The following is a 60948-nucleotide window of genomic DNA, read 5'->3' as shown; positions in this document are numbered from 1 at the left end:
TTTTCTAAAGTAATTTTTTAAGAGAAACAAGTAAAAGCTATATTTTATATACAAAAAACTCCGGATCTACTTTTCTTTTCTATATATATTACGGAGAATTCATTAAAAAGAAGTCTGGATGGTGGACTTTATCTTTCATCATCATTCATTACTTATATTGTTGTTTGTGGAATGCGGCCTTAGCTTTACGCAAGATATACCAAAACCCAGGTCTTCTACTTTCACTTCACTATCTAGAAAGGCTTGCGGGTTATAAAAGTATTTTTTGCCAAATGTGGGATCAACTTTTATGTTCCTCTCACTTAGAAGTTGTTTACCTTGCAACTCTCCCATGCATACTACTTTTGCCCAGTCCCTTTGTAATGGAGGAATCATTAAAGAGGACCTTATCTGACGAGAGGAGAGCTTGCAGTTCTTTGAATGTTTGTCTGGGTTCTTTAGTGTGACTTCTTGGATGAGTTGGCCTCTCTCTTTTAGAGAACCTTTCATAGACCAAGTACTTCTAAGAAGATTTTACACTATTCGAAGGTTTCTCCATTTGGAGGTAATAGTGCTCATCATGGGTCTCTGGAACCCTCAAGCCTTAGGCTGGACCTAGACTTTTTTTTGTTGTGATTAAATTACGGTCTATAGGAATGAATTAGACTAGGGTTACACACAGAGGGGGGATTTATTAATGCCTCATGCCCGCTTCAGTTATTTTCTTCAAGGTGCTATCCGTTGTTTTAACTGATAGCACCCTGACACATTCATTTCAATGGGGCCTTAAAACACTTTCACGGATCCGTCATTACCGGCCGTACGACAGCCAACGGAAGTGTGCATGAGGCCTAAGACTGTCGTTTCATACACCAGTCTTAATAGAAAAAAAAAGTTGGTGTTAGACGTGAACGCCACTTAATAAATGTGTTGCATCTTTCGCCCAGCCACAATGACCACAGCCATCCATCCCCCTCCTATCGGCCATAAAATAAATTAAAAAATAGATACTCGCCTCACCGCTACTCTTCTGCCCTCCGGGTACCCTCAGGATGCCAGCGCAGCTCACACCAGGTCCTGACACCAAGCTGAATCAGGGCCTTATCTGCAACGCAGTACTTTAACATCATCAGTGCTGCGTTGCATACAACATTCTGAAGTACGTTGTATGAGCCGCGTCATGCTGAGGGGGCCCGGAGGGAAGAAGAGGAGAGCTGAGGTGAGCAGAATTTAATATTTTTTTTTATTTTATTTTTAGCTATATGTCCAATGGGTGCAACTTGAGTCCTTTAGCGACTTTTCTATGCCAGAAAAAGGGCATAGAAAGGTTTATCATCACCCCCAGGGAATTTTTCACAATACAAAAAAAAAAACAGTGATTAATCACGGTCCATAGGAATGCACGGAGTTGCTTAAAAATCTCTTCAAAATCGCTCTAGCTAAGTGTGTAGCTCTGAAAACCCAGCGCGTAGCGATTGAAGAAATGTTCAAGCTACTGAATACATTGCTGTGGACAGCGATTTATCACAGCGATTTATCACAGCGATATCCCATTGATTTTTTGTAGTGAGATAAATAGCTTTAGCCTAATGCATTCCTATGGACAGCAAATGAACACAGTGACTTTTGTAGTGAGATAGTTAGCTGTAGCCTAATACATTCCTATGGACAGCGATTTATCACAGCAATTTTTTTTTGGTCAGATAAATAGCCCTAACCTAATACATGCCTATGAACAGAAATTAAATCGCTCACTACAAAAAAATGTCTAGCCCCTACCTTACAAATGATTTGTAACATATTCCAACGCAATGCCGTACTCTTGGAGTGTATTTACATGAGCTGTTTGTTTTTTAAATTTTTACACAAATGGCAGTTTTGCCGCAATTCCTTGAATCTTAACTTCACTGATTACGAGGCTTATAAATACACCCAAAGGCTAGGGCTACACACAGCGAGGAAATTATCAACCTTTCTACTCCAGTATTCTGGCATAGAAGTGTCAAAACAAAGCCCAAAAGTAGCAAATTGCATTGAAAATTCAGACTTTTTGGGGTCCTTTGTTCCACATTTGGCACTTTTTTTATTTTTATAAAAGAGCTGTGGCTTACAAAAAGGGGGTATGCCCACTGTGGCCCTACAAGTTTATTATAATTTATGCAAAAAAACTTGCTTAAATTATAGTGAAAATCTACGCCAGCTCGGTGCTGGTGTCTCACTGGGTCCACTTAGCCGCTGCCTACCGGCCATGGGTCATACAATGTACTGATGCCTGGCCGCGTCAGGATATTGTATGTGACGCAGCACTGATGACGTTGAATTCTGTGTGGCATATAAGGTCCTGATGCTGCTCAGCATCAGGACCTTTTACGAGCCGAAGCATGCATGGTACCCGGAGGAAAGAAGCGAAGAGGAGCAGTGAGTGGAGTATAATTTTATGCCTGTTTGGGGGTGGAGTGAGAATGGTGCACGGCTGCGGTCGTTGTACGATAACTGTGGTGCACAAACCAGCTAAAAGATACAACAGGTTTATTAAGATGCGTCCATCTGCATATTACTCCAAAAGTGCAGATAGCCAAGACTGGCATGTAAAACAGACTTTTTGTAGTGAAGATCTTTTTCTAAAGAGTAATCCAAACCTTAATGAGTGATTTCCAAGCGATTTTCATATTACTTTATAGAGGAAAAAAGTAGGTACTCATTTTTAAAAAATCGCTCAAATATGCCAGCATGTAGCAATTATAAAAAATATATAATCAGTTGGTTGGAGAACTTCTTTCCTTCAATAAATGAAATGATTGTTTGTATTTTGTGTTTATTGGGGTAGTCTTATATAAAAAATGTTGACTAAAGATTTGGAAAAATTAAGTGTGACAAATAAATATGACTATTCGGGAATCCTTTTGGATAAAATGGGGTGGAACTCAACATTCGTGGACAATGAAATAAAAATATCTGTACATTCTGTTTTTATTCCTCAATATTTACAGCTCATCAAAAGATCTCGGTTTACGGGCGCTAAATGAAAACAGTTCGCTACAAATGTATCCAATCTAACAAATCCTCTGTGAGAAAAACAGCCTAGACCAGACTAACACATTGTAACGAACTGCCAGTGCTACTAATGTATTAGCCCCAATTCACATCACATTCATTGCCTGCATTTACCATGTACGTGAGGAAAGCTTCCGGCATACACGCTAAATGTGTACATAGGGCTCCATTAGCCAGACACAGGCCAAAAGGGAATGGTTTTTTTGGCGTGCGTTGGGCTGGTATACGTCAGCATACCCTTTTTTTTTTAGGTATGGAATAGCGTAGAAAGCAACACTATTCCATACAACAAAATCCCGTAAAAAAAAAAAGAAAAAATACCTCCTGCACAGTATATTATTTTGTGGGAGCCTATAGGTAATGTATGCTACTGTATGTTATGAGTCACAGGCATATGTTTAATATATACATCATGGGCTCTTTAATAGCTTTGAAGTAAAAAAATCTGAAAATGTTGCAAATGACAACAGAATTCACAATGAGACATTAGATCGGTTAAAGTGTTTCATAGTTTAATAAATGTTAGATGTTGAAGGAGCAGATAGGAACGGCTCTGCACATACAGATCAGAGGACTCTTATAAACCTAAGACTGTACTGACATCTGCATTAGGAAAGGTCCCTTTAAGAACTAACGGTGTAATATTACAGATGTAAACGTAAATACATAGAAGACGACACCTTTCCAATACTTACACTCATAGGTATATCCAGACAGTTTTTCTTGAAGCATCTGAATTGATAAACTTGTAAAACAAGGTGCGAGGCCTAGTTTCATTTTCCATGCTCTTAAGTCATTATAAAAAGAAAATTTGTCTTTAAAAAACAAAAATGAAGACTGTCTGGATGTACCCTTAAAGCATACCGCCACTTTCACAGAAAAACGCTTAAAGTGCAGGAGTGTGTGCTTTAGGATACTGGAGCTATGGAGACGAACAGGACGTCCCGTCTCCTACTGAAGTGCTATGAGCCGCCGGCAGCATGAACTATAGACAGTCTGTGCTGTTGTTAGATAGCAAATACAAGTGATTTAGAAAAAACGATTATTGTGCACACTCCTGCATTAGAATCGTTTTTCAGTGAAAGGGGAGGTATGCTTTAAAGGCTGTAATGTAAAATAGTGGTTTAGGAAAACAAAAAAATCCAGCATTTTCATTAAAAATAACATTTCACTATATATAGCCATCTTCAACTGGACTTTTAACGCATTAAACAGTGTCAAGATACTTTAACTTGACTTTTTGAATGGCATATCAATGGCTTTTGTTGTGAGAGGTCACACTGCAACAAGTTATCAGATTCAAGATAAAGATGGCTACATCCCTAAGTGTAAGGCCCCATACACACGAACGTGCTTTTGCGGCCGCAATTCTCCCGAAAATCCACGGGAGAATTGCGGCCCCATTCCTATGGGGCCATGCACATGACCGTGGTTTCCACGGTCCGTGCATGGACCAGGAGCCTGGACCGCAGAAAGAATGGACATGTCTTATTACGGCCGTGTTCTGCGGTGCAGGCTCATAGCAAATAATGGCCGCGGCCATGTGCACGGCCCGCGATTTGCAGGTGGCTTGCGGGTGACACTCCGCCCCCGGCCGAACCGAAAATCATGGTCGTGCACATGAGGTCTAACACCGTAAAGTAACGTAGACTATAGTTACCAGGACCTTGCTGTTTGATCTAAGGTTCAAGTGAAAAGACAGGATATCCAATATGACATATTGAATCTCAACCCTGTGTCAAAAGTTCTACACCTGAATAGGGCCGAGGAGAATCTGCTAATTCAGTGCAGACTCTATTGCAGCCAGTTTGCCCACATAGACCAAGATATCCAAGGTGGTATCACAACATTTAATCTTATTGTTCAGAGGAATTACTGAAGTAAAAAGAAATAAAAAAATCCTACTCTCCCGAAATAAAACATAAAAAAATGTAAATGTACTAAATATGCCCATTGACAGCGAAGGCACATGTAATAGTGACATATACGGTAGTTAAAAAAAAACAATGGTTTGTTTGCACATAAAACTAAACAGTATTGAAAACAAAAATGGCATATAGCAAACAGCAATTGTGATCGTAAATAGAGTTTTACTACTAGGACGACATTATTTTGTTATATAGATGATAAATCAAATTCTAAGATTCTATCAGTCTGCTTAGGGCCTGTTTACATCAGCGTTGAACATCCATTCATGGGTTTGACTACGCTATTGTTTCCGCTAAAAAAGCGGAAACCTTATGGAACAGAAACAAACGGAAATCAATGGTAATGCAAACGGAAGGTATGGTTTCCGTTTGGCTTTAAGTTCATGGGTTCCTCAGACGGAAAGGTCTAACGGAACCCATGAACGGAAGGGTAACACTGATGTGAACACAGCCCTAGTTTTATTGATAAACAGACATATTACCAGGGGCCTAAAGCGCTCACTAGTGGTCACCAAACTCAAAACAAGTCTTTACGTACTGAACTTTATACATTTTTTGGAATTGGCACGGATTTGTAATGTTTCAGTATTATTGTGCTTAAAAAAAAAAAAGCACAAAAATTGTGTGTGTGGGGGGTGGTGGTGGTAAGGACACCAATCCTGCTGAAACATCAGGTAGAAGCTTGGACATTCAACAAAAAAATTACATAAAATAATTTGCTTCATAATGGAACCAGCACAAAATGAATTGTGCAGTCGTAAGATGCAAGTTCTTCCAGAGTTGTGGACCTTCGGAATTTTTTTTTTTCATGTGATGTCCTTTTTATGACAATAAGGACTAGGATAAATGCCTGCTGCCATGGTGGTTGGCATCAATGTGGCGCTGCTAAAAGAAAGCAGTTCTTTAACAATGAGAAGAAAGGAGGGAATCCGGTGATTTATAACCTTGTTTGAAACCACGGAGGCCTTTATCTCCTAAAAATACGACATTTCAGGAATGTATAATTATGATGCTACATGCCATAAATATTTAGTATCATAACTAAAGCAGTAAATCATATTATAACCACATAAAACATATTATAATTGCCTGACACCAACCACAAGCATCTGTAGTTGTTCATTGTGCGAGCGCAATAATGTATTCCTTAATAAACCCCATTACCCCATACTGACTCGAAGGCTTTGGAAGGCTATGGGTAGAAATATACTGTATTAAACATACATTTATAATACTGCTGCATTCACATGAGTGCTTATAAAATTTAAAGCAACAAAACAAAAATGAATATAAAACAAAAAAATATCAAAATATGCATAATGTAGCATAAAAAAATACTTGGTTTTAGGTTACAAAACAGTGTAAAAAAGCATTGTGATAGAAAAGCATTGGAATGATAGGGAAGCTACCAATACATGAGTAAGATGTACAAGTGCTTCAAATGAACTATAAGGCCTTGTTCACACTGTGTGGATTTGCGGCAGATTTTGCATTATCTTTTTACGCCAAACCCAAAATTGGATCCAGGAGAGAAGACCTATAAGACCTTCCTTTATGTATTTCTTCTATTTAGGTTCCGTTCCTGGCTTTGGTTAAAAAAAAATAATACATGCAAATTCTGCATGTGAACAAGGCCTAAAGATTTTCCTCAAAAGTGCAAAATGTTGTTGGCACCTGAATGCCTGATCTCTGGTGCCATTGTAACAACTTACTTTTCAGCATATTTTTTTTCCCTCCGCTTAAAATGTGAATAGTCACCTCTCCTGACATGTATATTTTATTAATTACTTGTATTCTAAAATATAAATTTTGGAACATCTTTTCTTAAAACTCGTCTGTTATTCCTCCTAGAAATTTTTGAATAAATTGACAACTGGGTGTTACCATTTCTCCTGTTAGAGGGGGGTGTTCCCTACAGACTCACGGTCACCACCGATTGGACATTGTCAATCTATGTAGAGACACACCCCCAACTGGTACCACCCAGCTATCAATTCATTCTTACATTTCTGGGCGGAACAACAAAGGAACGTAGAGTTTTAAGAAAAGATGCTCCAGAATTGTTTTATGGGGAATGCAATTGAGAAAAAACAGACATGTCTAGAGAACAGGTCCTCTTTAAAGGGCTGCTAAACCTGAAGTCATCAGTTATAAGAGCGCAGTGCAGTGTTATTTCACTGGGGTGAGGTGAATAAGCTGCTGGCGGACACATCTGACAGCGACTTTTCTACCGCTGGAGCAAAGGATCGGTCATGCTAAAATCAAACACTCCTGATCCGAGTCGGCATATACATAAGATTATTTGGTCGATCCCACTGAAATCTGCAGTTTTTTTATTTACTTTTCTTCTCATGTGTAAAAACGACTTTAGGTTTAGTATCTCTTTGACATTCAGGTCTCGTATCACTTCTGGGATATTGTGAACTCTAGCCAGGATCAAACGGCACTTTTCTCATGTTGATATCATAAATCCATTGGTCTATGTAATGTGATAATGAACTGTTATCCAGAGAAATTCTGCTGTAAGTTTAGAAATACGCCCAGCGTTATTTCTCAAGTTTTCTCAGTGATCTCCATGATGACAGTCTCCATGAAGTCTTTGTAACCCTAATTGTCCTCATCATCATCACTTATGAGATCTCGTCTATCTGGGTTAGTCTCTCTTTCTCGTATAAAGTCTGCGCGGATAGCATCTAATTCAGACAGCTCTAGTCTGACTTTCTCCAAGTGATATGTTCGGCGGTTGCGGATCTGGCGTAGGGGGAATGGATTCATATCCACAAAAGCCATATTACTCAGTTTCCTACAAAAAAAACAAAACAAAAAGTACTAAAAATGGTCTAAAAATAAGGGGAGACCACTGCCATTATAATTTTATACATTTATGTACACACTATGAATATCAGATGTTGCTTTTTATGTATATACAGTGTACTTTCTTTACACAGTTATTTTTATAGGTTACCAGAATTCAACTCACCTTGAATCAAGAATAGTCCGGCTGAAGTATCGCAGATACTTAAAGATAGACGTAGAGTCTCGAAGCTTCAGAATCTCCTCTTCTTTATATTTGAACAATCCCAGAGCAAAACGAAAAATGACCTAATTGGTCAAAAGAAAAAATATGAAACATGTACTACATAAATACAAATGTACACAGTATGCAGCCTTAGGGTTAGTTCACACATAATTCCTAGGCGCTGATTTTGACGAGGAAACCGCGTCGGAATCAGCGCCAAAAAATGGCAAAATTTGCCGCCATTGATTTCAATGGGAGGCCGTGACTGTTTTTTCCCTAGGCGGTTTTTAGCCGCTAGCGGGGGAAAAAAGCAGCATGCCGCGGTTTCCGCCTCTGACCTCCCATTGAAATCAATGAGAGGCAGAAAAAACCTGCGGTGCTCGTTTGTGTGTTTTTTGCCCGTGATTCTCGCATTAGATGCAATGGCCACGAGCAAAAAACACCACAAGAACGCGTAAAAAAAAAATAAAAAATGGGCAGGCAGTTCAAAATCTGCCCAAAAATTCCTGAAGGAATTCTGAGGCAGATTTTTTTTCTGTCTGCAAAAAACTGTGTGAACAGGGTCTAAATGTGCACAGATAATCCGAAAATCGTCGTGCATTAAATGTCTATGGGGCAAACACAGGCAGCCGAGTGTAGTGCTCAACTTTTTCCGTTAGCCCCATAGACATTGAATGAAGCGGCAGGACGCATGACGACCGCCGCTCTACTGATAGGTGGGGGTCCCAGCGATCAGACATTTATCACCTACCCAGTGGAAAGGTAATAAATATCTATCTTGGTACAACCCCTTTAACGGGAATCTGTCACCAAGACAAAACGTCTACTATACTAGTCAGATCACATCCCCAAACTCCTGTTCAGGACACCATTACAAAGCACGCCCTGTATGTAAAAGAAGTGGCCCTCTCAGAAGACTGGCCAAGACTGACCACCAGGCAACATTCACAGAACAAGATTTTAACATGGCAACGGTATCTGACAGCTGCATGTCCTCCTCTTCCTTTGGCAAGAAATACTGCAGGCTCGGTTGACCAGTCAGGGCAGAAAACTGTGGACTAGAAGCTATTGAGTGCATGGTCAGCTTAAAGGGGTTGTCATGTGATTAAATACTAACTTTATCTACTAGATCACAGAAAATCTAAAAAAACAAAACAAACCATTAATTGGAATTTAAAAAAATAAATCCCAAAAAATTATTCTGTGTCTAGATATTGCTAGCTATGCCATTCCCTGGTGATCTTTTGATTGCCTCGGAATGTCCACCTCATGTGTCCAGTGCTGGTGGTCACACATGCTCAGTAGCGCATTCCCACTGACCAGATCCTCATACATGCGCAGCGGAGTGATTCCTGATATAGCGCAAGCCAATCAATAAGAATCAGCGCACTAGAAGGGACTTGGACAAATTGGGTGGACGTTCGGAGAGGGAACCAAAAGAACACTGGGGGCGCCATAACAAGCATGTGACAGCAATATCTAGCTAGACACATCAATTTTTGTAAATTAATGCCCATTGAAAAATGTTAATGTTTTGAGTGATCTAACAGAGAATTTTAATATTTGATCATGAAACACCCCCTTTACTCGAAACGGTTATCTGAGCATTCACAATGCACTCGTTTCTAGTGATCAGGAACAGCTTTAGAGGTGAATGGAGGAAAAAAGAAATAAAAAAGGTAAAAACTAAGTAAAGTATTTGAAAGGTAATTTACATTATGAACAGGTCATAGAAACGTTGTCCATCACAGGGGGTGTCATGCGGAAAAACAATTAATATATCAATGAAGGATGTGCTTGTGCAGGAGCAGCGAGGCTACAGAGTAACATCTCTGCAAGGCCATGGAAAATCTACGTTAGCCTGGAAAAGGTCAGCCCGCCATTCATCTGGACCCAGGCTAGTATTGGAGGAAGTAACTTCCAAATAACAAGGTCAACTCATGAATTATTAAGTTAACTTGTTCCAGCCACAGATCCTCTTTAAGACGGAATGAATCATTACATTAACGGACTGACGCTGTAACGATTATACAGAAAATCACGTTGGTAAGGTTCGTGTGACCCTTTTTTATGTTAGTCATGTTAGCCAGGAAAGGGTTGAGAAGTTGAAGATCTGCGCTCTTACCTTAGATCCTTCATATAGGAAAGTATCCCATATTCGAAAGAATAGGTCACTAACCACGCTGTCCACAAATACCACCAGAAACCAGTTAAATGTGATCAATGTGTAATCCACCTTGTGCTGATCAAAGTGAGCATTGAGACGCGGCAACTTCTCACTCATCAGGTCCTTGAAAACTCTCTGATCCACCTGCACAGGAGAACAGCACAAATGCCAGTTTTAGTTTGCTCTTTACACGAGGTTCATGTTTTTTGGTGTAATTACTTTCCTAAGAATAGTGTTCAGGCCGAACGCCATATTTATCAACACACTTTCTGACACCAACAACATTTTCATTTTTCGTTCTCCCTCCTGCCTTACCCTTTATATGGAACACAGGTCTCATCTTACAACAGGAACGTTCTCTATTCACCAGAATAGAAAATAAGAAATGACTACGGTCACGCAATTTATAGTTTCCTGCTAGAGCTGCGGCTTTACTGCGTCCATTCTTCCCCTACTATGCCTAGACTCCGGGGCCTTGACCCCTACACTCCATTCACCTTGGGAATGGCTGCTTCTTTTTTTACTGTATTGTTACTATTATTGTTGTAGTTTTGTACATTTCTACCATGGGCCCTTCTTAACCTTTAATTTGGGTGAATTTTTATATTTAATGGAATGGTTTGTATTTTATCCAATTTTTTATTATCAATGACAAGGCTGTAGCATTACATGAAATTGTAAAAGTACAAGGCCCAGTTCACACTAAGCTCTTTGGCGCTGATTTTTGATGCGGAGACCACATTGGAATCAGCACTAAAAAAACACACCAAATCTACCCCCATCCATTTCAAATGGTAGGCAGACATTTTTTCCCCCCCAAGGGTCTTTTGACCGCTGGCAAAAAAAAAGGCAGTTTTTTTTTTAACTCTGAACCTGCATTGAAATTAATAGGAGACCGGAAAAAACCACACTGATCGTTTGATGCGTGTTTTTGCATTTGATTTGTTTTACAAAAAACAAATCTAAAAAATGGACAAAAACGCCTTAAAAAAAATGCGTCAAAACAACTGCCATTTACAAATCTGCCTCAAAAATCCCCAAAGAATTTTGAGGCAGATTTTTTTCTGCCTGACAAAAAAAACTGTGTGAACACTGCCTAAAAGTCCACGTCCAGTAGGTGGCATACAAGCCCTGCGCCTGTACTATGGTAATCTTGGGAGTTGAGTGCTAGTATTACAACAGCAAAAATAACAAATGCAGTAAATATAAAAACATATTCATGTAGAAGTACAATTCAGTCAAATGTGATTATTCAAACTGTTTTATTAAAAAAGCTGTATACAAACTACCAGATCAAGATTTACATTATCCATGGAAGGGGAGTGAAGACATAAATCGACAGTGTGTTTTACTCTTGTTGGGAGTTTCACGCATACATGTGCCTGAAGCTAAGGGCTCAGTCAGACTAGCGTGTTCCTCGTCCGTCTGCTGTCCGTTTAAATAAATGACAGCACACGGACCCTTTTATTTTAATGGCGCTATTCAGACATGTGTGAATTTTATTGCAGCGAGTCTCCGTTGTGTGAAACTCACTGCATGTCCTATATTGGAGCGTTTTTTGCAGACGTTGTCGCCCATTGAAGTCTATGGGTGCGTGAAACAGACTTCACGCATCAGTTGGTAAAGAAATGCAGAGAATTTAACTGGTTCCTGACCGCTGGCTGTGTTTTTACGGCTTAAAACCTTTTTATCCTTAAAACCTGCGCCATACACTTTTTACAAGTGATCGGGCAGCTGAATGTCGGGTCTCCGGCTGTCAGGGACTGCCGGGGACCCTGAGGAGAGGATAGAAGCAGCATTCACTTCTTCTGTCTTCTCTGATCACTTGTACACAGCGCTCAATGAGCACTGTGTATAGGAATAGAGGCAGCGGCTGCGCCGCTGTCTCTATTGCTCCCAGTGTTCATGTGACTGGTCACATGATCGCCGGGTGCCGTTAGTGGCAGACTGCTGCTGAGTCTAACTAAACCCAGCACAGCCCTATTAGTGACAATAGTCACTATGAGAGGGCTGATCTCCCCTGTAACTGGGGCCGCTGTGCAGCCCCAGTTACATGGTGTAAAAGAAAGAAAAAAAATATATATATAAAGTTCTTAAAAGGGGTTGTCTCATGGAAAAGCCAACCTGGAAATCCGCTGGTCCAGCTTCCAGTTATTGCGAGGAAAAGCCAAATCTGCCCATACATTTTAATAGGACATATGTAAAGCCAATGAAGGAATTCTGCTTGTTAGAAGCTCTGTGTTCTTGCTCTTAGAGGCAGATCCTGTATGGGGGGCCACCCTCTATGATCTTTATCAGCCCTAATAGGGCGTATAGAATGGGACTTTTGAGATAAGACAACCCATTTAAAGCAATGCCACCCAACCTATATATTTCATATAATTCTCAATTATGTTTAAACTGCTAATAATCATTAACTTTTGAATTCTAATAAGAAATTACATTTGACCCCAGATTTCCGGTAGTCAGTGCAGTGTATCAAGAACACTCCAGTTTTGTAGAGAAGCCTTTGTAAGAAAATATATTCATATACGATTTTTTACTTCCTTTTGATATTGATAAGTAAATGGAGATAGTTAACAGTATACTGTACATACACACACACACACACACACACACACACACACACACACATACACACTTATTCAGCCATAGCATTAAAACCACCTGCCTAATATTGTGAAGGTCCTCTCGTGCCGCCAAAACAGCACTTAACCTTCAAGGCATGGACTCCACAAGACCTGTGAAGGTGTCCTGTGGTATCTAGCAGCAAGATGTTAACAGCAGATACTTTGTCCTGCAAGTTGTGTGTTGGGGCCTCCATTGATCGGACTTGTTTTCCAGCAAATCCCACAGATGCTCGATTGCCATAAGACCTGTGGAATTTAGTGGCAAAGTCAATGCCTTGAACTCTTTGTCATGTTCCTCAGACCATTCCTGAACAATGCAGTGTAGGAGGGTGCATTATCCTGCTGAAAGAGGCCACTGCCATTAGGGAATACCGTTGCTATGAAGGGGTGTACTTGGTCTGCAACAAGGTGGGTGGTACGTGTCAAAGTGGTACGTTTCCCCAGAAGAACATTGCCCAGAGCATCACATTGTCTGCACCAGCTTTCCTTCTTCCAATATTGCACACACTCAGGGCATCTACATGATGTTTTCATCAGCCCAGGCCACCTTCTTCCATTGCTTCATGGTCCAGTTCTGATGACCCTTTAGCTGGTTCACTGTTTGTCCTTCCTTGGACCACTTTTGGCCGGTACGAACCACTGCGTAGCGGGAACGCCTCAGAAGACCTGGTTTTGGAGATGCTCTAACCTAGTCATCTAGACATCACAGTTTGGCTCTTGTCAAAGTCGCTCAGAGCCTTATGCTTGTCCATTTTCTTGCTTCCAACACATCAACGTCATGAACTGACTAATCACTTTCTGTCTAATATATCCCACCCCTTGACAGGCACCATTGTAATAAGATCATATGTTATTCACTTTGCCTGTCAGTGGTTTAAATGTTCTGGCTGATATAAATGAATTGTAAATGAGGAAAAATGACTGTTGAATGTGAAGATATATGCAAGACAGATACCTGGGATCCCAGCAAAGTTTTGGTGTAGTAATCCCGTGGCATAAACACCTCTACAATGGTCACCAGGCACCAAAAGGCATCTTCCTGATCCAGGTAAAGAAGTGCAATAGCAGCCAGTCTGGAATTAAAGAATATACATTTTATGCACATTACATATCAACATAATGAATTATCAGCATTCCCCGTGGGTTAAAATCCACATAACCCAACCCCTTTCTCTTCTGGCTTTTAAGGCAATTTTCACACATTTGACAGACATGAACAGAACCTGAACTATAAAATAAAAACCATATTATACCCCCATAGTCTATATTTCTTGAAAATACGCACCCAGCACTTTGCACTTACGGACACCTTCATGTAATTGTGCATCAAAATGTAAAGTTTTGTAAAAAAAAATGTATACAAATTAATGCTTGTGGCTGAGTCTTGCTCAAGCAGAGCCTAAAGATGCTTAACACCTCCTAGAAATAAAAGGTCAAGGTATGAAGAGTTCATACATGATACTTATACCGGACCAAAAGTCTCTGTAAATATTTGAGTCACGGAGTCGACATATGGCCTGATTAGGTGCAGAGGGTGTTTAGATGTGCAACTGCTCATCTTCCCTCTCCTTTAGTAGAAATCCTCACTCATTGGTAAGGAGGGGTGATGACATGGAGAAAAGTTCCTGTATCACCCCCTCGAGGCGAAATGACAGTAACAAGCTGCGATCTTTATTCTTGCTGTCACTTGTAGCTTCCCCTTCTATCACACAGACACAGATCCAGGAAGTAAAACTTTTCATCTCGCTTCCCAATTCCAAACAGGGACTGCGTCCCAAATGTTGCGCCTGGAGCTTCAATCCTGGTATTATTCAAAATCTAAGATTCAGGACTTTAATAACATCTAAATATATAATCTAAGCTCTAGCCCTTACACACTAGACACAGCATGGGCTCAAAAGTCAGTTTAAAGTTTTGATGTATTACATACGTTCTTGGCAGCGATGGGTTAAATGTAGCTAATATAGGCTATATCATTCCCAGCTTACAGTATCCTCCAAGCTATAGGTTAGTTCTCTGCTGAAACGCAGGTATATTCAAACTTAAAAAAAAAAACTAAATGGCGCCACCGCAGGAGCTTTTTGTGGAGAACAGGGCCTCAGTGCTGGAGCGGGGGAACAAATCAATTGGTGAGTATCTGCTAGTTTATTACTTTAGGTCATACCCTGCCCTGTTGCAGATTTTTAAAAAGTACTGGATAACCCTTTAACAAAAACAGGTTAATCCGAACATAACTATTCCTCACCGATTCAATCCTTGGCAGTAGCCAATATCAGGATTCCTCCAAGAATAAGCCAACAAGACATTGCGAAGCTTTTGAATGCCATCAGAGGTGGGTGAGGTGTAGTGCTTGTTGTTGGGAAGTGTCCTCATGAGATCCAACTCAATCTGCTTTGATGCTGGGTTCTGCTTCTCAAGAGCATTTTGGAGGAGACTTTGGAAATATCCTTGAGCGGTCTCTTCCTTTAGTTTTTTGATATGTAGGTTTACAAATATCATCCACATTTTAGAACGATGTTGGTGGGGTATCCCACTGCGGACAAGATTCTTGAGCTCTGGTGAACGGACCATCTCACGATTTACTGTGCTAGCAAAATAGTTTTCCCATTTCACTACTGTTGAAATCTCTTGGCTCTCTGACAGAGACAAAGACTTGAGTTCAAGGGCTCTTACTCTTGCCACCAATTTTTCCTCATCATCATCTTCAGGGATGATCTGAAATCCATATATGTCATATTTGCTGCATGAAAAGAGATTATGAATTAATCCAATCATTTTATTCAGTAAACACATTTCAAGATATCCCATTTCAATCTTCAATTACAAATATCTACACTTCGAATAATACATCTCACGCACTTTCTAACCAGCAGGATAGGTGATAATTGTAGGATTGCTGCAGGTGCGACTGCTGGGACCCCCAGCGATCGAGAGAACGAGGGTCCCATGTCCCCCATTTGACTGGAGTGGTGGTCGAACGTGCGCACTACCGCACCATTCAATGTCTATAAGACTGACTGAGATAGCCTGTATTCGTCTATTTCCGTCAGTTTCATACAGAATGAATGCGCCTGCGTGTCCACCGCTCCATTCCAACGGGGGACACTGGATCCTTCTTGATTACTGGATGTCCCAGAGGTCAGACGCGCAGCTATGATAATACATTTAGCACTTATTCAGTGGAAAGATGATAAATGATTTACATGGGACAACCCCTTCAAACTCTAGTAATTAAAACAAAACTCTCTCTAATTGGCAACACTTATATTTCTGTAACAATAAAACCGTAATACCACCAGTGTGTCACTACAGAAAAGGTTTACATGCTTAGGGCCTGTTTACATCAGCGTTTGGTTTCCGTTCAACCTTTCTGTCGGAGGAACTGATTAAGGGAACGTCAAACGGAAACGATAGCTTCCGTTTGCATTACCATTGGTTTCATAGGCAATGCTTCCGTTGCAGTTGGTTTCCATTCCATAAAGTTTTCGTTTTTTTCCCGGAAACAAAAGTGCTGTAGTCTACGCTATTGTTTCCGTGAAAAAACCCGGAAACTTTACGGAATGGACACAAACGCAAACCAGCTGCAATGGAAGCATTAACATTGAAAAACAAGGGTAATGCACACGGAAGCTATAGTTTTCGTTCGGTTTTCCGTCCATCGGTTCCTTCAACAGAAAGGTTGAACGGAAACTAAACGCTGATGCGAAAAGGCCTTTAGAATAATATGCTTTCCAGACAAAAACAAAAGCCATATTTCAGCTCTGGGTTTTTACCATATATTTTATTTAGTCAATTTAAAAATAAATAAATAAATAAATAAAATAAGATAAGTTTCCAAATGCATCTTCTGAGACCAGTTCTTGTTTTTGGCAAAATACGTATGGGGGAACACAAACTGCAAATACAGCAATATTTTTAAAAAAAAGCCAATATGTAGAATTACAAATATAAAACATGCACATAGGCATGCAAAAATAAAATACACACATCACAACTTTTGTTGATGGTAAAGATACCACATAGCTCTCATAATAGAGGAGTAATGGTGTTTAACTCTTCTGTTATTTATGGCTGAGCAGAGCGCTCATGCCTGATCACCCTATTGGGTTGCTCTCCTCTAGGGCACAAGAGCTGCACACGAGGGACACATATGGCCCTAGGCTGCCACTGCACTAGAAGCTTTTATATACATCAGCTATAACTAGATATCGCAGCACCTTTTTAGTTCTTCCTTCTTAAAGGGGTTGTCCACGACTGGACAACTGATGACCTATCTGCGGGATAAAATCATCAGTATATGATCGGTGGGGGTCTGACACCCCAAACTGTGAAGTCCATTTCTCTTCTGCATTGTGTGTAGCCATGAATGACAGTAGATCTCTTGCTACATTACACCACTTAAGTTTTTTTTATTATCAGAGGTAGACTTTTTGCATTAAAATATATTTTTGTAACTTTTTTAATTTTTTACCACATTAGCTGCTGTTGCGTATAAACATATACCTTAAAGAGGCTCGGTCACCAGATTATAAATGCCTTATCTCCTACATAATCTGATCGGCACTATAATGTAGATAACAGTAGTGGCTTTTATTTCGAAAAACAATCATTTTTTAGCTAGTTATGAGCTTGTTTAGATTTATGCTAATGAGTTTCTTAATGACCAACTGGGCGTGTTTTTACTTTTTACCAACTGGGCGTTGTACAGAGGAGTGTATGACGCTGACCAATCAGTGATCACTTCTCATTGATCAGTGATCACTTCTCATTGTTACAGCCCATTGTTCCAGCGTGATTGTGCAGTCAAAGAAGCTGGGCTGGAAGAATAAGAAGTGGATGACGCTAATTGGTCACTGATTGGTCAGCATCATACACTCCTCCGTACAACGCCCACTTGGTCAATAGTAAAACACGCCCAGTTGTCTATTAAGAAAGTAATTAGCATAAATCTAAAATTGCTCATAACTTGCTAAAAAACGATCGTTTTTCAAAATAAAAACCACTGCTGTTATCTACATTACAGCGCAGATCAGATTATGTAGGAGATAGGGCACTTATAATGTGGTGACAGAGCCTCTTTAAAATGAACAGGCAGACTTCTAAGGATTCTGGGAGCAATCAATACAGAAGGTAAGAACCTACAATGGTGTACTCTACCAGCAGATGTCCATACCTCATAGTGTGGGGTCTGATGTATGTATGTTCAGGGTGTTCAACTGTTTCCACCTTTAGAGCATCCTCTAGCAACTGTTTCACAACCTCCTGGGCTGGCCCTTGACTATCAAAACACACAGGCGTTTTCATCTCCTGGAGGAGGACAAGGTACTTGCTCTCTATCTGGCATAGTTTGGCTTCCAGATTGGAATACTGTAGGAAAAATACCAAGCAGTGATTCATTACCGTCCACACAAGATTTATTATTTACAAAATATTGTACATATTTTTTGTGTAGTCAGAACCCCTCCACTATATGTGTGGTCTGTTCCACAATGATGGAGCCAGTTCGGCAAACACATGCCCTGTGTGTTGTAGAACATACCATTGAACATAAAGGAGGGCTTCTAACTTAACCAAGAAACAGCAATAACACAACAATAAATAAATAAAGGATGTTATAAAAGCCTCCCATTCACATGGTGTACAATTAATTACACAATGTGTAAAGGGGAACCTACACTTATTGACCCCTGCATCCACTTATTGAAGACGTACCTTCGCTTCCAATTCTTGTTCCCTTTTCTCAGAACTTCTTCGTAGGGCAGAAAGCTCCAATATTTCTTTATTGAGAAACTTGTTTTGTGCTTTATATCCGTATAAACTGTCCTGTGAAGAAAAAAATGTGTACATTTTACAATCACATTTTTAACGCATTTTAATAGAAATATAGAATTGAATAGAAATAGGGTAATAGAATATTCCATAGAAATAGAGTAATAACAAGTAATTTAAACAATCACAAATTAATAGTATCAACTTCCAGTACTAAATAAAAGTAAATTGTATAACAATAGTATATAAGGAGCTCTGCATCATCATCATCATGATATCGAGGATTTGTTTAGAAATACAGCTAAACATGGACAAGTTGAGAAACATGTGGAATTTACTTTTCATTCACCTCGTACAATTCAGAAGAACCAAAATTTAGTAGGTAGCAAACATTTTGCCATTATGAAGCACTTGTTTCTGGGATAGCCTAGACTGCTTCTATCATGTTTATTCGGCTGATGGATTCCGGTCTAAGACCAAACCTTTATTTTTGCGCTGTCAAAATGTTACCTGGATATTTTCTGCTTATATACAACTCAACGTGTATTCATGACCTGTGTCATTGTGTGTATCCACTAGTAAAGACCGTACAGCGCAATGTGCTCATTATAACCAGTGTGTACATGTCTCCTCAAACACTTCTGTCTCAATATCTATTTCAATACTAAGGATGGTAATATTGTCAAGAACACCACTCATGTTAAGTTATAAGTCATATAAATACCATCCATTAACACAGTATTCACTAATGTAACTGACCACCGGGACCCCAACCAATTGCCAGAACAGGAAACCCCAGTCACCCCCCCCCCCCCACATGCAAGACGCCGGCTAGGAGGAGTTTGAATGGAGTGGGGCTGGGCATGCACCCTGTCGCTCCATTTAAAGTCTATGGGAATGACGGAAACACCGGAGCACGCACTGTGCTCTGCGGTTTCCGTCAATGCCAAAAGACACTTCTGGTGAGTGCGGAGGTACTTGTGGTTGGACCACCACTTATCTAGCTTTTGTTTTAAACTGGAATACCCCCTTAAAGGTTACCAAACAAAATACACTGTATTTTAAAGTGTTTAGTGGCTAAGTCTATGTGGGCCTATATTTACCATACTGCCTCAAAACTGAAATATTAGAAAATATATGAAAAGATGACTATATGCAGACACACTGACGGGTGCCTTTGCAAACCGATTGGTTGAATGTGGACTTGTTTATTTCGTTGGACGTATGCCCCTCTATAGTCTCAGTAAAGAGAAGCATTGCTGGATGCAGCCTTCATGTGCCTGGTGTGCAGCCCCCAAGAGACGGCAGATTCATATGATCAGCCACGAGTTGTGCTCAACCATAAATAACAGAAGAGCTACTGTGTTTTCTCCTTTGCTATGGAGGCACGTGGTATCTTTCCCATCTTCAAAACATGTGTTATGTGTATATATATATATATATATATATACGGGTGTATGGACTTTTTTTTATATGCCTATGTCTATGTTCCCTTCCAATTAATTTTGTCAAAAGTAAGAACAGATAGAAACCTGTTTTTAGCAAAATAAAATAAATGCAGAAAATTCCAGCCATTACAGCTTTGTAAAGTAAAATAACACGTTTGTGTGTGCATGTACCTACCCCTTGACCTTGCCCTGGCTGACTAACATGCAGCCCTTTAATGGAGTCCAGAGCCATTTGATGCCTTCCCCCACAATATGTTGAGCTGACCACAACTGGTGTAGAGAGTGGGACATGCTATCATGTTTGATTAGGAGCATGAGCACGTATCTAGCAATTTTAGTCAATTTTCAGCATTGGCTATAATCATACTCAACAATTGCTTATAGCGGTCAGAAATGTTATGTTTTTCCTCTATTCTGAAAGATATTACTTAGTGCACATCCATGGTATGTATTCCACACAAATACAAAGAAACTTACTCGTAACTGGTTCAACTCTTCTAGATCTTTCTGAACAGGGGAGTCCACAGTACTGACAGATAATGGGGACGATTGCTCATAATCACTGATCTGCCTGGATAGTCTAATAATAACTTCATCTTTTGCTTGAATTGTTTCAATCAACATGCTGAGCTGTCCTTTCATTTGCTCAACATTGCATCTAAGTTCCTCAATTTCCTGATGAAGACTGTCTTTCTCCAAAGTCTTCTTCTCCAGGAGTTGGTGCAGTTCTCGAATGTGATCATCTTTTTGCTGGAGCAAGTGAAAATGGTCTTTTGAAAGTTCATCAGTGAAAGGCATTGCAAGGAACTTATCATACTGCGACGACTTCAAGGATTGTTGCAAAAGTTTTACAAGTTCCTGATGAGGACAAAGTTACACAATTAATTATCTTAATGTAACTCAAACCAAAATAATGTATATTTTAAAGAAACACTAAACCTAGACATAAATGATAAACAGGAGATAAAGTTGCCCACATTGTTTGTCAGTCTGCAGAATTCTCTGAATGCTCCTGAAACAAACGGTCTTGTTGAAATCCTGCAGAAAACACAGGGGTTCATTGCCTGCTAATCGGTTTCATTTTTGGATGTGAACTGCTGAGGTGGGGGCAGGGTTCAACAATACGTGTCCCCCTACTGCAGACAGGTTAGCATGGGTAGGCTCCTGCTGCAGCCAGTTGTCTGACAGCCAGACACAGGATTGTGAAGAGAACGAGGGGGGGGGGGCGTATGATCATGATCTTATAGGACACTCAGCGAAGATTTCTTTATATATTTTTTCGTTCTAATTGCAATATGAGAAAAAATATAATCAAAAGGAAAGCAGTGGATTAAGGGATTACTCTCCATGTGTCCCCAGCGCACAGGAGCGTTTTTCCACCCCTGATGTCAAGTTAGGCAGAGATCACAAGTAGAGGTACGCTGCTGAGCAAGCTCCAAAACCTTAAAGCATACCTAACTTTTCAGAATAAGCGGTCATACGTGTGTACATGAGGAATTAACACTATTTCTGTCCATTATATGACTTGTATATGGCACTTTTTAGCAGTTTTCTACGCAGGCTCTAATTTTGAGTTGTCTCTGAGCTAGTGGGTGGAGCCTAATGGCTATCATGTCTTCTATACACTACACACACAGGAGAGCAGGATTCTCCTCTTCTATCTCACATTATATATATATATATATATATATATATATATATATATATATATATAGTAGCTGCAGCAGAATGGAGGACATTATAAAGCAGTATTGAGAAGTGTAGCTGGCAATCCAGCACTTGGGTGAGAAACACAGACAGACACACGGTGTGTCCTTCACTCGGCTCCGGCTCAACCTCCCCTCTTCATAGACTTTTATAGGCAGCGTGCCTGTGTCTCTTTTTCTTCCTGCTCCCTCCTCCTGCACTTCCCTCCCGTCTACATAGACTTGTATTGGCAAGCTGTAAAGAGACACCTCCCCAATTTCCACAGTCTGTCAATTCTGCCTTGAAACTAGGGACGGATTTTGCTTGACAATAGGGGTTGGACAGCATATAACAGGAAGAGAGACACCTAGTGGCAAGAAACTTCACACAGAATTTGCATGGATAAAAGAACTACATTTTAACATTAAGCAAATTAAACAGTTTATATATATCTGGTATGCTATTAAATTAGCATTAGTTGTTTGAAAATTTAGTGCCCATTTAAAGGGGTTATCCGTGTTATTATAATGGATGGCCTATTCTTAGTAATAACCCTGACAACCTCTTTAAAGAGATCATAGTCTTCCATGTTCATTATATGAATTAAAGGGGTTTTCCACGTTCTGACAACTGATTACCTATCCACCGGATTGTTCATCAGTATATGATCGGTGCATGTCCGACACCCAGACCCCGCACTGGTCTGCCACTCCGGCTGCCTCTGAGCACTGGACGATATTGCCAGAAGCAGATGGCTCCAGTCAAAAAATAGCGGCTGAGCTGCAGTACTGCAACTCTCCTCCTATTCAAGTGAACAGGAGAAGACCTGCAGTTCTGCCCAATGGCCGCTATGCAGTGGTCGGAGCCATCTGCTTCAGACTCCAACTACTGGATACTGCTCCAAACTACTGGTGCAGGGAGGCAGCCGGAGTTGCGGATCGGTGCGGGGTCTGGGTGTTGGACACGCACCGATCATATACGGATGACCTATCCGGTGGATAGGTCATTAGTTGTTAGAAAGGGGAAAACCCCTTTAATATTTGAAGTGCCTCCCTGCTCTTCCAGCTGGAAAGGATGACTGTGTTGCTATAAAAGTAGTATCTCCAATTTGGGAATACAAATTCCCATTCCTTTATAGAAAGTTGTAATATTTCTTTCCTGAGCCTATGTCATCTTCCTCCATAAAGAAAGTTTCCTATTATATTATCCAATGAGAATATCGTCGGATCTTATTGCCTGAAGACTGAACCAGTAAAAGCGGCTTATATATATATATATATATATATATATATATATATATATATATATATATATATATATATATATATATGTATATCTGTATATATGGAAGAGAAACTAGGGCCTTGTTTTTTTAATGTCTTATTTTTGAATTTGCGAACATAGAAAAGCAATAAGGAAGTAATCACAGTACACATCCTTTTGTACAAGGGAAATACAATACATACTTTAATATTTAAAAGGGTTGTCCAGGCATGGACAACGGACAACCTATTCACAGGATAAGTCATCAGTATGTGATCGGTGGGGGTCAGAGAATAGGAGCAGAGCTGCAGTTCTGCAGCACAGCCGCTATGCAGTGTACAGAGCCATCTGCTTCCGGATCCGAACCCTGCATTCCATCCGGCACCCGGAGGCAGTTGACCGGTGCGTAGTCCGGGTGTCGGACCCCCACCGATCATATACTGATTACCTATCCTGTTGATATGTCATCAGCTGTCTGTGCCCGGACAACACTTTTAAGCAATAACTGTACTTCGTAAATCTGGGGCAATGTGTTTAAGTGGGTACTAAGACTGGCATTTCATATACCAATCTTAGACTGAAGGCGGCTAGTGTAATATGCGGAAAATTTCTAAAGATGCACACGCCTTTAATAAATTTGTCGCATCATGGGCTTTTTCTGCGTCACAAAGTGAAATCAGGTTTTGGCGTAAATTATAGTAAATCAGTCGGGCCACAGGTGACTCCACCCCTTAGCCCCACCCACTTTTCAAAAAGTGCCGTGAGCAGGCCGGCGTAAAGTCGTTCTTAAATCCCCCTCCCATTGTTTCCAACATAGTGGCCATTTCTTAAAGTTTACCTCCAGTTTTACATATGATCTGCTTTCAAGAGAGTGAGTTCTGTTTGATTGTAGACTTTATATGAACCAGGAGGTACACTTTAAGTAAATCTTCTTGGCAACTAAAAATGTGAATGTATGAAAATTCTGAAACAAGTTGATCAATAAACCAGCATTAGCAGGAAAGGAAACCACTTGACTGGCTGAATCAGAAGAGATTAGGAAAACAGTCAACGTACGGATAGAACAAGAGGATCTTCACTCTCGGTAACCAAAATAACACTTTTTGTCCTGGTTCTAGAAACGGCCTAAAAACGACTTGCGTTCTAATAATAATATACATATTTCCTTCAATGCGAACAATCAAAAACACTGCAGCGAAAAAAAATATTTCATGCAGCGGTGTCTGGTTACCTACGTTGCCAAGAATGATATATAAGTCACGAGATCACATAAATGCTGTACAGTACAAAGAGCTGAAATCCTGAACAAATCCAAAAGGAAAAGAAAAAGACTTGCAAAATGCTCATATGATCATGCGGCTATTTATAGTATCCAGAAGTTAACAGTATCCAGCTGGGAAAGGAGCAGCATCTCTGGCATAGCCCAGTAAAAGAACATGATTAACGGCTGCATATTTCCACTGCTTTGACCCAACATCACAAGACTAGCTTGACTCACATTTCCTATATCACGACTTTCTAGCCAAAAGATATTGCAGCTCTACTAGACACGGAGAAGAATTCTGATAGATCGCTGGTGGGGGACAGAAGGTAATAAAGTGGACTCCATACAGCAATATGCTATACCGGGCCAGGAGAAAACGTAGCCAGGTCTAGCTCCACAAGTTAGAGGCCAGCAACAACGCACTGTAGAGCTAGGACCGCACATCCCACATTGAAGAGCGAATGCTGCACATAAAAACGATTTCCTGCAAACGCGCTGCAAGCCTGGGATGTTCTTACTCGGCCTTACACGTCAGTGTGGTATTTATTACTCATTATTTACAGTGCTGTGAAAAAGTATTTGCCCTTCACCCGATTTTATTTCTGCTAATTTCTCCCAACTAAATGTTTCAGATCATTCAACTAATTTTAATATAAGATAAAGACAACACGAGTAAACACAAAATGCATTCTTCAAATGATCACTTCATTTATTTAGGAAAAAGATTTTTTCAAAACCTATATCACCCATGTGAGAAAATAATTGCCCTTACCCAAAACCGAATAACTGGCGGTGTCACCCTTGGCAGGAACGACTGCAATGAAACACTTGGAATAACTTGCGATGATCAAGAATAATTTTAATTCGGCTACATTGGAGGGTTTTCCAGAATGAATGGGATTTAAATCAGGACTTCGACTCGGCCACTCCAAAACCTTAATTTTGAGCCATTCAGAGGTGGACTTGCTTGTGTGCTTCAGATCATTGTCCTGCTGAATAACCCAACTGCGCTTGAGCTTTAGGTCTTGGACTGATTGGTGGACATTCTTCTTCAGGATTTTCTGATGGAACCATGAATTCTGCTCTCTATCAATTATGACAAGTCATCCGAGTCCTACAGAAGCAAAGCAGCCCCAGACCAACACCATGTTTTTCTAGTGGAATGCAGTGTTCATTTTATGCCAGATGTAACAAGACCCGTGTTTTCCAAAAAGTTCCACATTTGACTCATCAGTCCACAGAATATTATCCCAAAAGTCTTGGGGGTCATCTAGATTTTTTTGGGAAAATTCGAGACGTGCCTGTGAGTTCTTTTTGGTCAGCAGTGGTTTGCGCTTTGCAACTCTCCCATGTATGCCATTTTGTCCAGTGTCTTTCTTATCGTATAAACGTGTACATCGCCCTTAACTGAGGCAAGTGAGGCCTCAGTTCTAGATGTTCGTTTCGGTCCTTTTGTGAGCTCCTATGTTAGTCGACGATGACATTTTAATAGGCCGACCACTCCTGATCAAGGTTCACCACTGTACCAAGTTTTCTCTATTTGTGGATAATCCCTGTGTTTTAGCAATGGCCTTGTAACTCTTTCCAGACTGGCAGATTTCAGAAGCTTTGTTTGACATCCGTATTTGAATCTCTTTAGAACGTGGCACCATGTGATGCTTTTTGAGACCTTCTAGCCTGCTTCACATTGCCAGAAAGGTTCTATTTAAAGTGTAGCTAAATGTTCGACAAACTTCTGACATGTCAGAAGTTTGTATTGGTGGGTGTCCGAGCACGGAGACCCCCACCAATCGCTAGAACGAAGAAGCTGAAGCGTTCGTGTGAGCGCTCAGCCGCTTCGGGTCTGTTGGGCTTTTTCCGGAAAGCCAATGTATCGGAGTATGGGCTCATAGACTTTCTATTGAGTCCGTACACCGATACGTTTATTTCCGGAAAAAGCCCAACAGACACGAAGCAGCCGAGTGCTCACACGAGGGCTTCAGCTGCTTCGTTCTAGCGATTGGTGGGGGTCTCCTTGCTCCGACCCCCACCAATACAAACTTCTGACATGTCAGAAGTTTGCCGAACATTTAGCTACACTTTAAGTGAGATTTAGATTCAACACGTCTGGCAGTAATCATGTCTGGTCGTGACTAGTGAAATTTAACGCAATTGTATTTGGTTAACTGCTTGATTTAGTAGCTAAGCTAAGGAGGCAATTACTTTTTCACATAGAGTCAGGTAGGGTTGAGCAGCATTTTTCCTTCAATAAATGAAACCATCATTTGAAAAGTTTTTTTTTATTTACTGGTGTTATCTTTGTCTAATATTAAAAGTAGTTTGATGATCTAAAACAAATCTAAGGACAATAAAAAAATAAAAGAAATTTGAAAAAACATATATCCACATTACTGTATATAGTAATAAATTCAGCACGACTGTACAGGAAATGCACTCACAATCTAATTTCCAGGTCTAAAATATAAACACACGTGTCATAGAAAATAAAATGATATAAGCCTGTATTGGAATATGGGAGGAAGTCCTCACAAATAAGAGAACATTCAAGTTCCATGCAGCTTGCGCTGGTCAGATTCTAACCCAAAACTCCAGTGCTACAAGTCGGCACCAAGCCAGTATACGACCGAATTTGAGCCTAAAAAATCCTTTAGTTATTTTATTATTGCTATTGTTTTATGGTTTAAATATCTACTTTATGGATTTCTCGCCGGGCTACGTTAGAATTGTTGTCATACTATAATGGCAATAATAAACTTACTTTCTGGCTGGTTAAGTCCTGTTTAAGTCTTTCCAATTCACCTTCCTGGTTCTGAAGCTTTATTTGAAGGTCATAGTCAATCTTCTGGTCACTTGACGGTAAAGACTCCACAGAAGTGTTATCTGCGCTGTATCGGTTCCTCAGTACACCTAATAATGGACGTTTGCCTTTGGGAAGGAGGGATCCAAAAATAAATGGAAGAAGCAAAAAGAAATATAAAAAAATGCAGCCGGCATATAAAAACAACCTGATGTTAAGTTACATGAATGTTATTAGAAGGATATATAACATAACTGACATGGCTTTAAAATGTTGGCCTCACCATCCAGATGCCATGGAAATGCCTTCCATTTGTCTTAGAATTAATATGCATCTTCTCATGGCAAGCATACATAGCTAAGAGATGAACTTATAACCTGTGCTGAACCCATGCAAGAGTAGGGGGAAAAAAAATAAATAAAATGATGCAAAGACGATCAAAGATCTCAGTAGGATTATGCTGTACCGGAGCAGAGCTAGTCATTTGGCATTGTTTGGTGTTTTTTTTCCGTCAAAGTGAAACTTGTCTTTTTTGTTTTCAGAAAACGGTCAATTAACAAAAGTCAATAGCGATTAGGCGTATATCGTGTTGAGGAGTTCAGCATACGGTACACTAGTACTCCACACTGGCTACCCTCCCAACTCTATGGCAGTAATAGTATGTGCCCCAATGTGTTATCATGGTGAAGAAAAAGCTTATTGACAAACTCCGTTTTACAACATTTGTATATTATTCAGAAAGTTTTAGTGATTATTTTTGCCAAAATTTGTACTTATAGACTATAATCTTTTACATTTCTGTATATGTTGGTTGCATGTACGTGTATGAAAAAGGTGGTCAAGAAGGTGCAGTTGCAAATACTACTTTTCCAGGTCTCTAAAATATGATGCAAATAACATTGTGCCCTCCATCTAGAGGTAATGGTGAAATAAAAATATCAGGGAAATAAAATTCTGTGTTTTATATACCATTGATGTGGACAATAAAACACTAATATTATACATCCCCCGACTCACGGTTGGTTTTAAAGTGGGACTTATTCAATCACATAATTAAATATCTTTTTTTTTTTTTATTATCTAGTATGAGAGATTATCAGGACACATGCAGTCAGAGGTTAGAAAAGTTGAGTGCTATATACCAAAAGCTTCACCTGTGTTCGATTTGCCTCCATCCATAGGTGGTCTCCTTTCCACATGCAGAAGTGATTCCTCCAGCTCCTTAGGGGTTGGGTTAAGCAGTTCCCATTCCTCATTGGTGTAAAAGACACTCTTCCTCAATTCATTGCTATTTCTGCCAGGTCGTAGGTTCTGCACAGAGTTTCTACCACAAAACAATGAAAGACCAAATGACAGGCTTTTATTACTGGCAGCATATATATGAATGTATATGTGAATATATTCTAGAAGGTAAAAACCCTCTAGGTGAAAGCTAAGGGCAGAAAATATTGCAGTATAACCGACAACTATTCATTTATTAAAAAGGACCTACCCTGTAAAAACACCTCATTTTATGTGGTTTACACAAGCTTGCCACCAGGCGTCTTCCATACTTGCTATACACAGTACAGAGAAGTAGAAACTCCAAAGACTAGCTGAAACCAGTTTTGTTTTTGCAGTGTAAACCATTATCAATATGAAAGTAGGGACTCAGGTTGAAAATGTTTGAATGTCACATAACTGAATATTACATATTGCTCAGTTCACATCTCGTTTTTCAGGTATACATCAGGAGTATACTGATGACTTATGCCGCCAACGTATGCTACTATATTTCATACAGTGACATACATCTGGCATTGATTTCCATTGTAAAAAAAACTTATACTGTGCGGTATACGTTTTTTACGGTGTCTCACTGCATAGAAAAGCATGGCAGATCATGCTTTTCTATACAGCGGGGGGGGGGGGGGAAGTATTCCGACGAGTACCAGCCCTTTTATTTTCCCTTTTCCTTTTCTCTAAGCTGACTGCTCTGTATACTGATTAATATACAAATTGGAATATATACACGTGTTTTTTCTGTCAAACATTAATAAAGGTATTTCAATAACCAAAAAGAAAAAAAAAACAGGTTTATCCTTTGGATAAATCTAAATAATGGTCTGTAACCCTGGATTATACAAAGTTGCCCCCACTTCTCCCATACCTCTGGTCAGCACAGCGCCTAATAGAACTTTGAGCTCAACAACTAAGTTAAGTCCGACATTCTGGTTCCTAGTCAAACACTGACGAACAACCACAATCTTTCCAATGAGATTGTCAGGCAGCATGTCACTGGCAACTAGATACAGATACTGAGGTTTCATACAAAAGGCAGAACTGTCAAGTAACGGACAACAGAAAAGGCTTAAAAGGAGTTGTCCAGGATTAGAAAAATGACTGCCTTATTCCAAAAACTTCACCACACCGGTCCATGGGTTGTGTGTAGGCAGATGTGGTGCCGTTTTTGGAAGAAAGCAGCCATGTTATTCCAACCCAGACAACCCCGTTTAAAGGTTTCAAACAAGCCTTTCTCTATTGCTTACTGCCATATTTTTGGAAAAATACATTTTAGGTAGACAATATTTCTAAAGCTGGCCCACAGACAGAGAAGACCCTCTCCCATGCCAATCGGATTCCAATAATTTTCAATATTGAGAATAAGGAACTGAATTGATTGGGACAATATTACATGGGAAAAATTATTCCAAACGTTGCATACGATCTTTCTTCTACATTGCAAATAGTTATTGAAACGCTATGGTACTTTGATAGTAGCACTGCCCATTAATAACCAAGAATGAGACCAAATACATTCAAAATCCTTGTGATAGGACAAGCCCTGTTGGACCTTTACCATTGCCATAGTAAGTATAGTTGTAAAATTGATAAAGTTCCACCAGGTAAGAGGATTCGATCCAGAGAAAGTAAAAAAAAAAAAGGTCATGAGCCAATATTTCCTAAAATAGAAATGGACTCTGAACTTTGACATAAGCAATGATATTATTTTTTTCAAAAAATCATCTAAGGTTGTGTTCACATCTGTGCTTGTATTTCCGTTATTCTGCTCTGTCATAGGACTTTAATGGATTTATCGATTTTAATGGGTTCCGTTGGCTTTTTATCATGGTTTCAGTCATTTTGCCGGACTACATAGCTCTGCATGCTGTGTTATTTTGTCCAGCAAATATGATTAAATCTGCAACGGAGACTCTTAACGGAGACTCTGACACAGATCGGAACACAGTTTAATTCTTTTTTTGAAGCCATCAACTATTTCTGCTAAAACCAGTTGCTGATGTAGTCTATTCCACAGATACACAACTCTTACTGCAAACAAGGCTTGTGGTTTCTGGAGATTGAACATTGTTCTATCTCCAGGTGGAGTTAGTGCCTTCTTGTCTTTTGAGGGGATTTTACATGGAATAACTTTTCACCATATTTTTTGTATGGGATATATATATATATATATATATATATATATATATATATAAAAATGTAGAGTAGAATTATTATGTACCCCCTTAGAGAACACTGTAAAAGACTAAATGTAATTATTTCAATCAATCCTTATAACTGAGGTTCTCTTATCAGTTTTAGGACATCCTTTTTATGAACCGGTGCCTAAAACTGAACTGCATATTCCAGATGAGAACGCTATAATGTTTCGTAATATTATGTCCCGTGAGTCTATGCCTCTTTTCATCCACAATCCTGCTGGCCTTGGAAGCAGTGGATTGATATTGCACGCTGTGCTCTCCGTATTTTCCCATAGTTTATATATCTTCAACATACTGTATTCCTCAGTGCTGTACAGAGATTATATTCACTCGCATCAGTCCCTGGCTTCAATGGGGCTCACAATATAATTTCCCTATGGCAGACAAACACACTAGGGTTTATTGAAAATGATCCTAATTAACATATTAAAATGTTTTTGGCGTGGTTAATTACTATAAGGGTACTTGCACATGCTGTGTAATGGTGTGGCAGAGAGACGCACCATGTGTGAAAACTTCAGCAAAAATGACATATAAATATTCACAATTTTCACCATGGTTTTGCTGTAGGTTTTTTTCTAAAGGGACCGTTCTAGGAAATACTTCCTAGAACTGTCTCTATGGAAAACCACATTGTGGTACTGCATATGAAAAGAAGTTTTCAACTATACAATGTGAATGGAATTTCATAACGTCTAACATCTGGCCGCTGCAGAAGCTTACTGTAAGTTACCGAAGCACCAGAAATTCTACAACCCTGCAGCATGTAAAACAACCCAAATTTAAAGGGAATCTGTCGCCAAAATTGAAGGCCCCCCCCCAGGTCTGCCATCTTTGTACTCCTTTGAAGCTCTGCCTCTGGCAGGGCTTCAAAGGAGAACGTCCGTTTTAAAAAAAAAAGTATTAAAAGTTAAAAAAACAAAACATTTTCCCCTAAGGTAATGTTAAAAAAAGAAATAAAAGTTAACATAACTGGTATCACTGCGTCCGTAAAAGTCCGAACTATCATAACATAGTGTTGTTTAACCCGCTCGGTGATCGCCGTAAAAAGAAAAAATTATACAACAGACAAATTGCTGTTTTTTGTTCACCTTAGCTCTCCAAAAATATGAAACAAAAAGTGATCAAAAAGTGGCATATACCCCAAAATGGTATCAGTGAAAACTACAGCTCGCCTCGCAAAAATTAATCCCTCACATCGCTAAATTGACAGAAAAATAAAAAAGTTATGGCTCACAGAACATGGCGACGCAAAACAATTTTTTTTTTAAAAGTGGTAAAACTAAAACAAAACATATAAATTTGGTATTGCCATAATCGTATAAACCTGTAGAATAAGGTGCACATGTAGTTTTTACCGCCTGATGGACGCCGAAAAAACAAAACCCCCCAAAATATTGCGTAATCGCTGTTTTTTTCCCATTTCACCCCCCAAATATTTTTTGGGGGCTTATCAGTACATTATGCGGTACAGTAAATGGTGCCATGACAAACTACAACTTGTCCCGAAAAAAAACAAGCCCTCATACAAATATGTTGACAAAAAAAAACAAAGAAGTTATGGCTTTTGGAAGGCAGGGAGGAAAAAACGAAAGTGAAAAAACTGAAATTGGCCGTGTCTCCAAGGGGTTAACACCACTTCTAGTTCCATTCTGCTTATGGTACTGTAATGTTTTTATTTTTTTTAAATAATAAATACCTAAAAGTCGCTCGTCGCGTGTCTCCAAAAAAATTTAGATTAATCAAATAGGGCAACAATAAGTTCATTGAGTTCTGTCAGTTGGTCAAATTCAAATTTTAATGTTTTGGCAAATAAAATTTATGGGCGAGAGGGACACTGACAAAATTAAAGTCTTGCATGACTCAAACCGTAAAGCTGTTGTGCGGGACTAAAGATTGACAGCGCATGCATAGGTGATCGGTACAAGTCCAACTTCACTTGAATAGGGTTTAGCCACAGTAACAGTCAAAGCTCACGGTCCAGAACAGCATTGTGCAAAATAAGGCCACAAAACGTTGTTTTTATGATTGTCCTCGTGGTCACTGATCACACATTGATGGCGCTCTGGGAACATGCCATCAAACTTTAGCCCTGTACGACCCCATGAAAGTTAACGTTTGAGGGGCGTTAAGCACAATCTCCAGGCCCTTGCACTTTAGGACCAAATTAGTGGTCCCCGAGAATGACTGACATGTTCGTTCTGCAGACACAGGAACGGCTAAACAGTCTTTTGGTGCAAAGGCCCTGCAAGCGGAAGTTCAATTCTAAGCACCTGGCCCCTTATAGCATAACTTAGACTGAAACCCGATTTCTGAATACGTTGTGACCTGAAACGGTTACATCAGTCATTTCACAGTACTCACTCACTAAACAATAAAATGACAGCAGTAACACATTCGGCTTTTTACAGAAAGTTATTTCACAGGAAGTTTATGCTGTGATACTTATCTAACCATATAGCTGAACCTGAAAAAAAAGCCTCTTGAGCTTGGCTTTGGTATAGTCAGTATAAAACAGTATTGATTTTTTTGCCTCTAGGAGGATAACGTATGTTCCATGATTACAACATCTCGAGCTTTATGTTGTAATCCAAAATCATACATGTCTTAGGAAGGAGGTATTTGTTTCCACTACAATATGCTGCAATCGTTTTTTAACCCGTAGCCCAGCCACTTGCACAAACTTGTAATACGCATTCTAACGGCAGTATCTGTTGGCACAAACAAGCAATATTGCCCATTTATTTCATCTTTTCATTGTGGAGAAGTAGATTTGGAGTACCTGATATCATTGCTCCACTGTTTGAGCAAGCCCTGCACTGCACCCGATTGGCTGGATCCCTGGTCCGCTCCAAGGGCTCCAGGATACATGTCGACTGTAAAGTGGATCCGAGCTCGTTCTGCTGAATCGGTCATACAGGGAACATTTGTCATTTCTGCAGCAAAATACAGTTAAAAATATAAAGCGACATGAGTTACAAAATGTAGAAACAAAAGATATTTAAATAAGTCAAATGTATTATTGGTTTAAAAGGCTAGATAAATAGGTTATGTTTTTAATGTGATTTCGTAACTGTTTGACATGTCGTTACAGGAACCCTGGAAAACCTCTAGTCTTGCCAGAACCAGTAAGCGACCTATAAGAATACTTGTTTTGTTACCGCCAAGTACACATCTCTACAGGGTCAGTTTACAGAAATAATTGGCACATTTTTTTCCTTCCTCTTTTTTTAATTTCTAGATTTTTATGCGGAGTTCTTCCCCATATACACCACCCCCACCACTTGAAGCAATTACTAGGAACCTATAAGTAGCACACAATGGAAACGAGTACTTTACATAAAGCCTAACTGTATTAAAGTGACATAGCACAACACAAGAGCTCTGAAATGCTAAGTTTCTGCTCCTATGTCATGTGCTGTTCTTAGGTCAGCTAACAAAGGCTTGAAATGAATATATCTATATGTTGTTTCCATCCTATAAAGCCCCATGCACACAACCGTATTTTCATTTTTCCCGAAATACTGTCCGTAAATACAAATCCGTAGGCATCCGTATATACGGAAGGGTGTCCATAAATATGGTCCGTATTGCATCCATATTCCATCAGTATATACGGATCCGTTAAAAAAACGGATAAAAGAGTGAAGATGGAAATTATGTCATCAGCATGTTGCATAGCAACGCGTCCGTAAATACGGATGGTATATGGATGCACATTCGTAGCCGTCCGTATTTATGGAAGCTCCTATAGGCTTCTATGGCAGAGTCCTTGCCGTAATTACGGACAAGAATAGGATAGGTTCTATAATTTTTTCAGCACGGAAACCAATCAGCAAAAATAGTGAAAGGTGTCAGGGGCCAATAGAAATGAATGGGTCCGTAATTACTGTCGGTAATTACTGATGAAAAATATGGTCGTGTGCATGGAGCCTAACTGGCACTTTATGTCACTGCCCAACCACACTGAATTAACTTCTACACATATTCTAAACTTTCCCCATGGCTGTATAATACTGCTGTCTTTTTATAAACTGGATATAGGTACTGTAAATTATAGTGGAGGCTTATAATCCACTTTAGAGCTAGTACTTTTCACAAGTGTATATGGCAAAGTATATACAGCGACTCCACAATACACATGTATTGCCACGACAGTCAATGGGGACAATTTACGAACCACTATTGGGCTCACAGTAAAGCAGAAAAATAATCTGGCAAAAAAGTTGCAAATTTTGCCAGTTATTCCCTGTCCGACACTTTTTTTTTAAGGAGGCGTGGTCTGATAAAACGGGGTATCCGCAGCCCGATACTTTTTTGTATCGTTTATGCAATAAACTGGTGTAAATTATGGTGCAAATATTCTTTACTATGTCAGCCACAGGGCTGTACAAAGCTTAGCCCGTGCCATGCGCCGTACTGTTCCACCAATCATAGTAATCCCCTTTTCAAAAGGACAATGGAAGAAAAGAAAAAAATATTATATATGCTGAGTAGCGCCAGGACAATATGTGCAACGCAACACACAAAGACATGACACAGCCCGGCACAAATAATAATGCCATGTGTAAAAGCGTACACTAACTTTGCATCCTGTAATGTGAAGTGCACCAGTTTGTATGCAAGCCGAGATTACAGTAAAGCAGAACAAAATTTGCCATATGGGATACTTTACTATAAGGTGTCAGGAAAATAACAGCAAACTGAAAATGTTTTACCTGAGCTTTCTTTGGCTACCAAACCGGTGGGGACCTGCCCAATAGTAGGGTTCACCATGCTGTCTCGCTTTCCTACAGCTCGGCTGTTACAATACTCCCAGCGTTTCTGCTGTAATTCTTGCAGCCAGTAAGTCATTGCCTGACGATTAGAAGCCTAGAGATTTAAGCCATAAATAGAAAAAGCATTTAGACTAATTTTTTCATGACTCAAAGGAGAAAAGTTTAAAGAAATCATTGTAGGTTCACCTTTTAGTCCCATATTACAGTTTAAACATACAAATAATCGACATAAAAAGCGGAGTATTTTGTAAATACATTTCATTTATCGCTCATCTTGTACTGATCTGAAGTAACAGCCTGCATAATACTCCAGAGCGGTTTTCACAATTCAGCCGGTTGCTATTGGAACCAGTCTACAGTTCCGTAGACCGACACACCTCTCAAAGCTTAGCGGAGCTCTGTGCTTCACGTTAGTCCGGGAGCCTAGTTTTTCCTTATATTACATTTCCGCACAGTGCCTGCTGTAAAGCTTATACTTCCCGGCGCACATATCACCAGAGCAAGCAGTATACGGAGACTGAAGAAGCATGGTATACATGCAGAACTGTTAATCCATCTGTGGATGGAAATAAGCTATAAGAAATACATACTGCAATTCAGGACCTGTACAAGATGAAAAGCTATATATTTACAAACTTGCTAAACTTCTTTATGTAGATTATATCTATACGCAAATTGATTAAAGGTGCTATACTATTTAATGTAAGTATAAAGGAGCTCCTTACAACAATAACCACAACACTTTCGTACACCTTGCAGAGCATGTGGGTGTTTATACCGGATTGTGTCTTACAATTGCTCTCAAGTCAAACAGTTCTTAATCTTGTTTCCGGCCCACAATGACTAGGTGGCCTGGTCAACAAAAACCACGTGGCGGAAAAAAAAAATACACTTTGTGGAGGCAGGTTTAAAGGTGCTATAATGGAGCCTCACAGTCTACAGGATGCAAAAAAAGTATAAAAGTGAATTATTGAGTCTTCATATTCTGAAGGGCTAAGTGACAGAAGTGTAAATAACAGAGACCAATGTGAAGTGTATATTTAGGGCCCCTGCAAACAGTCGTATCTGTGTGTATGGCCTGTGATTACAGGCAAGGCTGGCTGCGGACAGCCGCCCACATTTGTAGGCCGTGCTTCTATTATAAAGTATGGGAGCACGGTCCGTAAAATTAAAAAAATAGGACATGTCCTATTTTTTACGGATGCTTTCTACGGCACCGTCCCGTAACTATACGGGAAGGTGTCCGTTGGCCATAGAAATGAATAGATCAGTATTTTGGTCCGTAATTGCGGATCAAAATTACGGTCTAATTGTGCATGGGGCCTAACGCATTGTAGCATACTATAATCATCAAATATGCAGGATCTAAAGAAAGGCTTTTATGTATCGGTCAATAAGGTTTTATTCGCATTATATTATTTTACTTGTCTCTACATAAAATAGTTTTTCCAGAACAATACCGCATTGATTTCAATAGGATTTTCTATTGGCAAATGCCATCACTTGACTTGTTGACCAGATTTCTATTACTTTTACTATTGAAGTCAATAGAGCAACACATCCGAATGGAAAGTATCCATTATCTCACATTAGGATCCTTTGTACTTTGTTTCTAAACATTAAAAAAGGATCTAACTTGAACTTGCCACGTTGAAACTGCAGAACAATCAATCTGCAGGCTTCATGTTGTAGAGCAGGAGGAGCTGAGGAGATTGATATCGTTTTGAGGGGAAAGATTACATATAACTTTTATTTTATTTATTTAAACCTCTGCTCATTCTGGGCTTGGGAGTCCAGTGGGCGGTCCTAATCACTGATTGACAGTTATCTGTGTATGCATACTTGTATTGTTGTCAATCATTCAGGAATTGAGACCCCTAAACAAGGAATGAGCAGGGATTTACATGACTGAATTACATGTTGTATTGAAGATTTAGCCACAAGTCTATATATTAATCTACTCCGCAACACTTGCGCTATAATATGCTGGCCTGCAAACCGGACTGCATGTTCAACCCCTTAACGACCAGGCATTATCAGGTGATAATGGTCTGATCGCTGGGAGATCCATCGCTGGTACCCCCACAGATCGTGAGATTGGGGGTCCTGAACCCGTTTTTCTCACTGCTCAACCGCAATGAGGACATTGAATGGAGCGGTGGTTGAGAATTTGCGCTGCCGTCCCATTCAAAATCTATGAGAATGACAGAAACAGCCGAATGTTTCCATGAGCCCGATAGACATTGAATGGAGCGATGGGCGCATGCTAAACCACCACGACATGCAAGCTCCGAGTGCGAGAAGGGAGCATTTTTTTTTTCATCGTCACATGCCAAGAGGCAAAACTTTTTCATTTGTCTGTCGACATAGCTGTAGGAGGGTTTGTTCTTTGTGGGAAGAGTTGTATTTTTCAATGGTAACATTTTGGGGTACATATAATTTAACTATTATTAACTTTTTTGGGGAGAAATTAAATAATAGCAATTTTGCCATTGTTTTTAGCAACTTAAATGCATGCCGTTCACCATGCGGCGTAAATAATGTTACCTTTACTATTATGGTAATACCAAATATATACAAATCTATGTTTTACTACTTTTTCGCAATAAAAAAAAAAACTTTTAAAAGAAAATAGTTTTTTGTATCACCGCAATCCGAGAGTGATCCATTTTTTGGTCAATGTAGGCTTGTTTTTTTCCAGGACAAGAAGTAGTTTTAAATGGAACCATTTTGGGGTATATGGGACTTATTTCTTTTTTAGTAAACATAGCGATCCTTTGGTCACTGATTTAAGATTTTGATATACCTAGCATAACAAAGCGTTACTGCCGGTCAGTGTAAAACTGACAGGCAACCCAGAGGCATGGCCAAATAGGCATACAGTCATATCAGGCTTGTCAAACCATTTAAATGGCGCGGTTGCTATTGACCGCGGCATTTAACTCCGATCCTGGCCGTACTTCCATCATGTATTACTGGGAGGGACACCTCCACATGAGAAAAATTGAAGGAATAAAGAGCCTGAAACTTTATACAACTTATTTTCTATTTTTAATTTTTTTATTTATTTTTTTTAACGCCAGGTAACCACTGACATATGTAAATATTATTTTTCCATGTCAAAGATTTGTCAAATTCCAGTGACATGGTCCCTTCATTCTGAGGATCGGTGGGAGCCCCTGCAGTCAGATCCCCACCGATCAAGAAGTGATGGCATATTGCTAGGATATGCAATCACTTGCAATATCAGCAAAAACCCCTTAAAGGGAACCTGTCACGTTGGACTGCATTTTTAACGTGACAGTTTCTTTAAAATACAAGGAATCATAGGGCTATTGTGAACATAAACTAGAGAGTTTGCAAATTATTCCTTCAACACAAAAAATGCATCTGAAAGAAGACTGAGCATTCACAATGGTAAAACAACCTATTCAATCCCAAAAGGTGGTGACGGATTAAGATTTGTCTGTTTCCGACGTCTATATATAATCACATATATAGTCCAACAGATAAAGCTTGCATTTTTCCCAGTATTGCAAATTTTAAAGGGATCACTGTCAGTCAGGAGAGGTTGTGAACCCACATTTAAGGAACTGAGACATAATACAAATGTACACATACACTTCCTATGTCAAATATGCTTCTGTGAACAGACTGAATGAGAAGCGCTGTTACAAGTGTCCCAATGGGTAAATTCACAGGAGACACTTTTTGGTTTTGTGCCACGATTTTCAAAATTGTGGGGAAAAAAAGAAAAAAATATATCCGTATGTTGTGCAAAAGTTGTGTACTACTATGATCACATAAGTTGCAATACCCTACACAATCCATGGACAAGTGTTAAGCTGTTTCTGGAAGAAAACAGCCATGTTTCTCTAATCCTGGACAACCCCTTCTGCCTGCCATAGAGTGAGTCATGTACAATGAGTAGGGCTGGGCAATTTTGCCAAAAAATAAAATCTAGATTTTTTTGACCCTATGGGCGATTTTCGATTTCAATCTTGATTTTCTTATTACTGTTAAATAAACTGAAAAAAATACCAAGGGATAGTTTAATCAATTATTTTCTTTATATAAATAACTTTTTAACATACATTGCTGTAATAATTGCACGTAACATCACAACTTTTAACCTCTGCAAATACTTATTTTTTTTTATCAGACATACTATTGGAAAAATGTATATCGAATTGATTATATCTTACTTCTTCCCCGGCAGGGAACAGGTTAACAGAATCTATAATCAATGATGCGCTGCGTGCACGAACATCCCTCTCTGCCCGTCACCCCCTCAGCCGGTCTCCGACATTGCAGGCGAGAGCAGTGTAAATTGCAGCAGGGCCAGGTAGATAGCACCACGCGGGCACTCTGGGGCGAGATTACATCATAGTGTCTGAAGTGTGAGCAGGACCCTGTCAGTACCGGCCCCATGGGGTTTTAAATAAAATGACATTAAGGTCCAATTCACACAACCGTGATTGGACCGTGAAAAACTGTCTGTGTGTCAGCTCGATTTTCCGGCCCAAACACAGTACATGTGATCGGGACTCCTGGCATTATACTAATCACACGAAAGTGAAAAAAAAAAAATGGCCATTAAAAACTGAATCTCATGTCCATTTTGCATCAGTGTCTCGCCAAATGGATTTCCTTTGTCAGGTTTTTTTTTTTTTTACCCGATCCCCTGAAAACACCACGGTGCCCATTTAGATAGTGCCGCAATGTCCCTGTAGATAGTGACACAGGGCCCACACATAGGTGACAGTGCCACCCCCATATAGTGTCACACACCCTTGCAGATAGCACCCCCCCAATTGCAACAACACCCCTCCTTGTATATCGCAGAACCACTTGTAGATCGTACCCCCACCCCCCCATGTAGATTGCACCCCACCCCCTTGTAGATCGCAGCACCCCCCCCCCCATCCCTTGTAGATCGCAGCCCCACATGTAGATCGCAATCTCACCCCCCCCCCCCTTGTAGATCGCAGCACGCCACTCAATCCCTCTTGTAGATAGCGGCCACTGTAGCTGCCACTAGGGGCTGAATCCCCGGCCAGAGGTTGCCGACACTTTGACCTGGGCTATCACTCGGCTCCTAGTGGGAGCTACAGCGGCGCTATCTGCAAGGGGGTGGTGCTGCGATCTACACGGGGGGGATGGTGCGATCTGCAAGGGAGGATGTTTTTTGCGATCTGCAGGAGGGGTAGTATCTACAGGGCGGTGTGGCTATATACTAGGAGTCTCTTCTTCCCCACGGAACTGCTGTTCAGTACTGTATCATTTTGGTCACTATAGAACAGCAGTTCCGTGGGGAAGCAGAGACAGAACGGGGCGGACCAGGAAGTGACGAGGCGGAGCTTCCTCCTGCAGCACGGCGGGACTACAGAATCGATTCAACGACTGTTAAAAAACAGAATTGTCAGAGGCCTTGAGTGTGAATTAATCAAATTAATTTGATCAATCGGCCAGCCCTAACACTGAGCAGTTTGAACTTCGTGTGCCACCTTATGGTACTTGTGTAGAGATATTCTAGGGGGGGGAATACCTCCATAAAATACGGCATGTGTGTCCCAATTCTGCTCCTCTACAGAGCATGCATGAAGAAACTGGCCACAAGGGCTGTTTCACTCTCCCGTATGATCTCCTATGTGCAGAAATGCACGTGTGACATTGGTTTTGGAAGAAAACCCTGGAGAACCCATTTAAAAAGGGGACTTCCCACACACAAGTTATGGCATGGCACTAGGGTATGCCACAATTTACTGCTCAGTGGGGGTTCAACCACTGGGAGAATGAAGAATAAAGCACTTTCTCTACACAGCACTGCTCTCAGGCAACAGAGAACTGTAACATAGCCCAATGCAAGCAAGTGGTGCGGTGTTGTTACATGTGCAGCGTCCTAGTGATTGGTTGCCAAAGGTTGGTCCCTAACAAATCGTTAAATTGCGGCCTATCCTAGTGATATTATAATAAACGATGGCACGGTTATTAATGAAATACCGGAGTGATAACTATCCGTCTCTCTCTTGTATATATGCTATCTCGCCATATAATCTAACTATCCACACACACATACAATGCACAGTTTCTAGATCTAACGTTCTTTATTCATTAACCCTAAAACAAACACTTTACTGCCCAACAGGAACTAAATCCTGAACACAGTACCACTTTGTTTTGGATTATATTTGGTGAAGGATTACATTTTTCCCACTCTGGGTTTTTGTTTTATATTTATTTAATGGAGATCGGGTGGGGGGAGTATGGGGCGGACCATGGACTGAGCCAGCTCTATAGAACGAGCATGTCGGTACTTCAGTGTAGCGAGTGGGATCCTGCTCGTTTTAACCCCTTTGATGCCACGGTCAATAGCGAAGCGGCATCTAACCTGTTAGAATGAGGGGGTGGCACCCTCTGATGTACCATCGCCCCCTACCCCCGTAACCCAATCACGTGGTGCTAATGGTCATCATGGGAGCCTGGGGGTTCTCACGTCTGCAATCTCTGTACACCCATTAAGCTGGGCTTAATAGGTGCCTGTCAGAATCACGATATACTGCAATACATTAGTATTGCGGTATATAGTGCAAGCGATCCAAGTCCCCTAGGAGATCGCTGGTTCAAGTGTAAAAAAACAAAACAAAAATTAACATAACTAGTATTGCCGTGTTCATAAAAGTCTGAATTATCACAATGTAACATTATTTTAAACCGTCATTAGCGAACACCGTAAGAAAAAAAAATTATAAAACGCCAGAATCGCTGTTTTTTTGGACACTTCATCTCCCACAAAAAATGGAAAAAAAAATTGATCAAAAAGTCTCATGTACCCCAAAATGGTACCAATAGAAACTACAGCTCACCCCGCAAAAAATAAGCCCTCATTCCGCTAAATCGACAGAATAAAAAAAATAATAGCTCTCAGAATATGGCGATACAAAATAAATTTTATTTTTTTCCCTTGTAAAAGTAGTAAAACTTTTAAAAAAAACTATATAAAATTTGGTATCGCCATAATTGTATTGACCCGCAGAATGAAGTTCACATGTCGATTTACCACACGGTTAACGCTGTAAATACTAACCCCCCCCCCCCCAATTGAAATTGCTGTTGTTTTCCCATTCCACCCCACAAAGAATTGTATTCCTAGTACATTACCAAGTACAATAAAAGGTGCTGTTAAAATCTACAGCTCGTCCTGCAAAAATCAAGCCCGCATACGGCTTTATTGAAAGAAAAAAAAAAAGTTAGAGCTTTTGGAAGGTGGCGAGGAAAAAATGAAAATCCGAAAAATGGTTGCGGCAGGAAGGAGTTAAACTGTATTATAATGCAAACTATTGGAGCTGCCTCTAACAGCTCAGACCAGTTTACATACGATGTCCAAAGCAAACAATTCCATATTTACTGGAGACCTGAACACACCAAAATATCTCCGGTTACTGTCCAGAGGACCCTCCTGTTGTGCCCTTTACTAATGTAGTAAAGGATTTCCTGTTTTGAATAGAAAAAACAAACTCCAAGCCCCAAAGAAATGTTGTAACTCTTGCACAGATATTTCTTATATGGAACAGGCGCTGCAATTGTCATATTCATGGTCTCCCTATGGAATTGTGCGATGGTTCCTATTGTATACCACTGTGTGCCAGGAATATAGTGGTTTATATTCTGTAAAATTCACTATACATGGAAGCCTCTTCTTCCCTTAAGAGTCAGTGACGGCCATAGCAACTATTAAAGGGATTTTTCGCATCAGAGACATTTATGAGATATCCACAGGATATGTCAAAAATGTCAGATAGGTGCGGGTGCCACCTCTGGGTCCGCACCACTTTCTAGAACGGGGTCCCCTAAACCCCGTTCTACCATTCTGTGTTGCGGCTGAAGCGTGTGATGACCATGACCTTCGCTGTTTCCGTAACTCCCATAGTTGTGAATGGTAGTTACAGAAGCAGCATGCGAGCTACGCTGTTTCCGTAATTCATGGTCGGGAATCACCTGCTTCAGCCGCAACACAAACTGGTAGAACGGGGTTTAGGGGGCCCCTTCTAGATGGGACCCGCATCTATCTGACGTTTACAAAATATCCTGTGGATATGTCATAAATGTCCCTGATGGGAAAACCACTGATTACCTTTATTTTTAAAAGACGCTCTAGGAACATAATAGCTAGAATCTGATTGGTCGCTACGGACATGTGTTATATGAACAATTTTTATAGAAGAGATCCTTTATAGATTGGTTATTTTTATGTCCGGTGGCAATCTCTAACATCATACATGAAATGTGTCATTGGGTACACAGGACCCAAAAGAAAATTGGGAAGTTGGTCTTTTCTGTGAACACAACATTGAGCAGAACTTTGTCACTCTTGAATGTTATTTCCGGTCTGTGTACGGCCACAGTAATAGATTTAAAAGGGTTGTTTAGTTTATAAAACCTGTTTTCACAAACCCGATCAGGGAATATTCAGTTATTATATGGGAGTCACCAGTTCAGGACCCTCATGCCTTGGCCTTAGAGAAGCTAAAAAGAACGTCTATCATTCAGTTGGACCCGGCATGTATTATACAGATAGCCCGTTGATTTCACTGGGCACTGTGCAATGCTTCATTTCCCCTATGATGGCGCTGCAGGGAAATTCAACACTCGCTGTCAGTATTCCCCCAACAGATTACATTGCGTGGCCAGACAGACACCCAATGATCAGTGGATCCTTCTATCAAAAAGGGATCGTCCAAAGCAGACTAGTCCTTTAAGTCCACTCAATTCAGCAACGCAATAAACAGACGTACATCAGACATTCGGCAAGATAATGCTGCTAAGTCATATTGTCCGCAGTTATGATCTTGCGGACAGTTTCCCTTACTCTGCGTTTCTGAAGGAACGCTATCAAGCAGTGCGTTATTACTTTAGAAAATATAAAAAATAGGTTCGAAGAAGATTTATGGTCAGATCCAGTCAGACAAAACGCAATCACACAAGTGGCAACATATGATAAAAAGATGCATATAAATGACAATACCGCCTTGATATTTACCCGCAGGATGGATACCCTTCTAGAGCTGTGGATCTCAAACTGACCCTCATCGGCCTCCAAGTCATAGCTAAAGGATGCACCGCCAATGTCTATGTGCCCCAATGGCTGGGTGTCCTGTGGACTTTTGAAGTAGTAGAGGTGGCACCTTCGGGGGTCAAACACAAACCAACGACCCTTGAAACTCCTTAAGGGTCCCTTTCCGGAGAGTTTAGCCAGATGTCCACAAAGTCTGGGCGGCGATTCTCTGGTGGGTTCTCCAGATGATGAAGTCATGTGATCTTCAGTGGGAGGGTCCTGACTACCTCTTCTGTCTTGCACACCTGGCATTTCTGCTATCTCTGGCATCAGATCTTCCCATTGGGCAGTGGTGCCCAGTCATACAGTGGCATGTGGCTGCACTCTGCTGCAAGTCAGTGATCAGCTGGAACTTCCCACCAATCCTCAGCTGTCAGAAAGCTGCAATGACAATCTGTATGAGAGATCAACTCTAATACTATATGGTGAGCTCCAACCAAGCAAACACTATCTCACTCCTTCTATAGGTTAGAGCCTGTCAGCTGCAAATGTGGTCACAATACATGTCCTCTGCTGCCCAGCCTGTCCCGCCCATTCTACATCTCAGAGCCACCGCACATTGCAACCTGGCTCCAGGCAGTGACTACTAGGACTACAGCCCGAGACGCTCTTCACGACTTGACTCCCTAACGCTTCATTCACACTCTCCGCTCTCCTCACTCTGCGCCCTCCGCCGCATCCCATGACTGCAAGATAGCAGAACGCTTCATGGTAATTGTAGTTTGACGTCTGTTAAAACCTGAGCATGGATCCTAAGTACGAAACTACATTCACCGTCATGCCTAGCGGTGCCATAAAATTAAGTTTGCGAGGGGCGTGCATTTCCCTATTGCAAAAAATGGTAGCGGCCAGATTTTAGCCAACTATCACGACCATTGCAAAATAAATCTTGAAGTAGCGTTTCCACCCATAGTGTGCAGAGCATTGCCACGTATGTAACGTTGGAGCGCACTGGCATCATTGCATTTCTTTCCACACAAATGAATATAATAAACATTTACCGGGAGCCTGGAGCATGTATATATGGTTGCAACGCCAGAGGACGAGTTCTGTGAGGGGGCAAGGAAGCCTTTTATCAGAGGCAGAACAAGCTTTCTAATAAGGGTCTATTCACATGTTGCGGTCAAATTGCAGTTTTTTGCCAGCCCCCAAGGCAGGAGCTTCAGGATATAGCCCCTTACTTGCTCAGTCTCTAAAATAGTACCACAAGTTGAGCTCTCTTGCCAGGATGGCCAACTGTCCGTAAATTCCTGGACAGTCCGTAAAAATAGCAGTTTTTCCCAGTGTTCGTAAAAAAAAATTGACGCCTACGTAATAATTTTGGAAGTTGGCGGAGCTTGTCTAGAATATTAGGATTGTAGTTATCTTTTTACAGTACGTGTTGATAATGTTTATATCACTATTCTTAGATATAGAGATATATTACTTGCAATCTTTATGATTCATTATGGTTTTACAATTTGTCTGTAAATAATGTTGCCTGTCCATGATTTTTGGATAAATTGTCCAGAAAAAGAAAAATTCATGTTGGTAAACCTGCGTCGGGCGCGGTGAAAGGCTACAGCCGCTGTGTCAGCTGTAATGCCGGAGAGTGTCGTGCACCAGTCCTGTTAATTATTTATTATCATTATTAATACTTAATTATTGATATCTCTGGAATCGTAATGTTGCCAAGGCAACTATATCGCACAGCGTTCCACACTCGATGTCAGATCACAACTGGAGGTTCACCATGATAACTGTTGGATGGACAATAATTTTTATAATTAACCCCATGTTTCCTCCCCTCTTCCGCATCAATCACTACTGTAAAGGGGTTGTCCATTTCCGGACAACTGATGACCTATCCACTGGATAGGTCATCAGTATATCATCGGTGCGGGTCCGACACCCGGACACCGCACCGATCAGTCGCACCAGTGGCCAGATGTTATTGCCCATCGTGCGAAGTACGGAGCTGGAAGCAGTTGGCTCCGTACATAGCATAGCGGACGTACTGTAGCTCTGCTGCTATTCACTTGATCTCCTACATAATCTGATCGGCGCTGTACTGTAGATAACAGCTGTGGTATTTATTTTGAAAAATTGTCATTTTTGAGCAAGTTATGAGCAAGTTTCGGTTTATGCTAATTAGTTTCTTAATGCCCAACTGGGCATGTTTGACTTTTTACCAACTCGGCGATGTAGAGAGAAGTGTAAGACAGTGACCAATCAGCGTCATACACTTCTTTCCATTCATGATTAGCTGTACTCACAAACACAGCGTGATCTCGTGAGATCACGCTGTGCTGTCACTGTCTCCCACATTAAGGCCTCATTTACACGAGCGTGTGCGTTTTGCGCGCGCAAAAAAACGCTGCGTTTTGCGTGCGCAAAAGGCAATTGACAGCTCCGTGTGTCATCCGTGTATGATGCGCGGCTGCGTGATTTTCGCGCAGCCGCCATCATAGAGATGAGGCTAGTCGACGCCCGTCACTGTCCAAGGTGCTGAAAGAGCTAACTGATCGGCAGTAACTCTTTCAGCACCCTCGACAGTGAATGCCGATCACAATATACACCAACCTGTGAATAAAAAAAGACGTTCACACTTACCATGAACTGCCTGCTTCCTCCAGTCCGGTCTCCCGGCCGTTGCCTTGGTGACGCGTCCCTCTCTTGTCATCCGGCCCCACCTCCCAGGATGACGCGGCAGGCCATGAGACCGCTGCAGCCTGTGATTGGCTGCAGCCTGTGCTTGGCCTGTGATTGGCTGCAGCTGTCACTTGGCCTGAATTGTCATCCCGGGAGGTCGGACTGGAGGAAGGAGCCGGGACTTATCGGTAAGTCAGAACTTCTGTTTTTTTTTACACGTATATGTATATTGTGATCGAAAGTCACTGTCCATGGTGCTGAAACAGTTTAAGTCTTTCAGCACCGTGGGCAGTGACTGTCTCCTGACGTCGCGTACCCGAACATTTTTTGCCGGGTTCGGTTAAAACGAGTTCGGCCGAACCCGGTGAAGTTCGGTGCGCTCATCTCTAATTTGACACTCCGTTTGGATGTTTGTAACCAGAAAAGCACGTGGTGCTTTTCTGTTTACATTCATCCTTTTGACAGCTCTTGCGTGATTTTCGCGCATGCAACGCAGGACCGTCAGTGTGGCATGCGTTGTTTTCACGCACCCATTGAAGTCAATGGGTGCGTGTTGCGTGAAAAACGCAAGAATATAGAACATGTCGTGAGTTTTACGCAACGCACTCACGCAGCGCAAAATTCACGCATCGTCTAAACAGCCCCATAGACTATTATAGGTGCGTACGACACGCGTGAAAAGCACGCGCGTCGCACGCGCGTATAATACGCTCGTGTAAATGAGGCCTAACTCTACTGAAGTGTTTTGAGAGTGAATAGACATTGCCTCCAGCCAGGATGCGATGTCTATTCACACTCCCGACACTTCGGTAAAGTTTCTGTGAGACTTACTCACAGCACAGTGTGATCTCGCTGTGAATGACAGCACAGTGTGATCTCGCGAGATCACGCTGTGTGTGCAGTGAAAGAAGCTGGGCTGGAACAATGAGATGTGTATGATGCTGATTGGTCACTGATTGGTCAACCTCATACACTCCTCTGTACAACACCCAGTTGGTAAAAAATGAAAAAACGCCCAGTTGTCTATTAAGAAATGAATTAGCATAAATCTAAAATGGTTTATAACTGGCTCAAAAATTATCGTTTTTCAGAATAAAAACCACTGTTGTTATCTACATTACAGCGCCGATCAGATTATGTAGGCGATTTTATAATCTGGTGACAGAGCCTCTTTAAGGAGGACCTTTCACTCCTCCTGACATGTCTATTTTAGGAAATATTTTTGTTCCTTGTGAAATAAAAATTCTGGAACATATTTTCTTAATAGCGTTGTGCCATTTCTCTGTTATTCCTCCTAGATATTTATGAAGAAATTAACAACTGCCTGTTTCTATTCCCGTTGTCAAAGAGGTGTGTCCCTACACATTCTCACTAAGTTGGGAAATTCTCAACACCCTGTTGGGAAATTCATTCATACATTTCTAGGAGGAATAACAGAGGAATGACACAATGTAAAGTTCTAAGAAAATAATACAAATATTGACTAAAACATGTCAGGAAACGCCCCTTTTGCCTCAAGGTTACCCAACATAGCCGCCTACTCAGTATATTGAAAAAATGTGGAGCATGTACTGCGTTCACTATTATAATCACAGCATTTTCTGGGGCATGTATTTCATAGTTGCTGATTTTTAAGACATGTTTTCAGAGAAACTGTAGAAGTAGTACACGTATCACATTTACATCAGACAAGCATTTATGTATAGGTCCAGTCCTCAAATACTAGCTATGTTCCCATGACTAGTAGCCAGAGGGTCCCAGTAAATGGCCCCCACGGAGTGACATTGACGTGTCCGCAATGTATCCGACAGCCGCGCTGGCGCTGTGTTTGGCGCGGCTGTCAAATTGCTAGTTAATAGCCGCGTGTTGTTGGGAATTAGGCCTCATGTACATGGCCATGCCCGTAACAACCGGACACGGACAGCCGCACGTATTTTCCCTCTGTGCTCTCTTACATAGCATGGGAGCATGGACCGTAAAAAGCAAAAGATAGGACATGTCCTATCTTTTGCGGTACACTTCTACGGCCCGGATTCCTTCCCGTAAATAAACGGGAAAGTGTCCGTGGACAATAGAAGTGAATGGGTCCGTAATTACGGACGATTTTTATGGTTGTGTGCATGGGGCCTAAAACGTAAAACGGCTGTTTACCTGCAAAATCGTGCGGTCATAAAGGGTGTATTCATTAATGGCTGCACGATTTTGCAGGTAAATAGCCGTTTTACCTGCAATGACGCGTGGCCATTAATTAGCAACTTGACAACCGTGCTGTACAATGCGCCAGTTCACTGTCGGACGCATCGCGACCACGTCAATACCGCTCCATGGGGCCTCATCCTTAAACATATGTCACTAACAAGCCACAGTTTGTAGAAGTCAACTGCAACAGTGTTTAGGACCAACTAAATCTTATCATCACTATTTTAACTGCCCAATGTTAAAGGCTATGTAAACCTTCGAAAGTGATTTATTTATTTTAATAAAAATATCAGTCAGTGTGTTTGGTGCAATTTTCGAATAAAATTATTTGTACTTCTTGAGATACAGCCGCTCTGTATCCTGTATACAGAGCAGCTGTATCGTTCGCTGAATCCTTTACCTGTCAGGTCCACGGGACTGATGGGTTCAGTGAAAGTGGATCCTGCATGGATCCACCTGTTATTCATCACATCTAAGTTAATAACTTAGATGTAATAGATTACAGGTGGATCAGACATGCAGGAGCCACTCACACTGAACCCGTCAGTCCTGTGGGTCTGACAGGTAAAGGACTCAGCGAATGATACATCTGCTTTGCATACAGGACACAGAGCAGCTGTATCTCAAAAAGTACAAATAATTTTCAATAAAAACAAATTTGGAAATTGCCCCAAACACACTGACTGATATTTTTTTTTAAAATAATTACTTTCGAAGGTGTTCCTAGCCTTTAACCCCTTCTCGTCGTAAACAACTATCAGATTTTAATTTTCGTTTTTTCCTCCTCACCTTCCAAAAGCCATAATTTTTGTATTTTTCCGTCGATATAGTCCTATGAGGATTTGATTTTTGCGGGACGTGTTGTAGTTTTTCCTAGCGCCATTTATTGTGCCATATAATGTACTAGGAAGCAGGAAAAAAAATATTTGTGGGGTAGAAAATGAAAAAAATAGCGATTCCGCCATTGTTTATGGCGCTTCGTTGTTACGGAATTTACTATGCAATTAAAACAACATGTTAACTTTATTTTGTGGGTCAATATGATTACAGCGATACCAAATATATATAGTTTTTTCTATATTTTACTACTTTTACAATGCAGTTTCTGGCTTAGTTGTTTGAGCCAAACACAGGAGTGGACACAAAAGAAAATATATACTTTAGGGCTTATTTACACAAACGTGATATACGTCCGTGCAATGCGCGTGATTTTCATGCGCCTCGCACGGACCTATGTTAGTCTATGGGGCCGTGCAGACTGTCCGTGAGTTTCACGCAGCGAGTCCGCTGCGTAAAACTCACGACATGTCCTGTATTTGCGCGTTGTTCGCGCATCACGCAGCCATTGAAGTCAATGGGAGCGTGAAAATCATGCGCAGCACACGGAAGCACTTCCGTGTGACGCGCGTGATTCACGCAACAGCAGTCAAAACTAACTATAAATGCAAACAGTGCTTTTCTGTTTAAAAACATACAAACAAAGTGTCATAATGATGGCGGCTGCGCGAAAATCACGCAGCCACGCATCATACGCAGCTGACACACGGAGCTGTTATGGACCTTTTGCGCGCGCAAAACGCACACGCTCGTGTAAATCCGGCCTTAGTCTGTTTTTTTAAACATTTCCTTCCTTTTTGATCCACTTCTGGCTTTGGCTTTAAAAACTGGGCCAAAAACTGCCACAAACAAGGCATCAAAACTGTGTTTGTGAGCCTGGCCATAGTCTTTCCAATTACAGAGGATCTCTAACATGCTTATGCTGTCCTGTCATACATATAGCACATATAGAATTTTCTGTGCCGAAACAAATAAGAACAATTTTGGAATTTAAAAACCAGCTGAGTTACATTTTGTAGCAGAAGTATTTACAGAATTAGCAACTAAAAGCAGATTCTGCAATTCCTCAACCTTCAGAATCTGCAACAAATTTTAACGCAATTCTCTTTCTTGTTATCATAATATTTAACATTTCTAAAGAAACCAATTCAACACAAAGTAAGGTCAGTAACATTATAACCCCCTCAAAACAAAGCTTGAGGGTCAAATGCATATTGTAAGATCTTTTATACATTGTTAACAAAAAATACATTGCTTTAGAAAAAAAAATAATTGGCTACCCTTCTAGAAAATATTATGCCAATTTCATTACTTAAAAGACTCCGTTCACAAGGAAGCCATGATGCTCTCCCACATCCATTGTATGACAATCCAAACGGCCCCTATTGTCTTATAATGGGTTCCAGTTTCTGTCAATTTGGCAGCAAGAATAGCACTGCATTCTGCACTATTTTATCAATTAGAAGTACGGAAACCCCAATGGAAAGCACCTATTTTATTTTGTTTGTGACCTAAAATGTTCTTTTCTATCAGCATATCAATGACATGAGGTTCTCCCAGGTTTAATAAATAATCCAAGCACTTGCACATAGGTTGGTTTTTAGTAAAGTAATATCGGAATTAGAAACATGTTGTTATGGTATTGATCCTGAAGTATTTGTTATGAGGCCAGCAGAGGATGGTGTGAACCCCCTATATTTCCAAAAGATTTGGTGTGGGGATAATCTGGGGTGCAGAGTCTAAGGGATTCTTAGGTTTTTACCCTTTAACCTCCGTACAGGGATGTAGACTTGGCTGCTTGGAATCCCCAGGTTGCTACCCCCACAGCAGTCTCTGTTGGCAGTGGCTGGCGTGAACACAGCACCAAAGACAGTTAGCAATATAGAATAGCAGTAGGCAGGACAGGCGGCAGATGTTCACTCAGATAGGCCGAAGGTCAAAGCAGGCAGAATACGGTGATAACTGAAGACAGGCAGGAGGTCAGGGCTGGCAGCATACATGGTCAAAATTCAGTCAAAGTTGGTGGCAATAATCCAATAACAAGAACTAGCATATAAAAGAGCTAACTATGGTGGAACCTAGTTGATCAGGCCCAGAGCAGAGGGGAAAGCTTGGTGGTTTGGTGGGCCTGATACAACACCTCCTAGCTTTTTCCCTGCCGCGGACATGAGATTCAAGACAGAAAAGAGCTTTTCTATCCAATGACATGGTTGGAAGATGGATCACCCTTCTCAGACCTTGAAGTTAAATAGTTGTGAAGACTTGTGCATAAAAGGCTTACATAGGTCAGCTTTTTAGTCTTACACTTGAACCTTCATGCAATTTTTGCAACAGAAAAAAATCACTGTATGTCGCAAAGTAGCATGAAGGTGTTTATACTGTAAACTGCTAGGCAGGACTTCTTACGGTTGCCCGCTTCTCAGGAAATATATAGGGTTTGATGATACTCACTTTTGAAGGTATATAATCCTTGTTTTTTTTAGGGTAAGCTCACACACTGCAGAACAGGAGGGGACTCATTGACTTCTATGGTAGAGTGTTCTAGGGATGCTCTATGACCTGTGCAGAGGTCATTGTGCAGGAAGGGATAGGAGGGGAGCTGTGTCCGTCACCTATTGTCAATGGCGGATCCTGCGTTATCTATATATATAGGTGTAACCTTTCATTGTGATCCTGCCTGTGATGATAATGAGATGACTGCTGAGAGGTGATCTCTACAAAACAGGAAGTGTTAGTCTTAAACTCCTATTACACCGGATGATAATCTGCTGGTGCAGCGAGCGCCTATCATCGAGACATCGTTGATCGCCACCCGTTTGCTCCTGTCACAAAGAGCTATGTATGGGGACGAGCGGTCGTTACGTCGATCACTCGTCCCCATACATTATTATGTCGGCAGCGCGTCTCCCTGTTTACACATAAATCCAGATTGTGGTTAAATACTGTAATAACAAAAAAAACAATTGTATACACAATAGTAATACAGTAAAAGCTCTTTGAAATTTCTTTGAAACAACTAACCAAAATATCACCCCCCAAAAATATTTTATGGGGTGTGGCCCTCTCAGAGAAAAAAGTATACAGAGTGTGTTAACGTGTTTAGTGCAGTCATCAAACATGTACAGTCTCTCCAACATGCCTCACTCTATCTTCTCAGCATGGCTCCCTCAACTTGTCCATCCCCCTGGTCCATCCATAGCATAGCTGCCCCTCTTATTCTACCCAGCATTGCTAACCTGTCTCCAAAGAAGGCTACTTCCTCTACAAGCACTGTCAGCTTATCTTTCAGGCTGAGCTCTGTTCATGTGAAGCATGAAGTCAGCTGCACACACGGATTGGCAACTCTCCCCCTCTGGCTCCCTCCTGTCCTCTAGCAGTTCTGTTCTGCTGTCCTGCATTTCATTTTATGGGACACAGCAGTACAGTCAAGTAAGTCATGCAGGCAGGTTTTGCAAAGTACAAGATAAATGTATAAGAATACTACTCAAAATTATTCAGAATAATCTTCATCTTTATTTTAAGAGGGAGGTATTGTCCCCTACTAACGGCGAGAACGGACCAAGAATCAAGCCCTTACCCCGAGATCACAGGCACAGGGGCCCAATTAGACTCCAAGGGCCCTTTTACACCAGCCAATTATTGGGCAAACGAGCGTTCACAGAGCGCTCGTTCCCGATAATTGCCCTGTGTAAACAGGCAACGATCAGCAGATGAAAGAGCAAACGCTCGTTCGTCGGCTGATTATATAGTTTTAAATGGCCAAAAAATTATTGTTGTCGGCATCACATCTCCCTGTAAACAGGAAGACGGGCTGTCGACATGATAGAAATGTATGGGGACGAGCTGTCTCGTTGATCGGCGCTCGTTTACACGGCCCACGTCGGGCCTTCTAAAAGTCTAAAAGTACCCTAAGCAGGGAGATGGGTTAGAGGTGATCAATTTGACTTCTAGATTAGCGGTCCCCAACCTTTTTTGCACCAAGGACCACTTTCATGCAAGTTTCTGCGGGGAGGGGGGGGGGGGGTTGTAGTGACAGGGCATGCATGGAAGAAATATACCAGACAGAGATGTTGGTAAAGATCCTCCCTCAGTGAAGTAGGAAGTACAACTGAACTTTATTGAACAAAGAATTACAAGTTTCCTCCCTAGAGATGTGGAACGTGCTTAAGCCCTATTGGCTCTATTCAGTTGTGAGTTCATCTGCACACTCCTCTTGCATTGCAGGGGCGGTGTCTTCCATAGACGTGTCCCTTATGCAGACTCCATCTTGTTTCATACATTCAAATTCTTTGTGAAATATACTGATATTTAGTTTATATAAGGTAATAATGTTTTTGCAAGCAATATACAGGCTAATGATCCCTGACAGTCCCCTCTAAAAATATTATTACTCTATCCCTGAGTCTTGCCTAGCAACCTACTACTGACCACTCGAACCAGGCGGGTAGGGGTTTTGGATTTCTTCACGAGCTTGAGACGAGCTAGTCCTTATGAGTAACCCCCCTTTGTACCTGGACTTCCAAGGTTTCGGAATGGTCCTAACTTTCCCTATTCTCCTCAGGATACAGGATGGTTGTCTTAATTGGTATGTAGCTACATGTAACAACCAAAATGTCTCACAGGTATGGTGCTTTGGCTAGGTGTCACCCACAACGTGGTAGTCACAACACCTCCAAAAAACGTCACTATAAATAGCGAAACTCCAAGAATAACCTTGAAAACTATGAGAAACAGGAGTCTTAAGCCATAAATGTACAGAGAAATAAATATACCTTTATTGTTACATCAAAAATTCCATTATAAAAACACAAATACACAACGAGGTATTAAAAATTGAAGGGTAAATGGATAGATCGAAATCTAGACCTTCTACACAGGTATGCTATAAATACTACAGGCAGAGAATTCTACTAAATGTACAATGAAGGAAAAAGGTAAAGTAATGTTTCATACAGACAGTGCTGGTACCCTGAAACGGCACTTCCTAATTCCAACAATGAACTAGCAAATGTGTGTCAGGTTAGCAGCATACAAATATATGCCACAAGGAGTTGTATTTAACCCCACCTATTGCCTGGTCCCGGGTAGAAGACAAGAAAAAGGTATAACCTGAAAACAACCCGGTATATAAACAGTCCACCTGGCAAATACCAGGGAAATGAGTAAAAAATCGCTTACCCATGAAGTTTATGGGAATAGACTGATCCACCTAACGTTTGAGGCACCCCGACGCGCGTTTCGCTTGTGTCGCTTCCTCAGGGGGTGTAGAGGAAGCGACACAAGCGAAACGCGCGTCGGGGTGCCTCAAACGTTAGGTGGATCAGTCTATTCCCATAAACTTCATGGGTAAGCGATTTTTTACTCATTTCCCTGGTATTTGCCAGGTGGACTGTTTATATACCGGGTTGTTTTCAGGTTATACCTTTTTCTTGTCTTCTACCCGGGACCAGGCAATAGGTGGGGTTAAATACAACTCCTTGTGGCATATATTTGTATGCTGCTAACCTGACACACATTTGCTAGTTCATTGTTGGAATTAGGAAGTGCCGTTTCAGGGTACCAGCACTGTCTGTATGAAACATTACTTTACCTTTTTCCTTCATTCTACATTTAGTAGAATTCTCTGCCTGTAGTATTTATAGCATACCTGTGTAGAAGGTCTAGATTTCGATCTATCCATTTACCCTTCAATTTTTAATACCTCGTTGTGTATTTGTGTTTTTATAATGGAATTTTTGATGTAACAATAAAGGTATATTTATTTCTCTGTACATTTATGGCTTAAGACTCCTGTTTCTCATGGTTTTCAATGTAGCTACATGTGTATTAGAAGAATTATACCAAAGGTGGTCACCCCATCAGCCTGGGTGATTGCTACATGTCCCCCCCTCAGCACTCTGTGCAATAACACGAAAAAGGATAAGGATGTATATGGTGATAGTCATTGTTTGGAAGAGACCCTCTTGCAGTACGAGGTGTGGATCCATGGCGGCCTTCCTTCTGGCTTAACTGCAGTGGGCGAGATCAGGAGGACCTGGTATGGACCCTCGAATCTGGCTTCTAAGCCCCTCGCATTCTTTACTGTTAAACCTACTAGTATTGGCAATAATCCAAACTTCTCCTCCACGGCACTTGTATTGGTCATAATTGTCGCACTGTCACTTACTGTCCTAATGGGAGTTTTACCCCTGCAGATATAACAAGTCATGGGCAGCATCTTCCCCAAACCTAAAGACACCCGGGTCACATAACCTCCGGGCTTTCATTGCTGCCATGTACTTCTTACGTATGAGTGACAACAAACAGTGACCTTCACCTCACACCTCCACATAAAACTCCTCAGATTGTAATTTGCAATACCGTGGCATATTTACACACATTATAATTATAAACCTCAGACAATATAAACAATAGGGCCTCAATTAATAATATAATGCTATCACCAATCTCATGCTATCACCCTCAGGTTTTGGGTCCCATCAGTTCATTGCAAGTCCTGTACATCGTCGTCCTCTTCTTCTTCTGTCTTCTGCTCTTCACTGTCTGTCAACCTCAGGGTAACCCACACAATTGTGGAGTCAGACTGCACAGTAGTGTCCAGTGGGGGATTTATTATTACCACCTCCTGGTCACTTACTTATTAAAACACTTGATACTGCTGACGGATTCACTCAGGTCTTTGGTCTTTACCTTGATCTTTGCTGATGTCATCAGGACTTGGTTTGGTCCTTCTCGTCTTTCAGACACCGTCCCTTTTAGTATACGTCACCGGGCTGTACATAGCACCTCATGCTGTGAGCCTGGGGTGAGACACCATGTAGACGGAGTAGTGGAGTTTTATTGTGACTACCACAAACCCTCCGCATCTGTCCTCTTCCTCCGGTAAGTTACTTGTCTGCAAGGCTGCTTAGAATTGTGACACTGCCGTCAGTTCATGACAAACGCATTGTACTGGCTCAGACTGCGCCTGCCGCATCTCAGTGATGGAGTTCATCATATTAAAAGTCTTCTAGTTTATGTTTACTGCCACTTGCCGGGGACCCAACCCTTGTCAATTGTTAAAATAAATGCTAATCTGGTGATAACATCATCCGCATACACTATAAAAGTTGTTCTAAGTACATATAATAATAATAATAATAATAATGTCTGGCCCTTAAAGTACATCAAACACCTTTATGTAGGAAAAACTAATCTGTTCCACTGGACAGGGCACCTAGAATATGTGTAGTTACTGGGTACATTGTATTTGCTCTTGGTGTTACACTGTTTAGCAGGATTTATATCTTATTATGAGCTGATTACCTGGAACAGCTCCTACTCACAGAAATATTCAATACAGATACCATACGTTTTATCTGACAAGTGTCTCAAACCAATTTTTTCCTACTCTGGGAAGGCCTCTCAAGGTCTCTTCTCTGTGTGTGAGGCGGGTATAATAAGGTTAGCAACGGTCTGCCAGGACTGTTCTGTAGGCAAATCAAACAGCTCTAACAGAATTTACCAGCATCAGCTGTAAAGCCTGGGACATACCAATTAGATCTTACCACATCGATCCTTGCAGTCTTGGGGCATATGTGAGGTCATACACCATCAAGAGTGCCTTGGGTGCTACCGGTTTACCTTCCTTTATCCATCCACATTCTGTCAGAATCTGGTTCTCACGCCTTCCGCTCCCAGTTGGAGACTTCCTGTGGAGAACAAGCTTTTGCATTGTATAATCATTACTTGATCTTGATCAGATAATTAATTTGAAGAAAAACATTAACAAATAACATCTTTACATTAAACGTTCACATTGAGCAGTAACTAGAAGTGATTCATACAAACTCATTTTTCTTCTTTATATACATATATATATATATATATATATATATATATATATATATATACTGCACAGAATTCTCTGCTCTAAAATTTTCCTTTCACAACAAAAATATTTTCAAATGGGAATCTACTTGCACTGAGAAGTTATCATTTACACAAACATAATACTGACGCATGCCACTAATAGTCCAATGCTAAGTCTGGTCCGGAACTTTACATAAAACTTAACCTGAGTATTTAATATTCCCACAACACTTTTTGAATATCGTTATTAAACAAACTAACTTTGGAATAACATCTGGAGAACTGCTGACATCTTATCATTGTACAAACACCAGTTCAATACTTGGAATAAGCACTGTTCCCGTCACTACACACAACGTCTGCAGTGGGGAAGATACTGACCGGGCTTCAGGCCTCCCTGAGAACAGGTCTACACATACGAGCACATTGTCAAACACTACTACCTATGGTAGTTGTATGTTCTGCAGTCGCTGGGACACGTAATCTGGCCGGGCTGAACTTTTCACAGGTACCTTTGCTGTTTTACCTATGTCATGCCATGCGCACATCATGCAGGCTGCTACAAACCTAGTGGTAGCATTATTGTATCCAGGGACAAGCCAATTTACTGACACCTGGCTGCACATACCCTATTTGCCGGGTCTTTCATCTCTTACGGTCTGAATTGGCTTACCCGATGATCCAACAAATGTCCTACTACCAATGGGCCCATAATTGTGGGCGATACCAAAAGCATACCTAGAGTCAGTGTAAATGTCGGCCGTCTTACCTTCTGCCAGGTTACAGCCTCAGCGAGCACCTCCAGCTGTGCTCCTTGAGATGAACAAGAAGGTGAGAGTGGTTTCTGGATGATTTACCTTGTGCCTCGTATCCTGTCTTGTACAGGCTAATGATCCCTGACAGTAGTATCACGTGCATTACAAAACACCCTACAGACTGCAATTGAATAGAAAAAAAAAATGAAACCGTTTTTAGGGTCAGGTCACACGTTGCATAAATACTGCGGATTTTCCGCAACGGAATTCGTTGCGGAAATTCCGCAGCATAATACAGTAGCAGCAAAGTGGATGAGATACAACATATCTCATCCACAAACTGTGGAAATAGTGAAAAAAACGCTCAGAAATTGACATGCGGTGCAGAGTTTTATTCCGCAGCATGTCAATTGTATTTGCGTAAACACTGTTTATTTGTTGCGGGTTTTCCCCATTGAATTCAATGGGGAGGTAAAACTCACAACAAATAGCAGTTGTTGCAATTATTGCGGCGGAATCGCAACGATTCCACCGCAAAAAATCTCAGAAAAAAAATGTCATACTTACCTACACATCTGTGTTTCTTCCTCCAGGCCAGCCTCCTAGGATGGTGTTTCATCCCATGTGGCCGATGCAGCCAATCACAGGCTGCAGCGGCGGTCACAAGGGATGAAACGTCATCCAAGGAGGCCTGCCTGGATGAGATCAGAGGGCCGGCCTCCTGGGATGATGTTTCATCCCATGTGACCGCCGCTACAGCCTGTGATTGGCTGCAGCGGTCAGAAGGGATGAAACATCATCCCAGGAGGCTGGGATGCTGCAGTTTTCCGCAGCGGACATTCCGGGTGAAAAACAGCAGTTTGGTGCGGTTTTTCGCCCGAAATTTCTTGCGCCCACCAGGGTGGATACCGGATATTGCGGCTCGGTACCAAATGATTCATGGCCTGGTATTGGTCCGCGGCCCGGTGGTTGGGGACCACGGCTCTAGATCATTATCGCCATTAGAAAACAATGTGCTAAAGAAAGGTTTATCCTTTGTTACAGTTACTAAATTTGATGACCTTCCAGACATTCCTGATGCTCAAATACCAGTGGATCTCTTAGATATAAGCCATAGAAACTATGGGCAAAAACCTTCTACAGACTGAAAACCAGCAAGAACCTTTATGCCCCCTCTATCTGACATGAAAAGTGTTGATATTTTTCTGGAGATTGTCATTGGGGTACACATCTAGCCTCACTTCGGATGAGATACAGGCCCTTGTCAATCTTGAAGGGGATAATACAATTGTGATAAAACCTTTGGATACAGGGGGGATCCTGGTTCTATTAGATCATGGTGATTACTGTAAGATGTGTTTCACTATTCTTAGTGTCTCTTGACTAGTATAGAATTCTGAGCTCGGATCCAAAAGGTTTTTTTTTTTTACAAAGTATTAGGAGAATTTTGGCTGAAGTCCGACGCAATGACTTGATTTGTAAAAATGAAGTGTCCCCAACTGACTACTTTTTATGGGCTACCAAAAGTAAAGTACATAAAGGTTTGTCCTTTAAAGGGTAGGCCCATAGTATCAGAAGTTGATTTTATTATGCAGAATGTTAGCATCTATGTAGACCAGATTTTCAGGAGTTTTGTGATATCATTACCCTCCTATGTACATGACAGCATGGACTTTTTAAACAGGATTGAGAGTATACATGTAGACCAGACTTCCTGGATAGCGAGCATTGACATCGAGTCTTTATACAGCTCCATACCACACAAGTTTGGTTTACATTTTTCCACCAGGTCAGGGGACCACAATAGGATGCCCTGTGCTCTGACATATGCTAACCTTTTCCTTGGCTGTTGGGAGAATACTATTGAGTTCCATCTAAAGATACACCTTGGTTGACACAGATTTTGTTCTGGGTACGATATCTAGATGACGTTCATCTTGTGGTTAGGCTCAAAGGAAGATATTGTGATACAAGTGTGTCAGCGTTTCAGGGTACGGAGCAGTGACAGGAATGAAGGGGAAGCAGCTCTCGAATGAGTGCCGCTGCCCCTTTAAAACAGCTGATCAACATGGGTGCCGAGAGTCTTTCCCCACCGATCAGATATTGATGGCCTATCCTGAGGATAGGCCATTATTTCTTTCTCACTGGAAAACCCCTTTGCTCATAAACAAATGAGACTTGATCCAATATAGGATTTATTTGGTCCATACTTGTGACCCTGGTATGGAGATACTGAAAGTCTCGATACTGAAAATAAGGAAACTCATTTGGAGGTAAGGAACTAGGGAGGGCTTTA

The 60948-nt window shown here is 41.0% G+C and overlaps 1 protein-coding gene across 2 annotated transcripts; it reads right to left on the bottom strand.

Moving 5' to 3' along the window:
* Nucleotides 1-3524: 3524 nt before the first annotated feature.
* TBC1D2B (TBC1 domain family member 2B) lies at nucleotides 3525-45077 on the bottom strand. 2 transcript variants are annotated; one of them, XM_075857657.1, is made up of 13 exons: nucleotides 44305-45077; nucleotides 35205-35358; nucleotides 33269-33422; nucleotides 28147-28328; nucleotides 26966-27132; nucleotides 20472-20852; nucleotides 18490-18600; nucleotides 17951-18144; nucleotides 15023-15517; nucleotides 13733-13850; nucleotides 10106-10291; nucleotides 7942-8063; nucleotides 3525-7764 (listed from the first exon to the last, which is right to left on the bottom strand). In XM_075857657.1, exons 1-13 carry the CDS (start codon nucleotides 44647-44649, stop codon nucleotides 7569-7571), a joined length of 2805 nt encoding a protein of 934 aa, XP_075713772.1. In that variant the 5' UTR covers nucleotides 44650-45077; the 3' UTR covers nucleotides 3525-7568. The 2 variants fall into 2 exon arrangements, with proteins under 2 accessions (XP_075713772.1, XP_075713773.1); XM_075857658.1 differs by having other exon boundaries at nucleotides 28159-28328.
* Between the last annotated feature and the right edge of the window lie 15871 nt (nucleotides 45078-60948).

The sequence above is a fragment of the Rhinoderma darwinii genome, chromosome 3 (assembly GCF_050947455.1).
Source record: "Rhinoderma darwinii isolate aRhiDar2 chromosome 3, aRhiDar2.hap1, whole genome shotgun sequence".
NCBI classification, from domain to species: Eukaryota; Metazoa; Chordata; class Amphibia; order Anura; family Rhinodermatidae; genus Rhinoderma; species Rhinoderma darwinii.
The sequence above is the reverse complement of the archived record's forward strand: the minus strand, read 5'-3'. Positions and strand labels throughout refer to the sequence as shown.

Excerpts from the sequence above, each read along its gene's own strand:
- TBC1D2B (XM_075857657.1), bottom strand. The coding sequence starts at position 44,649 with ATGCCAGAGATAGCAGAAATGCCAGGTGTGCAAGACAGAAGAGGTAGT. Across the intron at positions 35,359-44,304 it reads GAAGGGTATCCATCCTGCGG|GCTTCTAATCGTCAGGCAAT; the intron begins GTAAATATCAAG and ends TTAAATCTCTAG. Across the intron at positions 13,851-15,022 it reads TACTGCCAAGGATTGAATCG|ACTGGCTGCTATTGCACTTC; the intron begins GTGAGGAATAGT and ends CTTTAATTCCAG.